Here is a 72,089-nt window from a genome sequence, read left to right as displayed (position 1 = left end):
TTTATTTTGTGATATATTCACATAAACGATGAGTTAGACTACGTACTTTTAGTACTAGTCATTAGAAAGGAAAAACTACCATTTTACTTACAGAACATTCGGGTCTTGGTAGAAGATCACATTTCATACTTATATTAACTGTTCTATTTAAGGATTTATACGACATTCTTAACAGCGTTCCAAAACAGGACAATAACACCTAAATACTTATGAATTCACCAGCTTTAAAGCTGATACTCTCTTTCAAAATAACTTATATTCTCAAGTCATCAGTTAGACAGGTACGATGTCCAGGCCTTGAGAAAACGCAGCACAGTCAAGACTCGCCATATTTTGATTATTCATTTTTATTGTTTTACATTATGAAAGAACACACATGTATTAAAACTTTACCTTTTAATGCAATGGATGATGTTGTTGCTTGTTTACTACTTCACACTGTTATGATACTTCACATGACGTCCTCCACCCTAGAACGTTTCCGCCGTTCTTGGTTTTGGGGTGTGACACCTTACCCCTCTATTCCTTTTCAATTGAAGTCCACAACTTACCAAACAGCCCCTAGCTTCTTGATTTCATTAAAATTTAAGTCCAAAAGTTACAATATAGATCCCAATCTCTGGAAATTATAACATTTTGCTCCTTATGGCTAACACTGCTAAATTATTATGGATTTAGGGCTAATATATATATATATATATATATATATATATATATATATATATATATAATACATCTCGTGGTTGTATGGATTATTATTTATTTATTTATTATTATTATTAATTTATTTTTAACAGAATGTTACAATTCTTCCCCACTTAAAATACATTTTGTCCTCGAAATCAGCTCTCGCTTCTACTTCAAGATGCACTTCCCCACAACAACCAAGATAAATGAAAATCTATAGAATTAGTCGGTTTCCGAGCATCTCGGCCAGACGCCGACACTCTAATCTTGCACCAAAAGGACATCACCACAATTAACTGCTCTCATATTGAATTGGACCACACTCGTAGTCTGCTTCGATAGTCCAGTTGAGCTATGCATTATCAGCATTGGGGCTCACCCCCGGTTAGACGATAGCAAACAAGCAAACCGTCAACTTGAGCTCCTAACACCCTAGGGTCTAAGCATAAGCACGCCTTACAGATGCCATCACCACAAAGACTAATATGAATCGAAGGGTAAGTACAACAACTGACAGTCATCTCATCGCGAAACTCGAAGATTTAACAATTGCTCGGAAATATAGAACTTAGAAAAATCTGACTGAAAACGAATTTGGCACAGTGTCTTCCTGCTACAAGGTTCCACTCTCCCCAACTTGAAATATGTTAGAATCCGAGAGCTTCGTAGTCCTTCCATATTCAGACTAACTTGGACTCTATTACTTGATCTCAACCACTGATATCCACATACATAGGGGAATCTAATGTCACCCAACATTTGCACATACCAACTCGCATGCAATCGAGGCCAAAAATAATTAATCCATACATAACAAGATATCAACTGAAACAAGCTAAATAAGATAATTCCATTTAATCGATCATCCAAAATTACAATTGAACCTTGAAATACAAACAAAAATAACAGATAAATACCAATACTACTACAATTGCTAAATAAGGATCTACCAACTCAAATCTTAGTCCTTAGGACTCCGATGGTCCCCTGACGACCATCATGTAACTGCTAAGCTAAGTGTGTAGGATCCAACACCTCTCTGAGAAGCGGTCAATGAGCCTTAATGTGGCCTTCCTGACCGCAATAAAAACAATCTCGCACACTCCACCTGCAATTTCTTCTAAAACGACCCTCCTCGCCACACCAGCGACATGCAACAGATCTGGACGGTGGGACTGATCTGGAGCCTGACACTGCTCCCTCACCTAGGTCTCTATCTCAATCTCTCACCTCCTCGCGACATCCTGAAGCTCAACGAGAGAACCACAACGCTGGATGGACACGAACTGTCAAATATCTATCTTGATCATGCTCAGATACTGAGTCATCTAGGCCTGCTCTGAAGCAACAAACTCATGACTGAACAAGGCCCTCTTAATGAAAATCTGGGTGATCTTCATCAGTGACTCAATTGTCTGTCTTAGATCCACGCACTCCTGGGCCAGTCTCTCCCTCTCTACCAAGGGAACATACCTTGCACGGAACATCTCCGAGAACTGTTCCCAAGTCATCGCGACCCTCTGCTCAGGAGTATAAGAATTAATCACCAGTTTCCACCAATCCTTGCCCCCGACCTCAAACAGTTCAAATCGCACCTAACCTTCTGGTTATCTAGACAGGAACACGTGAAGAAACAAACCTCCACATCAAACAACCATCTCATCGCCATGATCGGGTTCGAGAGCCCATCAAACTTTGGGGGCTTCATACGATCGAAGTCCCGATATTGGAAATCTCTCTCTCCCCGTGCCCTAATGGCAGCGACAGCTGCGGTGGCTGCAGCAGCAACAACCTCAGAAAGTGTAGCATATCGGTCATCAAAGTACTCTATCATCGCAGCCTTGATAGATTCAACCATCTCCGATATCCGATCCCGTATAATGGCCACAACCTCTTCACGGAGAGTCCTCCTAATCCTTGCATCCAACTCATCTGACCTCATCTAACCAATGGTCCCCGAAAATGTTGGCCCGCCCTGACTGCCAGCTCCTGATCCCGACCCGGATCTGGTCTTGAATCGCCTCGTAACCACCATACTGAACAATACACCAAAAAGATATCAGTTATTCCACATAAACAACAAGTAGCCAACTCCTAACGAAGCCCTATGGGTTGTGACTTCCTTACTACGCATATGGGTCCTGTGCTTTCAGTAGTACGGGCCCATACTACCTTCTAACCTACCCATATTTGTGTCAAGGATCATCACAACGCCCTAACAATACACATAATATGTGCATATTTAGCTATATATTTCAATTATAATTTTATTACTTTTTGGCTAAATTATTGAAATTTATGACAAAAGATACTTAATTATGTTTAAATTGTATTTTCAGTCTAAAAGATGAGCTCGGAAGCAAAAGGAACCGGGAAATGCGATCGGGAACTTAGGAATTGAAGAAAGAATAAAAAAAGAAGAAAAGAGTCAAAATTTTGAAGGACACGGCAAGTTGGGACGTCTACTCGACGAGTCCACACGAATGTTCGCGAAGCAAATACAAAGTCCTTTCCGTATACGGATTTTTAAGGGGGACTTGGCAAGTAGCCCCTGCTTTCTTAAGACTATAAATAGAAGCCAATTGCCGAAACCAAAGCCTCTGTGGAATACCTTGGGGATTAACTTGCGACTAAAGGTGCAGCTGGAGCTCTAGAATTCGTGGAGAAGACCCTAACCTTCAATTTTAAGGAGATTAAAGGCAATCTTAGTATAATCTTTACTTTATCTATTGTTTTAAACATGTTTGAACTACTAGATTTCGTTTTTGAGTTACTTCCTGCTATAATTATGAGCTAAATATTATATCTTCTGTTTAGGCTAGGTAGATAAATTTATGACTATATGTTGATTTTTGGTTGGATTAATTGTTTATTGGTGAGTTTTGTTTTATCAAGCTTGTTAAAGAACCTTATGCATTAACCACAACTATTTTATGTTAATTAACAGGTAATTAAGTCGCATGAACATCTCTTAATTGCTTATCTCATATGATTATGTAACAACATTGTTATGTGCCTAGGAATAGCAAATGTGAAACTAAGGTTAACTAGAAAATGGGTAAATTAATGTGTGAGCTTGTGTGATAAACCATTAACAAGAGGTTAATTGAATTAGTAATTTGATTAGCTAATTACAAGTCCTGTTTAACCCGAATAAATAAACTAGGAAATTCATTAGTCTAATCACTTGATCACTGCTTAAATTAATTTGTTTTCTAAGGATTGGTAATAGCGAATGTGAACCTAATCACTTTAATCGGTAGCCAATAACAAGTAATCCATTGCACTTGCCATAAAATCAACCATAGGAGTAAATGAATCGAACCTAAACAAAAGTATTCTTATCATTGAATTTAGTTTTTTTCTACTTGCTTCAGCTGTTAGTTACTTAATTAGCAGATTAGTTAATTGTTTAAGTTTCTAATCTTGCTAAACTAGAGAAAACCTTTTACTTTTGTTACTTGTTTTAGTTAATTCTAGTCATTAGTTAAATTACCGTTCCCTGTGTTCGATACCCTGCTTATTCAACTATACCACCAATTGTCAGGTCCACTGCCTTTGTGTGTCTAAATTTTATCCTAAAAGTATGACTAAAACTAGTGCACTTATATACACATCAACACATAATCATAGGTGAGCACTCAATCCTCACCCTAGAGGAAAGCTAAACATCTTATACTGGCCGACTGGCCCCTACCCTACTCATCCATGAAACTTCCACCAACCCTGCAACACTCGTGTATGCTAGCCATACATAATGCTGGACCCTATAGACATTCGAATATCTGATCCTACCCTAAGCCCTTCATCAAACAAGAATAGGAAATAAGGTTAAATCAAACATTCTCAGGCTATAAGATTTAGCTATATACAACCACGATGCATACACTAAGCAACTACAATAATGATGTCAATATCATAAAAGAAAAGACCCTAGGCTACCAGACATCATATAATCAAGCAATTCTATCATGCAATTCCTGAAGATCATTAGCCTATGACTAGCATACTGGACTAACATTTCACAATATCAATACTAAGAACATGGTATTTTGGGGTCTACTCAATGGCTCCGGCTGATCGTACACATCACATCCTCCTTTAGTATTTTGAAAACCTTTTGAAAATCTTTTCCTTAGTTTGAGACTAGATTCACACGAGTGTTCCTCCAATTCACTCAAACCAAGGCTCCGATACCTACTTGTAACGACCCGAGAATTTCAACAAATTTAAACTTTTGGAAAACGATCCTTTTTCTATTAAAATGTTTAAAAAAAATAATGTTCTCAAACATTATTTGAAAATCAAAGTTTCTCAAGATCCAATGTGTTGTAAAACCAAGGATGTGTACGGTCACGCCTTCGCCTTGCCAAAATCATCAAAAGCACCTAAAACAATAAACTAAAACCTAAGCAAAAAGATTAGTGAGTTTCCCCCAAAATACCACCACGCAAAACAAAGCATAAAAACAAATACTCATGCCTGGCCCAATCAGCCTCGGTTTGGAATACTAATATGTCGGGTCCAATCAACCATCGGGTTGGAATACCCAGGGTTTGTTGGCCTACCGCCTCAACCCTACCGCTCCTCCCAAGCCTCCGTGCCTACGGCTTACCACCTGCCCGCACAGGGTATCTTGGACTATAACACAAAGCATGATCACCTCAACCCAACCAAACACAATATGTCGACATATAAACAATCATGATCAAGTAGGCACATAATACAGGCAAACAACAATCATACACCTCACTACTGCCTACTAATCCTCTCACAACATATAGCCCCGCTACCAACTAACCCCCATAGAATGTGTAACCAAAGGTGAGATAGCCACCAGAACAGATAGTCTTACTCTAGAGCCACAACCAAACAAGGAATAGGAAAGAGAGCCAAGACCAAGAGTTCTCAGGCTATCCTACATGACCACTGACAGTCCCTAAGGGCACTCCATAGATGATAACCATCAAGCACAAATAACATACAGTTCTACAGGTTATTACCACAAGGAAAAAGGCTCCATACCATCAGACAGACCTAATTGATCACTATAGCATATCAACATACTCAATACCAGAACACAGATCTAGCAGATCACCATAGCATAACAACATACTCAATACCAGAACACAGATCTAATAGATCACTACAACATAACAATATACTAAATATCAACAATCAAAATAATGCATAATCGTATATACTCAGAGGTGAGATAGTCACCGGAACATGTGATCATACTCTAAAACCACAACCAAACAAGGAACAGGTAAGAGAGCTTAGATCAAGAGTCCTCAGTCTATCCTACATAAGTATATACAGTCCCTAGGGCATCCCTATACTAGTAGATAATTAATACTAGTGGGCCGACTTTGGTGACTTTGACCTATGGTACAGTGAGGCGAAACTCACCTCGATGTGCGCACATAAACCACTATAGCAATGAAGGACTCTATCAACTTCAACTCACATCTAATCACCTACAGGAAGATACTTGAGTCAATACCCGATCACATGTCATAGTCACTTGCAACAGTGATCACCTCACATTAAATGACGATTAGGGTTTCACATAAAATGATGATTAGGGTTTCGCTTGAAGTGACGATTAGGGTTAAGTAAGAACACTTAACCCATTAAGGACTTAATCAGTTAAGGGTATGATTGATTAAGGTTTGACTTAGTCGTTTTCGGGTGAAATAATAATCTAGTCAACAGCCTAAATACGCGCCCGATTATTGCCCAAAATAAAGCTCCTTGATTCTAGGGGTTTTACGTAAAATGATAACTAGGGTTAGTGTTCTTCACTTAACCCATTAAGGACTTAATCCATTAAGCCCAATACTCAATCAAGTTAATTGTGGAGAATTATCAAGTATTATTTTAGGTTTAATTAATAGTTTTAACACGGTTCCCGACCTACTCCAAATTTAGGGTTTTCTTCATATTAGGGTTTTTCTAAACCCTAATTAGGGTTTCCAGCCCCTAAAGTTAATTGATTATCTAATTAAAAAATAATTATATAATTAATAAATTGGGCACCACCCACTGCGGCGGCAAGAGGCGGCAGCCACCCGCAGACGACGGCGGTTTGAGTAATATTCCAACAATCCAATATACATACAATTTCTTACAACACACACACACACACAAAATATCACTAGAATAAAAAGGAATAAGCCCAAATACAACCACCAAAACCGGTGGTCGGCGGCGGCAGGAGGTGGCAGTTCACCACCTTACGGTGGTGGTGGTGGGTTCTCTTTTGGTTCCAGGTCAAGCAAACATACAACAATATATGAACAACAACACAACACACACATATACGTGACACACACACACACACTAATAAATGCACCCAACCATCCACATATGGTCGTTGATGGTGCCAGAAAACGGAAATGCCGACATACTGGTGGTGGCCACCATGGTTGGCTGCCATGGTGGTCTTTCTACTTGATTTTCCGGCCAACAACTCACCTACCATAGGCAACAACACTAAAAACACGCACAAATGCATCCACAGCAGCCCTCTTTGGGGGGGTACGCCGACCGGAGCAACTGGAGGAGGTTTGCACAAGCGGCGGCAGCAACGGTATTCGTCGGGTAGATGGAAGCTTAACAAAAAAGAAGTGGAGGAGGGTGAGTCGTGGTCACCTTACCTAGAACGAATGCAACAACTTGCAACTTTCGGTTGTTCACATCCTCCCTGTTTGGTCTAGACAACTTCCCCCGGCAGCCCTCGTCTTGGCCGGCAGCGAACAGCAGTGGCGGTGGTCCGGCGAAAGGGAATGGCGTCGGCTAGAGATGGGAGATATAAGGGTGGCGACTGAAGGTTATTTAGGGTTGGGGTTTTCATGATTTTGCAAGGGAAAAAGGAGGTGACGGGTATTAGATCATGTCCATTTTCAAATTCCATAACATTTGACAATTCTGGCCCCTCCCCCTCTATTCCTTTCAATTGAAGCCTACAACTTACCAAACAGCCCCTAGCTTCTAGATTTCATTACAATTAAATCCAAAAGTTACAATATGGATCCCAATCTCTGGAAATTATAACATTTTGCTCCTTATGGCTAACACTGCTAAATTATTATGTATTTATATATATATATATATATATATATATATATATATATAATACATCTCGGGGTTTTCTGGATTATTGATTTATTTATTTATTTATTATTATTATTAATTTATTTTTAATGGAGTGTTACATATAAACTTTTATAATTATATGAAAATTAAATCTTAAACAATTTAAAATTACATGATTTAAACATATTATCTTTAATTAACTTTTAATTAATTAATTTTGAATCATTATCTTTAATTCGAAATCACAATGGCATATTTATTATCTTAGTTTAATTATTCGGTTTTAACAGATTAAAAAACTCTTTAAAACTAAAGATAAACCCTAAAATTCGAAATTATCGCAAAAATCCTGAAACCTAAAAATTAATTATACTTGCCCCGCATCCAGGACTTGGCGTGTTGGCCCTGTGATTAGCAAGTTTCTTCTGTTTTCTCATGTTTATTCAACTAGTGTCTATAACTAAAATCTTATGGCTTTGATAAGACTAATGAATTTTCTATGCATTTATTCATGAAATTTAGGCAACATAAGCATTCAATAAAAAACCTAAGTGTACATGCAACCTAGATCTAGGTTTTACTATTATAGCAACATACTTTTAAAACTATGAATTTGAACTATCAAAAAGGAGAGGATTACTAACCTTCAAGTATAATCATATATACTTGTGATTCCATTATAGATCTCCGACTCTTGGTTGCTCTTGGAAGGATCAAACATCCAAAGTAGGAATGTCTCTAAAGGCTCACACAGAAACAACTAAAACTCTAGAAAGTTTAGGAGAATGGATAGAGGCTAGTGATAACCAAATTTCTCAACCTTGCCAAGAGTAGGATTGGATTTTATAAAGGTCAGGGGGTCTTTATATAGCTATGATAACTTGCAGATAAAGTTGATTTGAATCAATTAAATAATCAGGTTTAATCTAGATTGAAATTCTTTCCTTATCCATTACCTAGATCGAATCTGGAAGGTCCCAAAGCTCGCTCAAAACCAACTTAACTAATTATTATTAATAATTTATTTTTAACGGAATGTTACATATAAACTTTTATAATTATATGTAAGGTGGAACTTAAACAATTTAAAATTACATGATTTAAACGTATTATCTTTAATTAACCTTTAATTAATTAATTTTAAATCATTATCTTTAATTCGAAATCACCCAGGCATATTTATCATCTTAGTTTAATTATTCGGTTTTAACAGATTAAAACATTATTTAAAACTAAAGATAAACCTTAAAATTCGAAATTATTGCAAAAATCCTGAAACCTGAAAATTAATTATGCTTGCGCCGCATCCAGGACTTGGCGTGTTGCCCTGTGATTAGCAAGTTTCTTCTGTTTTCTCAGCTTTATTCAAGTAGTGTCTATAACTAAAATCTTATGGCTTTGATAAGAATAATGTATTTTCTGTGCATCTATTCATGAAATTTAGGCAACATAAGCATTCAATAAAAACCCTAAGTGTACATGCAACCTAGATCTATGCTTTACTATTATAGCAACATACTTTTAAAACTATGAATCTGAACTATCAAAAGGGAGAGGATTACTAACCTATCAAGTATAATCATATATACTTGTGATTCCTTTATAGATCTCCGACTCTTGGTTGCTCTTGGAAGGATCAAACACCCAGAGTAGGAATGTCTCTAAAGGCTCACACAGAAACAACTAAAACCCTAGAAAGTTTAGGAGAATGGATAGAGGCTAGTGATAACCAAATTTCTCAACCTTGCCAAGAGTAGGATTGGATTTTATGAAGGTCAGGGGGTCTTTATATAGCTATGATAACTTGTAGATAAAACTGATTTGAATCAATTAAATAATCAGATTTAATCTAGACTGAAATTCTTTCCTTATCCATTACCTGGATCGACTCTGGAAGCTCCCAAAGCTCGCTCAAAACCGACTTAACTAATTAAACGTCCCCCTGGAAAGACAAGGTTTTTGCTTTCCACGAGGATAATTTACTTTTCACCCACTCAACACTGGGAAGCCAATTTCTCTTGAGAGACATATTGAACCCAACTGGCATACAAAAATATGGTTTATCTAAAAGACTTTATTATTAAATCTCATTTTTCTTTTTCCAAATTAAATAAAAAAATTGTAGGATGCATTTAATTTGATATATATATATATATATATATATATATATATATATATATATATATATATATATATATATATATATATATATATATATATATATATATAATTCGAACAAAAGGTAAAAACAAAAAAACGTCATATAACTTAGTTTATCGATAACTACAATTTATTAATTATTGTTGAACTTTTGAATAATCATGAATTTTATTGTAACGTCATAAAATATATATATATATATATATATATATATATATATATATATATATATATATATATATATATATATATATATATAAACTTAGATCATTAAATAATTTAAACGAACATAACGTAAATAAGAAGATTGTATTCGAATCGGTTTTTACAGTATAACTCGAAACGTGTTTAAGATTAGCCTCTTTCTCTCTCTCTCTCTCTTTTATATATATATATATATATATATATATATATATATATATATATATATATATATATATATATATATATATATATATATATATATATATATATATATATATTTCAAATTAGCTTATAACCGTTTTGGATTAGTATATGTATAACTTGAAAATTAATATTAATATGTGTATTTCGAACAAAAAGTCAAAAAAAACAATATTTTATAATCTAAATGAAAAAACGTCAAAAAAAATAACATTAAATAATATATTCATACAAAAAGTCAAAGAAAAATTAATGATTTTTAAAATGAGGAATTAGAAGTTAAATAAATAAAAACAATAACAAATAATAATATGATTTTATATAATTTGTATAAATGATTTTAAAAAATAAATATAAATTTATAAATAATCTATATTAATTTTATAAAATAAAAAAGATAAGAAAAATCTAATTATTAAGGGGTTTTATACGAATGATTTAATGGTAAATTGAAATGAAATGACTTTTTCTAAGGTTTTTTTAGAGGAAATTATGAATCTAGCCATATTTTATAATAACTTTTCGATTAATAGCGAAAAACTAGATTTTAGTTAAAAATAGACTACCAAACAGTAGACTTTAAGGAAATCTAGAGTTTCATCTAAAAACCTACTGTTTGGTGAGTTTCGGAGGTAATAACTTACGATTTAGGGAGAATGAGCTACGTTTTTGGAACCCAGTAGCCCAATATAAATAAAGTTAATATTTTCTATTTAGGACATTTTTTTGTTGTTTGAAACTAGAGAAATTTTCTGTAAGGCGGTTACGAACAACAATTAAGTTTTCTCGTAAACTTGGATATTTATTTGCATTCTATTGTTACCTTGAAATCTAATAGCGTTGAGTATAATGTTTTTGCCAAAAAAAGAACAAAAAAATAACAAAATGTGCATTAACAGTTTGTACACCGTAGACGGCATACTGTATCTACGGTTTGCTGAGTTTTTTTTCTTGCATTTATAGTGATATAGATTTATTATGTGATATGTTATTTGGGTTGATTCGGTAGTGTGAACGACATAACAATTGAATAACAATAATAAAACAATATATTATTTTAACGAGACAGTAGATGACACTTGCCACTTATGATGTACAAGCTGTTGATGCACATTTTGTGCATTAGAAGTTTGTACACCATAGATGACATGTTTGTACACCATAGATTATTAGAAGTTTGTACATCATAGAAGTTTTGTGCAACTGAATAACAATAACAAAATCATAGATTATTTTTTTTGTTTTTGGTTTTTCTTTTTTAGTTTATAACATGTATAGTAGTGCAAAAATACCTTGTTTTTATATATACTACTAAAGAATATGTACAATATAGTAATCAAAACAAATATGAAATAGTAGTAAACTTCAACCAAAGAGTAGTCAACACCAAAAAAAAAAAAAAAACAAAATAGTAGGTAACCGAAGGCTTTTAGGCCTCACCTACTGTTTTCTTTAGAACTGACATCATGTTCATCTAAACACCAAACCGTAGGTATTTTGAGAGCATATCGTAGGTGAGTAAAATCACCTAGGGTTTTGTTGATTTTTTTAATACTTGGCTAAACTGTAGACTATTCACGAAACCGCATGTGTGTTTGATTGGGCTTTGGTTTGGTTGACTGTTTCTGGTTAAAGCAAAATTATCGATTCTAAGTTGACCAATGGTGTTCATAATAACTGTGTGGTTGAAATTGGTTCCTATTAAAATCATCGGCTTTGTTTGGAGAGCTTGTTTGGATCAAATTCCATTTGTGGTGGCGCTTGCCTATAGAGGGGTTAGATTGGCTCCAACTCTTGTCGGTCTTTCTCGGGCGGTTCAGACTCGACTAACCACCTCCTCGTTGATTGCACGTTTGCTCGTGATGTGCTGAATTTGATCTTCAACCGGTGCGGTATCTCGATTCACTCCTTCCATTTGGTGATTGAGGCCACTTCGTTTGCTGATAAATGGGGTTGTTACCCAAGAGGAGGAAAATTTTGCTTGCCATTCTATATGGATATTTCTGGTGTATGTGGAAAAACAGGAATGATAGGATTTTCAATTGGATTCAAGCTTCCACTTCGGATACAGCGGATTTCACCATCACTTTGGTGTTTAATTGGATTAAATATAAGAGGAATTACAATTCTTGTACTTGGGCTAATTGGCTTTGTTGCCTTTTTAAGAGTTTTAATTGTTTGTTTTGTACCCTTTTCTTCTGCCATTCTTCTCTTAGACAGGATCTTGTTTTATATAATCCGCTTGCTAACAAAAAGAAAAGTGAAAATTCCTTAATGTTTTTTACTAGATTTTTTCGAACGGCGAAATATATTAAAAGTTAACAAGATGCTAGAAATAAGGAAATCTACAAAAAAAAAAAAAAAAAAAGTCACAAAATTTTAGGAAAAGTTACAGAAAAATCCTAAAATTTTTTTTTGAATGAAAAACCCAAAAAACCAGCTAATATTTACAATTTGATCATTTGTGACCATTTCTGCAGGTCACGTGTTGAGGTGGAGTTCCAAGATGGATTTGATAGCTGATGTGGCAGCTGACACGTCAGCACAATGTTGAAAAGAAAATAAATAGCGAATAAGGAATAATAAAACATAGGAAAAAAAGGCTCGAACTAACAACCTTGGGATAGCCTACACGCGTGTCTTATAAAATTAGAAAAAGCACGGCAACAGGTTTTGAACTCCAGACCTATAGTTCCAAAAATAAACACCTTACCCACCAAACTAGCAACAAGTTTGATCGCTTTAGTTTGATTTGTCTATATAACTCGAATCATTCGTTTTAGTTATAATAATAAAATTTATTATAGCTATTATTATAATTATTATTAAAAACGTAAATAAATATAATATTTTTTAGATTCGTTTTTTTATCAATATTAGTGTATAATAACATTTTAAACGTATTTATACATACTTTGTTTATAGTATTCATTATATTAATATTATTAAAAAATACATGTAAAATTTTATAAATTCATTTAATTTATTTTATAAATGTATTTATTATATTTATACTTTTTTGTTATGTATAAATATGTTTTTATACATATAAATACATACTTAAAATGTATTTATATAACTATTGATAAAAAGGAATTAGAAAAAGTAATTTATTTATTAATAATAATAATAATAATAGAAACAATAAATCTTATTATTATAATTATAACAATATAGAGAGATCACAGAAAGAAAAGACGAAATTGCGTTATAGTCTAGTGGTTAAGTGTTTGATTTAAGTTTGGATTATATTAACGAAATCAGACATAATATATCATAAATGGTTGCAGCCTAGCGGGTAAGCACTGCATATGATGAGTGTTTGTTCCTAAGTTCGATCCCTATTCACCTCATTTTCACCCACGTCAACGACCATTCCACCTTGGCAGGTGACCTGCTGAAAAGGTCACAAATGATCAAATTGTAAACATTAGCCGGTTGTCACAAATGATCAAATTGTAAATATTAGCCGGTTTTTTCATTCAAAAAATAAAATTTAGGATTTTTCTGTAACTTTTTCTAAAATTTTGGGATTTTTTTGCAAATTTCCCCTAGAAATATACACAAAACAATTAAAATACCCTAATAACTCATGCTTTTATAACTCTGCATAACTAAACATTTATTAATGAAACTTTATCTGGTTCTATCGACATAAAGATTCACTTTGTTTATGAAATTAAAGCCACTGTTATTGGTTGGAATATCTATGCATTAATTAATCTTACTTAACGTAACATCACAGAAACTATAGTAACGAGACCATTTGTGCAATTTGATTATATCCAATAAAATAATGGTGGTGATAGCGATAGACTTTACAACCGGTGGCTCGAACATATTTAACTTTTCCAAGGGTTTTTAATAATAATGTACAATGTAATTATTTTTATGATGTGACAAGAAACAAAATATTTCAACATGCTCAAGATTTTCTTCTGGCTATCCTTATAGATGGGTTTGGCCAACACATGTTTCCCGTGGAGTATCGTACTATTCTCAAATATCGACTCATGATTCTCATTTTCCCAGCTGACGAGATATGTCATGTGTGTCGCAAGGCATGTTTGGACTCTTTTGGAGAGCATGCAGTTCACTGTAAAGAACTCCCGGGGTTCAAATACAGGCACGATATGGTTAGGGATGTTTTGTTTGACATATTTAAGCGTGCCGGGGTTTCTGCTAAGAAAGAGGCACCTGTTAATTTCTTGACTGATCCGACAGAAGGAAGGTCAACCCTCAGACCGACTGACATTTTGATTTTTGGATGGGTCGGAGGGAAACACGCATGTGTCGATCTTACAGGGGCATCCCCTCTCGTGGGCCTGAGGGCTGGAGGTTTCACAGCGGGACATGTTGCTTTAAAAGCAGCCACAAGCAAAGTCATCAAACATAAGAGATCGTGCATGGAAAATCAACACGTGTTCATACCATTTGCATTTGATACGTTTGGTTTCCTCGCACCAGATGCGGTAGAGCTTCTTAAAAGAGTACAACAAATCATGCATAGTAATGTTATATCCCCTAGATCTTCGGATGTAGTCCTTAAAAGAATTAGTTTTACCATTCAAAAAAACTTAGCGGCACAGTTTGTTGTCCGTTTGCCATCTCACTCATTGTACGAGATAACGAATTGTCTATGTGATTTGGGGGTAATGAGGAGGATTAGTCGATAACTTTTTTTTAATTGACTAATTTAACCAATTTTATATATTCTTTTAAGAAAATAGTTGTGTTTAATGAAATTTTTGAAAAATGACAATATAGTCCGAGAATGTGTACATTCCGAACCTAGATTTCTAAATGGGTCACTAAGTAAATTGATTTAAGAGTAAATTACACGAATGGTCCCTATGGTTTGGGGTAATTTAAGCGCTTGGCCCCTAACTTATTTTTTTAACTCGGAAGGTCTCTACTGTTTGTTTTTGTTACGTGCTTGGTCCCTATTGTTTGTTTTTGTTACACGCTTGATCACTGTCTTACCTAAAAAGATTATTATTTAAATAGAGAAAATGATGGGATAGGTAAGGTAAGGTGATGGGGGTGGAGTTGGGGGTATGCTTATTTAAAAAAAAATAAAAAAAATCAAGGGAAAAATAGTCTTTTTAGGTAAAACAGGGACCAAACACGTAACAAAAAGAAACAGTAGGGACCTTCCGAGTTAAAAAAATAAGTTAGGGACCAAGCGCGCAAATTATCCTAAACCATAGGGACCATTCGTGTAATTTACTCTTGATTTAACTCGTAGTTGAACACATACACACGCACACAATAAAGAACTATAATTAAAAAGGAACTAATGAACTAATTGTGAGTGTCGGAAATCATAATGATCAACGGTCAATGAAATAGATGTACACTTATACATTGGATGCACACACCGAATTATACCAAAAAATTCATCTCCTTACCAAAAAAATTCACCTCTTTTTTTCATTTAAAATTTTTTTAGAACATATGTTTTATGGAAAAAAAACGAATATACTGTTGTTCACGATTTTCCATTCTCTTTCCATAGAGATCCATGTTGATGAAATTTTTTTTCCAAAAAAACTCACTTCATTTTGTTTTTTTTTAATATTTAAGTTTACTTTTATCCAAAAAAAAAAACTAATTATATCAAATAATATTAATTTTTTATACTCTATTAATAAACATCAACACCGATTAAAAAAAATCGATCAGTTCAGATTCACACTATGAATCTAAACTGTAAATATTTCAATTTGTAACATTGACAATGTGAATTTGACTTACTATTTCAACTATTTGATCATTCTCAAATTAACTTAGTGAAATTTACATATGAATCGAAATATATTACATGTAGTTTTATAATATTTTAACATTTTCATTACTCATAAATTAGTTTTGTAAAATCAACAAATGGATTTATTCACATTGTAAATCTGACTTACTATTATTCACACTTTGAATCTTAGCAGGTTCACAATGTGAATCTGAACAGATTCACAATGTGAATTTGAACTGAAATTTTATTTTCTTTTTGTTTTTAAACATCAATATGAATCTACGTTTAAAGTGTACAAAAAAATATGAATTTTGATATATTTATTAGTTTTTTTTCTACAAAAAAAGAGAAATTAACTTTTCAACAAACAAAGAAAATGAAGTGGGTTTTTTGAAAGAAAAAAAGTTCATTTTTATATATCAATGTGGATCTCTATGGAAAGAGGACGAAAAATCACAAACAATGGTATATTCGGGTTTTTTTTCGATAAAAAACATGACCTAGAAAAATTAAACTAAAAAAAGGAAGTGAGTTATGTTATAATTCGGTGCATGTGCGTCCATTGTAAAATTCTACAACCTTTCTTTTTGCTGTTGATCGTTTTATGTGTGTATATATATATATATATATATATATATATATATATATATATATATATATATATATATATATATATATATATATATATATATATATATATATATATATATATATATATATATATAGGGAAAAGTGAATATACCCTTAAGGGTATATAAACTTAGGTACCCAAACTCACAATACTACATCGTTTTGTATCATATATATATTGTAATTGTCCAATGTTATTATAATTCAACTTCTAACTTGATTTACTTCCAAAAATTTTATAAATTTCATATTTATCTTCATCTTAAATAATTTTCATTTTCATCTATAATATATGTAGCCTATTAGGTGTTCGCAAAAATGATGTGATGTAAGTGGAAGATAATAGTGAAATTTCAAAAAATTTGAAAGTAAACCAAGTCAAGGGCTGAAATTTAAGAACATTATAATGAATATATCAAATAAAACAATGTATTATGGTGGGTTTGGGTACCTAAGCTTATATACCTTAAGGGTATATTCATTTTTCCCATATATATATATATATATATATATATATATATATATATATATATATATATATATATATTGATGGAAAACGTAGATTACAAAATAATGTTGTAAGTGGAAAAACATTTAACAATTAAATGATTATGGCACATGCAACCTAAAGAGGATTTTTGTCTTTCACATAAAGACAACATACTGAACTATCAAACTACAAAACTTAATGAAATCCGAATTCATGAAGGAAGATCACATACCTCTTGATTTGTTATAGTAAATAAACATAAACCGTTCCTCAAAGCTATTAGAAGCGAGCACCAGAAATCTTGTGCCTCTCATGATTCATACCTAACCCTAACAACTAGAAGACTTTAAGAGAGAGGAGAGGGAAGCTCAAAATATTATCCCTTGTTTCTAAGAATGAAGTGGAAACATGGGGCCAAAGCTAGGATTTTTTTGGGATAAGGCCTAGATTAATGCCTAGATTTTTTGGGATAAGACCTAGATTAATTAATATAATATTTAAGTTGTCTTATCTCCTTATCCAAGCCCCTTGGATGAAAATTCTAGGCTTACCCTAGCCAATTTTCGTCCACCCCATCCCATGAGGTTCTAGAGTCTTCATGCTTCAACTTTCAATAAATAATCAAACAGTCCATGCACTTTTAATTAATCTAATTAATCCTAAAATGAATTCTAATTAATTTCTGATTAATTCTTAATTAAATATTACTATTTATAACTAATATATTATTTCCATAATATATTAATAAATTCATTTATTTCTATTTATTAATCGTATAATAAACTAATAAATCAGACTCTCTCTCTCTCTCTCTCTAAAAGTCATCCTATTCAATTACTAGGTTTAAGGGCAACCCAAAAGGACTTTGCTAATAATTCAAGTATATATTAATTCAGTTATCGGATTAGACACCTAATCCAACAGTCTCTCACTTGGATAAGTCTATAACTGCAATTACCAGTATAACTTTTATATTATACAACAAAGAGTGCTTCCATAGTAACTACCGAACTCTGAACTAAACAGACAGTGGTCCTAAGATAAGTGATCAAATATTCCTCCGTTCTTCTAGATATTGTACAAACATGAGATATGGATTAGAATCAATCTCATTGTTTAAGTTTTGTTTCCTGGTTTCCCGATTTGTGATGATGACATAAGACTTCAAATTGACCACATCAATTGAATCTTGGCTGGGCCCATCACTATAAGTCAACACCAAATCACCGAGGGGCCCAAATATATAACTTTTCGTATTGGGGAAAAAGGAACAAATAAACTTTCACTTATATGCTTGTATCCTTTACTTATCAAATCATACATGACACTGTGTTTTATAACATCATGTTACTGACGCGTTTTTGCAACACCAATGCACACCCGACTTGTAAATTACAACTCATATATCTCTGTTTTAAGAATATAGGATATTATCGTCGTACAATTATTAATGATATAATCCATGAAGTAATTCTGTGATCGTAGGTTTATCCAATACTTAAATCTCCATTTCTAAGTACTCATGAATGTTGTAGCAATTCAATTGCTATGTCTAACCTCCATAGACAATCTACAATCCAATTCATGACAATCTTAATTCACTACTTACTTCCAAAAGTATGAGCGGTTGTGGAATTTGAATAATTAAATTATTTGGGAAGTAAAACATGCAAAATGAAACACAACAATATCGTTAGAAACATTTAGGAGAAAATCTCAACGAAATCCGAGTTATAACGAAGAAGTTATAACCAATCGAAGATCCGCGACAAAACCGGCACGACACCAAATGATGTAAAAAGTAAGTTTTTGATAAACTACTTTTTAGCCTTGGTAATCTAAATGAAAGTTGTAGTATTTGTTAAATCGAAAATTTTCAAAAAAAGAATGTCCAAATTCGACTTCGTATGAGGAAGTTATGATTTTTCTAAGTTTCGGAATAGCAGTAGACAGCTAAAAACTTGAAATAAAAATCGAGCGATATTTAGCCAACACAACCAAATGAGAATTGAAGGTCTCATCAATAGTAGTACAACGGTAAAAAGGCAGACGAAACGGATGTTGGATGAAGAAGTTATGAATTTTTAATGGATTTTCTTGTCCCGGTCTATTAAAAATAACAATATTAAAAATAAAGTCAAAGTTAACCAACGAAGTCTAAACGAAAGTGGTAGAGAATAATTTTACCTACGCATGCATACAAAGAACGTAAAAACCGGAGCTCGTACGCGAAAGTTATGAATTTCAGAAGTTTTTGGCTCAAAAATCGAGAAATCCTTGAAAACCGAGAAAAATTGCAAGGACCTTATCCGGCCACGTCACCTCGCACGCGAATATGCCTTGGTGTCCGACGCGCGCCACCCTCTCCTCACTCTGAAGTGGCGGTCCAATAGCCTTCTGACGCTTGCCATCTCCACGTCAAGTCCGAAACGCACCAGCTGCCCTTCGCATCCGAGCCTTGTTGTTGTTGTCGCGTGTCCAAGCCGCGTTGCCACCTGCCCCCTTCCTCTCGCTTCGGATCCGAGGCTCTCGCCTATATAAAAGGTGCGAGACCTCCCAACTAATTTTTAGAAATTGGCACTTTTTCACCTCTAAACTCGATTTCAAGCAACTTTTAATCCCCCGAAGCCTCGGGATCATACCAAACATTTGAAATACATTCTGAAGTGCCCGAAGACCCCGAAAAATTTATCTTTTCGGTTTTGAAGCTCAACCCTTGCAAGGCCCGGTTTTCAATAAAGCTCCTAGTTTTCAACGAAGAAAGCTATTCATTATAACGAAGTGTTGCACAAATTACTATTTTAATCCCCCCCGATTAATTCACGGTGAGTTCAATATATAGGAATAATTGTATGTTATGTGTTATGTACTTTTCTGTTGTTATTATATCTGCTATTTATGATAGCAAAGTTGTACCTTTAGCCATGTGATTAGTGAAAGAACTTAGATTCACAGTGGTATTGGTATGTAGCCTCTGTCCGTGTAGAGCATGTCTCGCAAGCGAATGACTTTTACCCCTATGGAATTAACAGAAGGTTGGATAGGGCTAAAAGCCTGAAATCTACCAAAATGTTTAATCAGAAATTGTATGTCTTCTATGCCACTTGGGCTGAAGTCTTATTGATGTATATCAAGTATGGAAATTGTTGTATCCCATTAATTGTATATCTTTGAATCAAATCATTAATTTATAAGGAAAGCTTGTCACATGATTCACATATGCCTTTATTGTTCCTTGTTCCTTGTTCCTCTTTGCTTCTGCCATATTAAAGTATATATATGGCATAACGTTATATTGTAGCTATTACTGAACTCACTAAGCATCACCGCTTACCCCTCTCAATGTTTTACAAATTGCAGAATATAAGTAACTAGTATAGTCGTATATTGTTTGAAGGTTTAGAATAGTTATAATATTACTTTTGTAATTAGGGATCATGTATGTATAAAAGTATAGTATCCTGGGTAGTTATGTAATGGGAAAATGACGTATAGGCCCTATAATATATTTAGGGTTTATCCATTTAGCCACTTAACTTATTTTGTGGCTTAATAAGGTAACGAATTACTCTTTTTTCGGGTCGATTAAGTCCTTATTTCAATTGTGAAGGGGTTAGCCAGTCATTTTAGTCCACCTCCTTCTACTAACACCACATCGGAAGCTGACTGTGACTTTCGTCTAATGTCATGTCGTTAATTAGTCGTTTCCTTCTTACTGTCGGTATATTCTTTATAAAAGAGCCCTTTTACCTCCACTGTTCAACACTTCATCGATAAACCCTTTTTTGTGAGTTGCTTCTGAATCCTCAAGCATGGAACCTGTATTCTTACAAGTAGATGTCCACTTCCAAGGAATGTTCACCAGATACCCCATACGCTACACCGGTGGAATTACTCAGAGGTTTTCGGACATCGATTTCGCAGGAATGGACAAGGATGTGTGTGTTGCGTTCATCGAAAGGTTCACTGGGGAAAAGTGTGAGAAGCTCTATTACTGCCAACCTGATATTGATTTTCCAAAAGGTTTGACTCTAATTTGCAATGACCCCGATTATTACGACTTTATAGCAATTGCATATGAATGTGGTTTTATACTCCCTATGTATGTAGACCATTTTGTAGTAACATACAGGAATGGTTGGATGAACACATAGACGAGTTTGTTGGTAACATACAGGAAGAAGTACTTGATGGTGCAAGACTGGTTAAGGAAGTTGCAACAGGGCATCGGGATGTGGGTAACATTCACGATGAGGAAGAGAATAGCGACGATGATGACGACGAGGATGAGGATGTCGATGACGATGAGGATGACCATAAGAAGCCTCATTTTCTTATAAAAGATAATGAGATTCAGGTAGACATGGGTGAGAAAGCAGGTGTGGGTGAGTCTTTCGAAGAAGACATGGGTGACAATGAAGATGTTTATCCCGAATTGCCAAATATTTTCAATGATAAGCTCAATTGGAAGGAGCACGAACCTGTTTTAGGTATGAGGTTTGAGAGTCCTAAGCAATTGAAACACATGCTTTGTAACTATGCTGTCACGAATGGTTATCAATTATGTTTTGTTAAGAATGATACTAGACGATTACTTGTCAAATATTGTGATGGAAAATGTACTTTTAGGCTTTGGGGTTCTTGGATGAGTGATGTAAGTCTTTCCAGATAAAGTCTCTTATCGGTGAGCATAATTGTGCAAAAAATTTCAAATTCGGATCAATTGTGACTTACAAATGGATAGGGACCCACTTTAAGCACCAATTTTATAACAATCAAAAGATGAGCGTCCGATTTCTTAGAGAGGAGGTAAAAACCTCTTTTGGGATTAATGTGAGTATGAGTCAGTGTAGGAGAGCCAAGAAGTACGCATTGAGTCTAGTTGAAGGCACCATAGCTGAAAATTATGCAAGAATATGGTCATGTGGTGAGGAGATTAGAAGATCAAATTCTGGATCCACAGTTAAAATTTGTGTTGATTCAATGCCTGATGGTAAGAATTATTTCAGCAAAATATACATATGTTTTGCTTCAGTAAAAGAAGGATGGAGGGGAGGATGTAGGAGGATCATTAACCTAGATGGTCGTTTTCTGAAAAAAATTTGTCAAGGGGAGTTGCTTTGTGCTGTGGGTAGAGATGCTAACAATGGAATATTCCCGATTGTTTGGGCAGTTGTTTATGTGGAAAACAAAGAGAATTGGAAATTGTTCATAGAAAGTCTTTCAGAAGATTTGCAATGTTGGAATGATGGACATGGTTTGGTTCTAATTTCGGATCAACACAATGTATGGTTCAGAACTAGTGCACGTTCTAACATTAGTAATTGCTATTCTAATTTCAAACATTAATGTGACTTATGTACGGTTTGATTGAGGCAGTAAAGGAAGTATTTCTAGCAGCCGAACATAGGCAGTGTGCTAGACATATCTATGCGAATTTAGAAAGAGATTTAGTGGATCCAAGTTTGAAAATCTTTTTTAGAAAGCGAGTAAGGCAACAACTGAAGCACAATTTAATGTAGTTATGAAAGAGATTGGAAAATTAAATCCAGAAGCAGTTGTGCATCTTATGGATAGAGATCCAAAGACTTGGTCTTTGGCTTTTTTTTAGAGTTCATAATTCTTGTGAGTCAGTAGAGAATGTTTTTTCAGAGAGTTTTAATAGTGTGCTTTTGGATGCCCAAAAGAAACCAATCATAAGCATGTTAGAGGACATTCATATATATGTGATGCAAAGGATGGTGACTATGAACTAACCGGACAAGGATGGAATATTTATTCTGTTCGTCCAAATATCAGAATATGGGTGAATATGCTCCAGACTGAGAAAATTTTTATACATTTATCCAATTACATGTGTACCTTACTCTTCACATTTCATGATATTTACGGTTTTCATCTATGTAGGCATTGGCAGGTCATATCTTGTGGGGGGATGAAGTTTGAGGCAAGGAAAATGGACGGGGCGTTTATTGTTGATGTTGTAAAAAAGGAATGCAGCTGTAGGCTATGGCAACTTAATGGATATGGTTGCATACACTCAGTTGCCACCTTAGCCTATTTAAATATCACACCTGATGGTCCATATGTAGATCCAATGTACTTGGCTGCATTCTACCATAATACTTACAAACAGCCAATCCATGGGATGATGGAAAAATATGTGACCTTCTACCGACTTGATACCCCCTTTGCCTCCATTGAAAAGACGTATGTCAGGCCGGCCAACCATAAAGAGAAGAAGGGATGCTTCTGAACGGACACGAAAACACACCGTCTCCAAGACAGGGAAAGAAGTTTCTTGTAGCATATGCAAAGAGAAAGGACACAACAAGGTTACATGTAGTAAAGTTGTAGGGACATCCAAACAAAATGGGACAAAGAAACAAAAACTTATACCTACGCAGGAGTCTGTAAATGTTGCCACAGGGGTTGGGGAAGATGAGGTAATGGTAGATGGTAGTGAAACATTGGAGAGGACTGATCAGGAAGAGCAAATGGTGAGACTAAATGGACGGGAAGAAGGGGTGAATGTCAATGCTTGCATTCATAAAGTCAAGCATATTAAACCACCTAACAAAAGAAAGAAGTCAAAAAGAATCATTAAAATGAAGCTTGCAAAAAATGTGGGAGGTTAGGAGCAGTCTTGCAATGGCCATGGAGTTGGATTTAGTTCATTGTTTGGTATTTGTATTGTGTTTCAATAAACAAATGATCTACGTTATGTTGTTTTCAGGTAAGCTATATTTTATTGTGTGGTATATTGTAATATGGTTATTTACGGTTTTTTTAAGCAATTACATTATGTAATCAAGTAAGGGGGTATTTAAGTCATTGTAAATTGACCATTTTGTATGTGGGGGTGTTTAAGTCATTGTAAGTTGACCATTTTGGATGTGAGGGTATTTAAGTCATTGTCAGCACGTAGAATCTGTCTAAATTTTTTTAACATTTCTTTAATATCTTCAACTATCACAACTCCACCTGGTCTTAATATGCGATCCATTTCCACTGCACTATCCAACATCTCACACCTGTAAAATTAAATAATATACAAACCCACCCACCCACAATTTTACTAACAACCTTTAAAAAAATTGATTATATCGTAACTTCTAGGATATGTATTTAGTGATTCACACCAGTCATGATAAAATCATAAGTCATTGTCTGCACAATCAAACATGAAAAAGACCCACTTTAGAAAACTTTTTTTCCCTAAAAAGGTTTGCAGACAAGCAGACACAATACCTCGTGTGCAAAGGTATTGTTTAGTTTTGTCCCTTTTCCCAAAATGCACCATTTATGGTCCCTGTGTATGTGCATAAAAAGGTATATTCTAGTTGCTTTGGCTTGTGGTCCCGTCCCAGTCGATGGACATCCACATGATTGGGAACAAGTTAATGAAATATAATCCCCAAATGTTTCTTTCTGTCATGCACACACACACACAAATACAGGTGTAAGTTATTTTTAATAATAACATTTCAGCCATGGGTTTGTTTACATCACTTTCTACTATTGAATAACCTATTACAAAGATCATCGACAAAAAAAACTTCATCAAAAAACGATGACCATCATCTACGCATCAACTTCATAGACTATTACCAGCAACAGACACAAAATATACTACTAATATCGGCACTAACCAACAAAAGTAACACACCAAAACACAAACCCAGGAATGAAATGCTTCAACCAACACAAATTTTTTAGTTAAGGAACATATACGTCACCACAGACATAGTAAAAACATCAACAATCCCAATACAATACTTCAACTTCTTACGTTTGTTGTGCTGGAAGACCATCTTCACATGTGCCCCTTGCCGAGAAACGAAATGATTTTTAAGATCGGCAACGATATTTGAGATATCGAACTGACCAGCGCGAACATCATCGACCTCACGGTTCATGGCATCCAAGTCTCGATTAACTGCCTGACGGAACTCACGCTACTGGTCTTAGAAGTCCTCCCGTATAAGAGACAGTTCCAGTTGGGTTTGTAGTAGATTAATGGTCAGTCTTCGTTAGTTACACCATTGGAATGATTCTCCTCCATGTGACGGCTGTAGTTTGGAGACCAGTTGTGTTCTGCATGTCCGATCGAAGGCATTCTGGAGTAAACTTAGAGACGAGATTGGGGTAATGAATTTTGCAGATGTGCCATTTTAGGGCAACAATGTCTTGATTTTATATAGAGACGTCTGAACAGTCGAATCGTCCTCGTTACGCTTCACGTTCAATACGAAGTCGTTGTCGTAGATCGACGATATAAATTCTTTCCATGTCATCGCTTACGTGTTAGGCTAGGATTATGTGGCATTGTAAACCGGCTACAGTAGGTAGAAGGGATTAAATTAATAGGTAACAGATACTTCGCTCCCTTATTAGGCCAAAATATAAATTAAGTGGCTAAATGGGTAAACCCTAGAAACATTATAGGGCCTATATGTCATTTTCCCTTTATAAAATATAATACTTAAAAAAAACATAATATTTAAAAACTAAAATTAAGATTACAATAAAAAAAGACATAATTTTAAAAGATAACATTTTTTTCGTAGTCCTAATTAACCCAAATAACATTTAAATTAAACCTAAAACCATAACATTTTACTACTAATCCTAATTAACCAAAATACTTCTTCATAATTTGATCATTCATCGCTTGTAGCACCGCTAGATCTTCAGGCGTCAAACCCTTCTCGTTAGTCCGAATAATTGACAATTGATGTGTCATTAGTTCTCTCTCCTTTTGCTCATGCTTCTCCTGTGCTTGTCTTTCTAGTAACTCCAAGTGACGACGTTTCAAGTCATTTTTTTCTATTATTAATAGAGTAAATTACATGAATGGTCCCTATGGTTTAGGATAATTTGCGCGTTTGGTCCCTAACTTATTTTTTTAACTCGGAAGGTCCCTATTGTTTGTTTTTGTTACACGTTTGGTCCTTGTCTTACCTAAAAACACTATTTTGTCCTTGATTTTTTAAAATCTTCAAATAAACACACCCCAACCCCAGCCTCCCTCAGCTTACCTTACCTATCCCATAATTCTTTCCTATTTAAATAATAGTCTTTTAGGTAAGACAGTTACCAATCGCGTAACAAAAACAAACAGTAGAGACCAAACAGGTAACAAAAACAAATAGTAGGGACCAAGCGCGTAACAAAAACAAACAGTAGAGACTTTCCGAGTTAAAAAAATAAGTTAGGGATCGAGTGCGCAAATTACCCCAAACCATAGGGACCATTCGTGTAGTTGACTCTTATTAATAAATTGTCCTCATCGAATTTCGCTTTCATTTCCACCGCATCTTTTGCTTTCGCCTCAACCTCATTTGCATGCCTTGCAGCGCGCCTCGCTTTGTTGCGTCCGGGCGGTCGTCGTGGTGGGCATATCTCATCGATATCATCTGGGATGTCATCGGTGTCGACGTTTAGGTCGATGTGAGTCTGTGCGTCTGACACGTCGACCAAGCTCGAATTACGAGACCTTTTGGATTGAACCTCCGACGATGTAGGAGTTTTATTCCACTGTGGATCTGCACGAAACAACTCCCATGATTTCTCAAACTTGAAACATGTACCATTTCGACCTGATGTTGTTCTTTGGCAAATTTGAACAAATCGAAGTCGTTGGTTCCGCTTTGTTGTTGCGCCTCAAGCCAGTTGTAAATATTGTTGAATTTGTTGCACCGCTTAGTTATTTGACTCCATTTGTCGCTTAACATATCATTATTGCGATACGGTTTTTTCTTCAACATAGCGTGGAATTTTTCGTGCACCGCCCCGCAATAAGCACCTTTCTTCATTCCATTTCCGCGGAGTTCGTCTTTTGAAGTAGTAGATCATGTCTCCGTCAAAGCATATTCCTCCTCTGGTGTCCACCATTGTGGAACGTCTGTATTTTCCATTTCAACCGCTATCGATTTCCCTTATGTTTTTCATTTCCCTTTCTCTCTCATACTACCTCTCGCTTCCACTTCAACCGATGGTTGTGTTGGAGGTGGTGGTTGAGTGGTTGTTTGTTGCATCGAAGCGAAAGTATGAAGAAGATTTTGTTGTAAATTTGGGTTTTGACCAAATAGATTTTGTTGAAGGTAAGGTGAGTTAGAAAATTGCATTGATGGTGAAGCAGGATTGAAAGCGGTGTCACGGACCAAGTTTCTGGAAAATTCCACGATCGTCTAGAGAACTCCGGAACGATCAAGTATATTCGAGAAGTCTCCGGAGAGATCAGGAATGCTCTATGAGACCCTGGAAGATGCTAGAATATTGTAGACGTCCGTGGAACAAAAGAGAACGATCCGAAATAATCAAGAGGACGCTAGACGAAGCTAGAACGACCCGGAAGACTTTGGAAGGATCTAGAACCCGCTAGATCATACAAGAATGATTTGGATAATGTCAGGACGACTTAGAGAGTTCTAGAACATCGTATACAAGTCTACCATATTCTAGAGTCTTGTAAAATCTATGTATATAACAGGAAGAGTCTAGATTAGTCATGAATGATCGGGACTTGGAAACTTCCATTTGAGGAGGTGTAAGGTTCCTATAAATAGGGGGAGGACTCATTTGTCCAAACCATCAAGAAGTTGCCTTGTAAAGAAGTTGAGTTATATAATAGAATCTTTATTGAAGTGTCCATGTCGTTTCTCTTGCTTCCTTTAATCGTTAATACATCTAAGCCATCGAGTTAGCCTGACTTAGTCGGAGAAAATACTAAGTGGCGCACGGTGATTGAAGCATCCCGTGACATGTGGTATCAGAGCCGGAGTTCGTACAAGCAAGAGATCATGACTACGGAAGCAGGAAGTAGTGAAGTCGCAAACGTGCCCCCTGTTGTCGAAGAGAAAGGAAGAAAGTCCAGGAAGAGGGACCAATCGATAGATGCCTTGGCAAGCTTAGAGAACAAGATTACAAGGATGGAGATTAACGTCGGTGAGATCCTTGAATGGAAGGATACCGTTGATCAGTTCGTTGCCGAGATAAGTGACACGAGCGATGGATTGAAGGAGACCATCGGTGTCATCAAGGAAGAAGTCCTTGGACTTATTAACACCCTGTGGAATGAGTTCCGTGAGAAGGTAGCTACTCTAGAAGCCGAAGTAAAGTTGTGCAAAGTCGCAATTGCTGGAGGAGCAAGTACAAAGATGACGCCACATGCCGATGCACCTAAACCCCTGAAGTACGGAGGTAAGCGTGACCCTAAACTTCTTGAAGAATTTTTCTGGTCCGTAGAATGTTATTTCAATGCAATTGGGGTAAAGGACGATAAGCCCAAAATAGACACGGCTGTCCTATACCTATGTGAGAACGCTGCCCTATGGTGGAGGCGGAAGCATAACAACATAGAAAAAGGGCTATACACCATAGAGACCTGGGATGAGTTCAAAAGACAACTCAAGAAGCAGTTTTGTCCCCATAACGCCGAAGATGTAGCAATGAAGAAGCTTCGGGGACTGAAACACGTTGGGTCGATTAAAGATTATGTAGCAGAATTTACTGCTTTAATGCTGGAGTTGCCTGAATTACAAGAAAAAGACAAGTTATTTTATTTCCAAGATGGACTACAATCTTGGGCCTATAACGAGCTCAAGCGAAGGAATGTCCAAGACGTTGATGAAGCGATTGTTGTAGCGGAAGACCTTATGGACTTCCGAAGAGATGCACCGATTAGAAGGACTACTGGGGGAGATAAAGCTGCGCCAAGGCCGTCACCAAGGGACGATAGACCCGCTGTCAAACCCTCGACTTTCAAAGGAAAGGCAATCGAAGGAGGGACTCGTAAGGAGGTGAAGTGTTATTTATGTGACGGTCCCCATCTAATAAGAGATTGTCCTAAGAAGAAAAGTTTCAACGCCATGGTATTTGAAGATGAAAATGAAGAAAGGAACGAACAACAACTAAGCTCGATGCGTCTCCTCAACTCGGTGGCTAAGGAAGAGACAAAACCAAAGAAGGGAGGAGGTCTCATGTTCGTGAAGACTAAAATAAATGGAGAGACAACTAAATCCCTAGTCGATACAGGTGCGTCTGATAACTTTCTTGCTGAAAATGAAGCCAAGAAAAGGAACATTCAATACACCAAGGAGATAGGTTGGCTGAAAGCAGTAAATTCCCCATCTGAACCCATCCTTGGTGTCGCCCACAATGTGCCCATCGAGATAGGAGGATGGACAGGAATCATTGACTTAACGGTAGTCCCTATGGATGATTACTGCATGGTACTAGGAATGGATTTCATGGATATGATATGTCCTTGGTCGTTCGAAAGAGACAACACCCTGCGTATAACCAAGGGATCAACTATCCATATAATTCCCTTAGTAAGAAGAAAGACAAAAGCTCGATCCCTTTCAACTATGAAGATGTGTTATGACCAGAGCAATATAATCAAGAAGAATATGAAGCCAAAAGGGGAAGTTCGAATAAGCGAGGCACGTTTGAAGGAACAGGGATCCATATCCCACATGACGAGTTACTCAAGGTTTTACGAGGCTGAGAGAAGAAATAGGATTCAAAGTACATCAAGAAATAAAAGCATGCCTTACTCGAAGAGATACTTTGGAGAAAACGAAAAGACACGAAGTAGCCCCGTAACAACATCGAGACATATGTATAGAAGACTTGACGAGGACGTCAAGGGTTTAAGTGGGGGAGGGTGTCACGGACCAAGTTTCTGGAAAATTCCACGATCGTCTAGAGAACTCCGGAACGATCAAGTATATTCGAGAAGTCTCCGGAGAGATCAGGAATGCTCTATGAGACCCTGGAAGATGCTAGAATATTGTAGACGTCCGTGGAACAAAAGAGAACGATCCGGAATAATCAAGAAGACGCTAGACGAAGCTAGAACGACCCGGAAGACTTCGGAAGGATCTAGAACCCGCTAGATCATACAAGAATGATTTGGATAATGTCGGGACGACTTAGAGAGTTCTAGAACATCGTATACAAGTCTACCTATTCTAGAGTCTTGTAAAATGTATGTATATAACAGGAAGAGTCTAGATTAGTCATGAATGATCGGGACCTAGAAACTTCCATTTGAGGAGGTGTAAGGTTCCTATAAATAGGGGGAGGACTCATTTGTCCAAACCATCAAGAAGTTGTCTTGTAAAGAAGTTGAGTTATATAATAGAAGCTTTATTGAAGTGTCCCTGTCGTTTCTCTTGCTTCCTTTAATCGTTAATACATCTAAGCCATCGAGTTAGCCTGACTTAGTCGGAGAAAATACTAAGTGGCGCACGGTGATTGAAGCATCCCGTGACAGGCTCCTTGGTATGGGACTTGTAGTGATTCTTGAGACGATAAAAGATTGAAATAATTTTCGCAACCCGCAAATCCAAGAGGCGAGGTTGTATTTGGTTGTGTGTTTGAATTTGATGATGGAGGGGGTGTTTGGGTTTTGTTCCGTTTTTTTATTGAGAAGAAAATATGAGAAGTTTTATAAAATATAAAGAGAAAGAGAGAAAGATGTAAGAAAAAAATGTTATTGATGTTGTATTTATATAAAGGTTAAAAGGTATAAAAAATTTATTTTCAAACATTTTGACGGTTTCACAACGGTCGGATTTTTGTGCGTTTCACCCGGTGGTAGCGACAACGAATACCCCCGTAACGAGAAGCAACCGGGGAGGGGGGGGGGGGGGGGGGGGGGTTCCGTTACAACCCCTTTATGGCCTTGCAACGTCGGCCATAACGAGCAAATTTATGTCCATATCGTATGCTCTTATAAACTAATTATTCTTTGCTAATGTATCATGTAATCTTGAAAATTGTTATCGGGAGATTAAATCTTTTGGAAAACGAGATCGTGAGTTCGCTGAATCAATGGTCATTTTGTTGCAACTTTTAAGTATGCGATTATGTCGAATAACAAGAGGTTTATATATGATTTTGATTAAACGTGTATATAGTAAAAAGTAATCGCAACAATAAAAAACCAGTTTTATCTATAAATTGCATGACAATGATAAGTAAATATATGAGTCAAACTCATATTTTAATATTTTATTAAAAATCCTTATGTTTATATTAATCATTTCAAATGATTACTACTTATCTAATTTACCCGATTACTAAAATATGGAAGGGTTCAACTCTTGCAAAATTCAACGAGTTCACGAGTTTGACCCGATCTTGAAATCCTTTCCCTTTCTCTTCAAACTTTAGCAATTAGCATTTCAACCAACCACCGCTAAAAGGATTGTCAACTATAACTCCACAAAACTTTAAAACTTGTAATTATGACCATTAGTTACATACTAATAGCCGACCAATTACACTTTTGATTATAGATCGCCTATCTTTCCTTCAATTAAATACTTATTAAGCATTATGCATCATAATATCATACTTTCATAACTCAAGATGAATACTAATACATTTTTTCTTTTATCATAATCTTCTCAAATGAATATATATATATATATATATATATATATATATATATATATATATATATATATATATATATATATATATATATATATATATATATTTTGAACACTTGACTTTAAGGAGTGAGAACAACACTTGATATCGTTAGGTTAAAACATTTTGGTTGCTTTCAAATCTTTTTTGTATGTAATTCATCTTCTTAGTTTTCATGAAATATTATACTTCAAAAAAATAAATTATAATGTTTAATTTGATTTTTTTATATTATATATATTTTCCAAATAAGCATAAGGAATTATGTAAAAGGAACAAAAGGGAAGAAGAAGGGAGAAGGAGGCGTTGGAGGCAAGTAAACCCCACCTCCCAACCGCTTTCTCTCCTTTTATAAATATACACATCACATACATATTTATGCTTATATAATAAACGCCATCTTCTTCAACAAAATTCCTCCATTTTTAAGTTTCTCGGATTGATTTCGTAACACCCATTAATTGTCTTCAAAATCCCAGCAACAAGCAACGATCTTTTTCATTTCTTACTAAGGTAATGCGCTCCATGATTCCCTATAGATTCTTTTCTATCTCACTATGAAAGTGGGTTTCAGTTTCTGTTTCTGATTGAGGGCTTTGGAATTTAAAAACCGATTGATTGAGATGTTGATTGTGAATCGATTCGATTCGATTCAGATTTTGGGGTTTTCTAGGTCGCTTGCTTTCTATAAAGATTTGAAGTAAAAAGAATTATTCCAGCTGACTGTATTGATTTTTCACTTTTACTTACTAAATTTATTACTGTAAATTGACTTGGTTTGAATCGAATTAGCTCTTTTTGAATCGATTTTCATGAATTTCTTGAAAACTTATAATGATCACTGTCTCTACAGTGAATTTAGCTTACAGCTGTGGCGACAATCCGGAAATTAGAAGAAAATGTTAGGAGAACTCATCACAAACTGTCTTATGTAAGTCACTTTCATACATCAATATCAATATCGGGTTTAATTTGGGGGAAATTGGTGTTTGGATACAGAGGAATTGTGAAATTTTACTGCTTGACTTCCATTTTTGGCTATTTCTACAGGTTAATTCTTGGATATGCGTATCCAGCTTTTGAGTGCTTTAAAACAATCGAGAAACATGGAGTTGAAAATGGAGAATTAAGATTTTGGTGTCAATATTGGTTAGTCTTCTCATTTCTATCCTCTTCAGTCTCAATCATAAGAAGTTGACCTAATTGGGTGTTTGGTCAACTACTCTGTTCATGAAAGGTCAAATTGATTGACAAATTTAGCTTTTCATGATAATGGAACATGTTGAATTTAGATAATTTTGAAGCATTCGAGTTTAAAAAACATTCATGATTAAGCCACCGAAGAACATTGGATGATTTTGAGAAGTAATAATAAGGTTTCCAAGAGACATTTTGTTCTAATTATTGAAAGAGACATGTGTTTTGTTATGATTGGGTTTGAGTTGCTTGTTCATGTCCTAATCAACCAATAGTTTTTATTAAATCCTTGAAGCAAAATCATTTTCTTTTATCGAATGCTTGTCATTTTCATTTTATTTTTATATCATGAAAAATATACCCAACCAATATAATATCATTTTCATTCCGTTAGCTGATAACTGATATTCAATTATCAGCTAACGGGTTGATTGAGTAATCGGATAAAAAAGAATTTAGCACACGAAATTCATATATGTTACGTGTTTTGATATATCCCTTAAAGTACAAGATGTCAATTTACTTTTAGTTTTTGTAAAAAAGGGCCCACTTGAGTCATGCTCTAGGAGTGGTTTTGAGTAATAATGATGATGTAAAATCACATTCACATGGAACATGTTTGCTTCAATTGAAGTCTTTATCTTGTGGCAAGAAATAACAATCTTTTTATACATAGTTATTTATTTTCACAAGAAATCAATCTTTTTGCACCAAAAAGATTTTGCATAAAGTTTGTAGCTTTCACTCAATGGTTTTTAGTGTTTCTTCTCTTGATGTAACAACTTGATCTAGTGGCTTGTTTGTTACATATTGATTAACTTATATTTTGATTTATTTTCAGGGTAATTGTTGCAATACTCACAGTGTTTGAAAGGATCGGGGATATATTCATCTCATGGTATGTTTTTTTTAAGACTATTTGTTTTGAAAAGAATGAAATCGGTCAAAGAAATTAGAAATAATTCAAATGAATTGCAATATGTCATGCGTTTCGTTGGCAAGAACGAAATAAAATTCACTAACAAAAAACTAATTTCTTATTAATTTTTATTTATTTCAATATATTTAACCTTTAATTATATAAAAGACCTTATTTTTTTGTCATTTTAGCTGGTTTATCGGTAATTTTCTATTTCTACAAATATGTAAATGTATTTATAAGAAGAAAAAGAAAAGTTGATGTTTAGTCTAAGAAAATGGAAAAATATAAGGACCAAATCAAAAAGATGAAAAATTTTAAGGTTTTTTAGAAAAATAAAATAAAATAAAGTTGATAGTTTAATCCAAAAAAACTTAATATATAGAGTCGTTTATGTATTTAACTCTATAAAATAATGAAGGTTTCTTGTCTTTTGATGAAAAAGGAAGAATGTAATTTGATTCCTTCCACCCACTATGAATTATTAAATCCATCAAACATGGAATTTAAAAGAATCCGAATTTCGTCCCCTTAACAATAATGGAATGTAATCACACATTCCAATTCCATCAGAATCCACATGATGATATGAATCAAACAAGCCCTTTATATCCATGGTAAAAATAATTGATTTTGTGATGAAATGAAACTTTTGTAGGGTGCCAATGTATGGAGAGATGAAGCTAGCACTCATCATCTATTTATGGTATCCTAAAACTAAGGTATATATATGTGTATGATTGTACTTTATGCATTTGAAATTGTACAATATGGATATATACTAAAAAAGGAAAGTTTTGGGGGGTTTTGACTTTTTCAGGGAACTTGGTATGTATATGAAGCAATGTTAAGACCATTTGTGGAAAGACATGAGACGGATATAGAAAGAAGTTTAAAGGAATTGAGATCCAAAGCATGGGACGTGGCAATTTATTATTGGCACAATTCAACTGAATTAGGTCAAACTAAAATCTTTGAAATATTTCAGTATTTGGTCGATAAACCTTCTTCAAGACCTGAGGTATCATCTTCTATCTATTAGTTGGAATTGTGCATTCCATTGATCAATTCCATTTCATTGCAATGCTGGAATCGTGCAATCCGTTTCATGGAAATGATGGAATTGAATTTGCGATTGTTTGTATTGTGTAGGTGTTGTTTCAAAATCATGGGAATTCCGGGGAGGGTCGTCCTCCGCCGCCTCCGGTTACTCCGGCGTCTTTTTTCCGGTCAGAACCGGCTGAAGAAAGGTGGGTACCGACTGCGCCGCCTGCTCCGGCGACGCCAAATAGCAGCCGTCACCACCCTGTGTACGCGGAGGAACTTCACCTTCCACCATCGCCGAGTAGATCCGGGTCGAATTCGGGTCAAAGAGAACCCGTTTGGCTAAGATTTAGACGATCGAGGGGACTTTGATCGGTAGAATAGAAGTGGTGGACGGATGTACAAATTGTAAAGAAACGCAAGAACAAAGAAAGTTGTAATCTGATTTTGATTTTCATTCATTCAATTGATTTCTTTTTTTGTTTCTACAAATTGAGAAAATCAAAGCGAAATTGTGGTGGGTGTTTTACAATTCTGTTACCTTCTGTAAGTGTTATAATTTGGAGGCGGTGGTTCCGGCTTGGAGGAGGCAATCGAAGGTTGCGGTTATGAGACGGAGGACAGCACCGGAGAATTGAATCCAGAGGCGGTGGAGCACGGTGGTTCCGTCGGCTTCAGGAAAGGTGGACATGGGTTGAAGGTAAGCCCATGCGGCCTGTTTCACAAGGTGATTCTTTATCGAGATTTCATAACCCGAATGGACGGCGGAGCATGCAGCTTTAGGGGATTGGACGAAGGATGTCGGCGATGGAAGTATATCCCGGAGGGAAGTATAACAAGTGGGTTTGATCGCGATCAGCTCAAAATCCACTGAAGAAGAAGAAGATGAGGAGGAGGAGGTGGAGGTGGTGGCGGTTGTAGTGGTGGCGATGGAGGAGGAGGAAGAAGAGTGGTAGGCTTTTGTATCGACAGTTGGTGACCCGGTGGAGTTCCGTCGTCTGAGGATGGGGATTGTTGGTGTGCTAGATTCGGCGGCGGCGGTGGCGGCGTCCATGGCAGTTGATGAATTTGTGAAATTAGAGAGAGGAAAAGGTTTTATAAGATTTGAGAAATGTTAAATGGTTTTGTAGTATGAGTAAAGCCAATAATTGGCGTATATTGTCCATGTCTTTGTATTTTCTTTCAAGATTTATTAAAAAACATAAATAATTTCCAATCAAAATTCATTATTTAAAAGATATTAACAAAATTGAACATTATAAGTGTTTAGTAAAAGTGATTAATTTTTTGTGTTTTGGAAATTTTTTGTTCTAAAAGGGTAATTTCATACATTTTAAACACTGGAGCTGACATTTGGAATTTTAGATTCCAAATTTAAGATTAAAAAAAAATTAAAAGTTATTCTAAAATATTAAAAACAAGTCTAAAATCCAACAAATAAATCCGAAATTTCTAATAAATAGTTCGTTTTTTACTAAAATTTATCTAAATGTTTAGATAAATATAACGTATAATAAGCACATAAATGATGTTTTAAAAAAAATATATATTGATGATGATGTTTAATATGTATAATCGCCACTTTCTTCACTAAATACATTTATCATTTGCTATATTTCTCACATTTTAAAAGATTCTTGTAAAGAAAACGAACAATTTATTCGAAGTTCTGAAAATATTTATTAGATTTAGGACTTAGTTTTGAAATTATAGAATAATCTTTTAGTATGTAATTTAAAATTCGGGGTTTCAGTTCGAAATGTCAATATAAAATGAAGTTTTTTATCAGAAAAAATGATTTTGAAGTTAATATAGGTGTTTGGAATATATATATATACTATTGATCAATTCTATTAAATGTTTCATTTATATAAATCAATTTTGTTAATATCTCTTATTTAAAAATAAGTAATTATCTTCATTAAACTTTATATTTAATCAAAACTGTTTAAATAATATTCTATTGGAAGAATTGTGACACGTAGATAAAGACTGGATATTAAACACATATTAAGTAGTCGCATTAAATTTGTCTACTGCCTTCATATAAAAATTTATATATTTTTGAATTAATTAATAATATCTTGTCAAGATCCTGTTACACAAAATATTCTGATTTTGATGCTCTCTTGTAACATTTATACATAAAAAAAATGATGCCTTTTTGTGATCCAATCCAATTATCTGGTCAAACTTAAAGAGAAACAAAAACTAAAAAGTAGAAGGGTCTTTTCAAATCACTCTTAAGTTAAAGAAGCTTAATGTAAAACAAAATAAAATGAACGACTTGATCACAAAGTAAATTAAAAATGAAGTCCAAAACGTGATATTGGTTTTGTTAGAACCCAAGTTACAAAATACTATAATATCTACTAATTATAGAAATTAACTAAAATTGCAATTTTCATAAGTACATAAACCTTACTTGATATGAAATATAGATACAAGAAACACTTAAAGGCATATGGAATCTATGGGTGCGGAGCTTTATTAGGGCAGGGGATGTAGGCCTCCTGATTTTTTTTTGTTACAAATAGCCCTCTATATTTTAATTTTATATATATTAAACCCAAAAATATACAAATTTTGGCTGTGTCGGCCCTCCCTACTCACCGATCTTTATACGTATTATATTTTCGGCCCCCAAATTATATGTTGAAGCTCCGCCCCTATATGGAATGCAATCATAAGACTGAATTTTGTTCATATTATGTGATCATATCAAATGTCTATCTCAAAGATATAATTATCTAATTCAAGTTCTATGTATACGAGAGAACTGTTTCGATAAATTATTTCATAGCTTCCATAAGAAAAACTAGGGGACATGGATTAGATGGTATGTTTTGTATGAAAAAATATATATCAAAAACTTGATGTTTAATGTCTTTTTTAAATTTTTGGTACATTTGTTTGTGGCAGTTTACCTAAATGTTGATGAGAGTTAATTGGCGCCTAAATTAGCCTTATCCGAAATTACAAGAATATAAAATTATACGGTTGGTCTCTATAGTTTGTCAAAATTTAGTGGTTGATGACAACTACAACTCGTCTACGAGGTTGGTCCTTATGGTTTCATTTTTTGCCTGCTTGATCCTTAGCCTTTGTAAAAAGACCTTTTTACCCTTTTAATTTATTTTAAACTTATTTTCTATTTAATTTTAACATATTTACATATTTATTTAGATATTTATTTATTTTGTTCACCAACACACATTCTAGATTTATGAGTTTGATGATCTTCCCCTCTCTCTCTCTCCCCCAGATTTTTAGGTTTGTTTTTCAAAACACATTCAAGAACAGACACACTCTAGATTTATGGATTTGTTCTTCAACACACATAAACACACTCATGAATACACACTCAATAACACAAACATTCATGAACACTCACACCTCGATTTGGGTCTGAATCTTAAGGGTTTTTCGTTCTAGAAAACCATGAAACCTTCATCGATTTTGTTTAAAGGGTCTAAACAAGTGGTGACAAAGAGAGAAGGAGAAAGAAATAGGAGTGAATCAGAGGTGAGTGAGAGGAGATCTTCTTTTTGTTTGTGAAAATCCTCAAACCCTTCATTGATTTTGTTTCTGATTTGGTGACTCTAGAGAGAGAAAGAGGATGTGAAGGTGGAGGTGGCTGAGATAGAGATAACTAATTTCTTAAGTGGAAGAATCACCTCTCAAACAAGAATATATATTGTGGTATATACTTCACTTACTTCTTCCACTTAAGAAATTAAACATTTGCACATTAGAGACCAAACGTGCAAATTAACCCAAATCCCAGGGGCAATTTGGTATGGTTTACTTATAATATTTTATTGAAAATAAAATATAATCACTAATTTTTCAATTCATGAGATCTAAATTAATATGTTTGTAAATATATAGGAAGTCATTGCTAGATTTGGGATCTTGTTAGACTATCCTCATTCACATATTCACAATTCAATCCAACCCAATCATATATTAAAAATCAATTTCTCTCTCTTCCACATCTACAACTCAATTAAACTCAACCCAATCCAATTCTATATTAGAAAAATATTATATATATATATATCATATCGTAGAGAAAAATTAATCACATATTTTGATATATTTTATTTATTTTTTTACTCAAAATAAAAAGCAATTGCTAACAAAATTAGTTTTAATTACAAAAGTAATTTAACTCCACCACCAAATAATATTATTAAAAAGATGTAAGCTTTTGTGATCTTGGGTTGTATATGGGGTCTAAGTCACCAAATATCTTTTAGTTTTGATTTTCTTTTAATTTATAGACAGTAAGTAGCTCACCAAAATCATTCCAATTGGGTAGTCTTACAACCATAAATATTATGAGAACTTTAGAACTAACTGTAACCATTAGATTAATAAGATCAAGAGACAAGATTAATTCTAAGGAGATTAACTAACTTTCATAATTAATTGAAAATTTTAAAGATTTGAGTTATGATTGAATCTCGTCAGATTCAATCTCATTCGTTGATTATTATTGATGGATGACTACAAATAGTTATAAGGTCCCCATAATACTTATGAGAACGTTAGAACCATTTTAAAGATTTGAGTAAATTACACAAATGTCCCTATGGTTTGGGGTAATTTGCGCGTTTGGTCCCTAACTTATTTTTTTAACTCGGAAGGTCCCTATTGTTTGTTTTTGTTACGCGCTTGGTCCCTATTGTTTGTTTTTGTTACACGTTTGGTCTCTGTCTTACCCAAAACGACTATTATTTAAATAGCAAAAAATGATGGGGCATGTAAGGTAAGGTGAGAGGGGTGGGGTTGGGGGTGTGTTTATTTAAATAGATTAAAAAATCAAGGGTAAATCAGTCTTTTTATGTATGACAGGGACCAAGCACATAACAAAAACAAACAATAGAGATCTTCTGAGTTAAAAATATAAATTAGGGACCAAATACGCAAATTACCCTAAACCATAGGGACCATTCGTGTAATTTACTATAAGGATTTTAAGGAGATGAATTCTAAGAAAATTAGCTATCTTTCATAATCAAAGAAGTAATTTTGGGGATTTGAATCGTGATTGAATCTCGTTCGTTGATTATTTTTAATCAATGGTTACAAATGGTTCATTCATTCACACACTACTTATACTTCTCATTTGAACTTAGCCCCAATCCACCCACCAATCCAGCGTCAAGCCCAAATGAGGCACTTAACCCAATTTGTTAAGTAAGAAAAGAAACCTTAAAAGGCAATGATTTTTTCCACCTTTGTGATACAAGCTTCCTTCCTAGTAGAGTAGTAGTACAATATCACAAGAAAACTCCAAGCGTTTGTTGATACCGAAAAAATTACAATTCTAAGATTCCATTTGATGGCATATTTGTTTGTAACTAACAAAATCCATTCAACAAATTTCTTCAAAATCAATTTTGGTGAATTTCACTGTGAGTGGAAATGAACAAATGACCAGATGATTTATTGGGATTACCAAAAATGACCATGAGTTTTCCCATTTACAAATTTAACCATGTAAATCCTAAATGGATCATTTTGGACCCGAGTTTGATGGAAACCCACCCATTTATTTGGTCCCTCCTATTTAACAAAAATATGGAATATGGTACCTACCATGTTTCAGACTCTCTCAAACATTTGACATGGAAGAACCATGGATTTGGATTAAGGGAGATTACATTATACCATACCAATTACTTCTTTATCATTTTAATATGGAGAAATGAAACATTGGTCAAACGATATATTTCGAATTTGTCTAATCAGTCTTATAATTTATTTTTGTACTTTATGAGGAAATAAACTCTGAAGTGACGTGTGTTTTCAGAACCATAATGCTAAGTTGTCTAAAATGTAGTCACTTCCACTATCAAACATGTTTCAATATATGTTATGTTGTAGTTAGACTATATTTATCTATCAAACATGTTTCAATATATGTTATGTTGTAGTTAGACTATATTTATCGTAGTTATTTGCCTAATTAGGTATTACGAAGTTAAAGAACTTTGTTTGAAATGATAACCATGATTAGTTATCCAAAGAACTTGCTCGACATGTAGTTATACTCGTTTCAAAATATGTTCTCAATATGCGTCTTGAAGTAGTTGGGTTACAAACTTTATTATCTCATTATTTTATCTTAAACTTTATTAGACAATAATTAAAATCATAATTGTTAGATGAGGATTTTTTATCCTTATCCTACATATACATACCTCTATATTGGAATACTAATCTTTAGTGAGATTTCATTCTTTCTAAAAACATTCTACAAACCAATTACGAATTCAATTTCATTTCATTACCTTGTGAAAAAACCAATTGACCATAAATGATTACCAATGTCAAATAAAACACTAAATTACACGTCTACCACGTACTTCAAATTAAACTAGAAACATATTTTTTTGGTATAAATTAATTTAAGGTCACCCCTTAGACCTCAAGAACAAACATAATCAAAGTCTTATTCCCTCCACTCCACCTCAAATGGAATTTCATTCTACTGTACAACTACAACACACCCTTCTCTCCGTATCCCATCATATAAAAACAACACTCTTGCAGTCTCGTTGACTTTTGTTGACCTTAAAAAAGTAACTCACCCAAGACTCGTATTAAACGCCACATCAGCATGTCCATCTGGCGGTGTGCTTGCCCTTGGCGTCCCCACTTCGGTCAACCCAAATTCTTCACTAAGCAAGTCAACACCATCCCATTCGATTCCACCTACTTTGACTAGTCAAAGAAATGCCAATTTTTTATATAATAATAATACATCTGACATACAGTCAGATATTTGACAAGATTCTTTTATTTTGTCTGTATATAGATAGATATATACAGACAAATAGTCAGATATAAATATCTGACAAGATTCTTTTATTTTGTCTGTATATAGATAGATATATACAGACAAATAGTCAGATATAGATATCTGACAAGATTCTATACAGACAAATAGTCAGATATAGATATCTGACAAGATTCTTTTATTTTGTCTGTATATAGATAGATATATACAGACAAATAGTCAGATATAGATATCTGACAAGATTCTTTTATTTTGTCTGTATATAGATAGCTATATACAGACAAATAGTCAGATACACATATCTGACAAGATTCTTTTATTTTGTCAAATATTTGACAAATAGTCAAAACAAGAAAAAGAAAGGATACACTCGGTGTTCCAGATATCTGTAAGGGGAACTTCTCTGTCTGATAAAAGCCAGTAGTCCGCATCATTCTGCAACAAATTACCAAAATACCCTTCATTATATATATCCATTTTCACCAACTGGATTCAAACTTAGCAAATTGCAAGAAATAGCAAATGTGTTTTACTCTTTTTACCAATATAAACAATGTAATTTATTTTTTACTCATAATAGCAACATACTTTTTAACCAATAATAGCAATATGTAAACACTATAATAAATGTAACTTACTATTTTAGACAATACAAACAATGTAATTTATTTTTTTACCCATAATAGCAACATACTTACAATCAATTAATAGAAACATAATTATAATCATAATGATAAAATGACTTACATCAACATCTGAAGGAAGAATTCTCATAATCCTCCCAGGAGAATCTTGAGACATGTTATTATTATTATTATTATTATGATTATTATTATTACTATTATTATTATTATTATTATCAGTGTTGATATTCATGGTATTGCCATGAACATTTTGTGGGTGTGGATCGATTGTCATTTCTGTTGTTGGATTATCATCTGATCCAGAATTTGAAGCAAGTGGGGCCCCTGCTTGTTCAATATCTTCAAATTTCTCTTCAAATTGACTGAAAAAATCGAATTCAATTAGGTTTTTAAGAGAGGAAAAATAGTAAATTATTTATAAGAGAAAAAGGCACCTGACAAGATATACATCAATGGGGCCCATTGTGCTTCTCAGGATTATTCTGTATCTTCTTTGTGGGTAATCCACAGCCTGACACATCAACAAAATTAGATCCCCAATATTAACTAAAAAGAAAAAACAGCTTTCTAGATTCCAATGGAATGAACAATTCCATTCCTTCATACGCACCTCATCTGGATCAGGAACTTCAAGAGTGGTCCCATGTGGAGCCTTAATTGCTATCAAGGTTTCATTCTATAAAATTATAAACATCAAAAGTTTAAAATCATGAAAAGAAATCTAAAAAAAAATCACATGGAAAAACAACAAAAATAAAAAATAAAAAACTCACCTGGAAGCATGGAAGGCCTTTTATGTCATCTTCTGTAACAAAGAGCCATCTAAAACAGAAGAATAACAATAAAGATTTTAACTTTACAATATTTTATCAGCTCTATTAACATAAAGAGGAGATAAATATAATAAAATAGAATAAAAATTACTTTTGGTTAGTGTTATCTTCACTCAAGTCACTCATTCTTTCTTGCATTTCCCTGAAAATGCCTCAAATAAATTAGTTTCATAATAGTAACAATGGCAACTTTCATAAATTAAAAAAAAAAATTACCTAATGCTTTCATCTAATTTATGTTCTTCCATTGAAAGCTTTTGAACTTCTGCCTGCAATTAAAAAAATATGACATATTATTAAAACACTAAAATGATTAAATAAAAAAATAATACTAGATCATAAATCTACCTGTAACAGAGCAACATCATCCTCTAATTCACCAGGTTTTGAAGAGTCAAGGCCTCTAAAAATATAATCAAAAAGATTTTGCTTAAGTTTAAAATGTGAGTAACATAAGATATGATGTTGAAACATGAATAAAAAAAAAAGGCCTTACTTCCACCGGATTCTATTTTTGAGCTTCTTTTCAATTAAACCAATTCCTTCAAGAACATTTGTTATATCATATATACGCCTCTTCTGAACCTGTTTCATGATTTCATCATAACTTCTTAAATGTGTTTATTACATTTACATAAAAACCATATACACAATATACTTATTCTTCAAAAAGATAAGAAATACCTCCAATGTATCAGCAGCATTATTCAAATCAAGAATGCCATCTTCAGCATGCTTGATGAGGTTGATGAACTTTTTTGTCAAAAGGCCTGTAAATTTGGAAATTGAAAACTAACCCTTTAACACATAATCCCATTTTTTATATAAAAAATGGACAATTTAACCAAAATTTACCAAGTGAGCTATCATATCTGCAGCTTCCAACAGGAGTAAGTGGAGCTGGTGAACCTGTGTTACATATTATTAGTTTATAATTGTTGAATGTAATGCAATCCAATTCATTAATTGTTTAGAATAGAGAATCGTATTCATATGAGACATTTGCACATGATGACTCACCAGTATTTGAAACAGGGGTTTGAGGGGCAGATTTGGTGTTCTTTGTGACCTTTGAACGAGCATTTATCCTTGTGCCTTTTGCAGATACAGGAGTGTGAAGGGGACTGTTGGTTGTAGCAGCATAGCCAAGATTTGTCCACTCATTAGATGGAACTCCATTGTAGTCTGTTCCAAGCTTCCGTTTCACTGGCTGAACAACAGTAAGCAAGAATAACAAAATGATAATCATATAAGCTTCAACCATGGAAGAGAAAAGGCTGGAAATGATCCATGAATCGGAAAAAATGTAATATGTATCCAAAAATGGAAGCAAATTGAAGTTATGTCGCTTCAATTGTAAAGGTTAACTCTTGTTTCCCAGTTGAAATGACAACCTCTACGTTGCCTTTCAACAAATTCGGCAAGCTCGGCTTAATTTGGGCATAATCTACCATGAAACTAATCTTGAAATGAAAACAATCGAACGAGAGGGAAAAATGTATGTAACCTTCTACAAAAGTTTAATTTTTTCTTGAGGTGGGAGTTTTTAGTTAACCCCAAAAAGAGTTTTGGAGGAAACTGAAACCCAATGCAACAATTAGAATCGTAAAATTACATAATTGCAACAAGTAAGTGTTTAGGTTACCGGAGATTTAACTATAAGGACTTCAGTTTCCTGATCGGCGGTGGTGGCGACTCTATTACCATTATTTGGGGACGAGAAACGGTGGTAGTCATCGGAAGGAATAAACGGCGGTCTAGTCGAGGAGAAAGGTAAGTGACGTCTCATTGGATGAAGGATCTGTCCTCCTCCTCCTCCTCCACCGGCAATCGATGCTTGCGATGGTGGTTGCGCCGCCTGGCGGTTTGCAGCTCGAGCTTCAGACATGTTGTACCAAAAATATATATACCAAATTAAAAAGATAAACTTTTGCAATTGAAATAACTGAATTGAGTTTAGGGTTTAGAAGATTATAGAAGAACGAAATGAGGTTTGGGGGTTTTAGAGAGAGAAAGTGAGGGATCTGTGGAAATGGAGGGTTTGTTTTAGAGAGAGAAAGCAAGGGTTTGGAAGAGAAAGTGGGGGTTTGATTAGGGAGAGCAGAAAACGAGGGAAGGAGGGAATTTTTGGTTCGGATAGATGTGGAGGGAAGAAAAATAAAAAAGATTTAGAGGGACTACAAGTCCTTGTACTTTAAGTTTATGACTTAATAGTCCTTGTACTTTTCTTTTTAAACATAAATATTTTATGAGTGAACACGGTTCGGTTTTTTATTAGATCCAATTATCGGTTTGGATCAAAGTTTGTTTGGGTATAGTGTTTTATGATGTATTTATTAAAAATTACACGAATATAAATGATAAATGGGTTGTTGGTGATTTACTAAAAATAGAAAATATAAAAGATAAAGAATATAAAAAATAAATACACGTTAAAATGTATAAACTTGAACTTGTTATGACTTAACTTTTCAATGTCATTTTGATGTTGTGTCGAAAAATAATTAATCAAATTAATTAACAAGTTAAAAATTGATTTTATTACTCTTTTTAATATAACGACCCGGTTGGTATGAAAATAACTAAATGATTTAAATGACATCCATAAAAAAAAATATATCATTATTTAATAACTTTAAATAGACAACAAACGTTCAAACTAAAACCAACCGAATTTTACTTGCTCGATTTTGTGTGTATCTCTACCACTCATGAAGTGATGATTCAACACTATTGTGCATGCCTTTTTTTGTATAATATAAGTTTCAAAGTCATTTATGTTTACTTTGGTGTGTAAAATTTAATGATATATAATACATGCAAATCATATTAAGCCGTCTATGTCATTTTAACGTCATATCATTTTATTTAATTATAAATAGAAACAAATTAATTTACTTTCTAAAATATTTAACAAATATATTTAAAATCAAAAAAATATTAAACAAAATATTTAAAAGTTATATAAAAACATTTTATTAGTTAAAAAATGAATTTAAATGGATTCATACTCATATTCACTACAATTGTACTCACTTGAGGTGAACCATAGCTCCATCTTGTTGATTCGCCTCATAAACAAAGTCGACCTAATGGGTGTTCAAGGTGTGCCCTTGAACAGGACCCACTTAAAGTTTATGGTCCAATTTTTTTTCTAGTTACCAGACTATGTTCATTGTTTGGACTAAGTTAGGGATTGTCGATAGTCAATGTAATGAATGTATCAGGCGAGGCCACGAGAAAGGAAAAACGACGCAAGTGTTAGAAAGATGAGCGGGAATCAAAAAGAATTTGGATAAAGGAAAACTATGCTTTGGTTCCTTCAATCTCGAAAATCAGAAGGATACTAAATCATAATTTATGATTCGTATTTGCTTAAAATCAGAATTTCTGAAGAAGGAAATCAAAAAACAATCCTTGAAAATCAGAAGGATATCAAAGCTTGAGTTCATACTTCTTCATTCTAGGCATACTGATTGTGAATTAATGATGCCTAATACATACTTCTTATTTCTTTCTTCTTGAAAATCATAAGCAACAATCCTACAATCTTCTCGAAAATCAGCTTTCAGTTTTTAAAATCTTTCAATGGTTCTTCTTTCAATCTTACAAGGAGTTTTTGTTTTTTTTATTTTTCTTCTTGTTCATTTTCTGTTTTTAATTTATGTTTTTTTTTTTTTTTGCTTTTTGAAAGGACATATAAGTTAGTTTTAAATTTCATAAGAAACAAGATTACAAGGAAATCAGATTCTGTTTTATGGAAAGCACAACCAAATCAATTTCTGTTTTTTCCTTTCTAGTTCGTTTATTTTTGTATTTATGCTAAGTTTCTTCTAATTTATAAGAAGTAAACTACTCTTGCTGATTTCTATGTACTTGAGTTTAGTAGCATTGAAGCAACAAGGGCAAAAACGTCAAATATAATTGTATTTTTAAAGTTTGGATTCAAAAATAGATGAATAACAATGAGAATCATGAGATTTGTGGGGTTTTTGATTCTTGTTTGTATAAGTAAAAAAGATTACTTTTATTGATACTTTTATGAACAATCATTTAACGGTGTTCTTGATTTTTGAACAACTAATTAAAATTATGATAAGTTCTTGTTGTTTCTATGAATAATCAAGATTCCCAGATTTCTTGATATTTTTTCCCAGGCTTAGCAATGAACACCAACGTACTTTGTTGAATTGTGTATTATATTTACTTCCATTTCTTCCTATAACATCATTGTGATTGATAATTAGAGAGTATAATGCTATAATTGAGTGTATTTTTCAAAGTACATTGCTTAATATAAAAAATAAAAATGCAATGTCATAAAAGTAAATGTAATGCTGCAAAAAAAATTGAGTATATTTAAGCAACAATTGTTTTGTTTGAATCTTTAGATTTTCAAGTTTTAAAGTCTATTTTTTGTTAAATCGCACAGTGCCTCTGAAATATCATGGCCGGCCCTGCTCATCAAATATATTTGAGATAACTCATATATCCAACATATAGATTCACCTCATTTCATGTTACGTTTGTCTTATGAAAGTGAATTAGAAAGGAACACTCCAAAGGGAGTGATGTCCCCACTTCTTGACACATTTCATGTCACCCATTTAACTTCTTTTCTTAAACCTCATAACCTAATATCTTTATCAAAAAGATGAACGACCACACAAGATTTGAAGTCGTATAAAATCAAACTTAAAGGAGCATTTTGAAACATTTTTTGTGAATGACTTTATCTAAATTATGTTCTATTTATATCATGCTCATATAGGTAAAAATTATGAAGAAAAAAAACTAAAAAACAACATTTGTCAAATAAGTTAAAAACAATCCAAGATAGACTTTTTATTCATATAATCTCTTAGATTTTGAAAAAATAAATAAATAAACATGCAATTTTAGTTAAATATGCATCAAGTGAAACCCTGTAGCCGTTAAAAAAAAAAAAAAAAAAAAACTCTATAAATTTCACATGTCCAAATGAATATTGTAGTTGGAACTTTAAAACAAACATGAAATTCTAGTTAAATATTCATCAAGTGAAACCCTGTAGCCGTTTAAAAAAAATAAGTGAAACCCTATAAATTTCACATGTCCAATGAATATTGTAGTTGGAACCTGGATGGACGTAATGCTTTCCAAAAGTACAAAAAGATAGGGGTATCGATGTAAACTTACAAGAACATCAAGGGTTTTTTGTTATGTATGGACATTTTACGAGGGTACTCTCTAAAATCACTATATAGATATCTTGCCGTTAAATCAATGGTATTTTTACTTGTCATGTATTAGTTTTTTTAATAACATGACTTTGTGTAAGGATTTTATATCGATGTCTAAAGTGTAATGAATATATTAAAACTTGTGTTTTCTCGTGTTAAGACTTTGTTAAAAAAATGATAACTTGATTGATGAATATTATTTCTCTGATGAAAATTATATCCCTCATAAATCATGTATATATAATACAATTAGATTATATATTTATACAAATGGACATAGGCCAATGGGCTAGAATATAATAAACACATACAAATACGTTAACATCCCCTACTAGTCGAAACTTAGAGTTAGTGGGACACTAACACCCCGTTCCCGAGTTCTACTTAACAAGAGAAAGAAAATGAAATGAGTGCAAATGAGAAGAAAATAAAAGAAATTGGTGTTCCCGAGATTCATTAAATGAGGAAGTGGATGGAAATAGGAGAATCACCTTCCTTCCGATTTGAGATGATCTGGAAAGAAAGAACAAAATAATTCATTTTCCTTCCACTTTTCTCCAATTCGGGAACACAAAAGAAAATTTTGTTTTCCTTTCATTTCTCTTCTTTTCTCTCATGACTTTTTTTTCTCTTCTCTTTTTTTCCTTTGTTAAACTTGGGAACGAGGCATAAAACTATATCTAAATTCATAAAATAAACATGTCGGTAGTCTTTTTATAAATATGTTTATCTAAACAGACAAAACATGAAGAACACGATGTTGCCATAGCAACTTTGTCCCAAACAAAATGGATATCAATCTTAATTTGTTTCGTATGTTGGTGTTGAACCATATTAGTAGAGGGATGGAAAACACTTACGTAGTCGCATCAAACGACTTTGGCTTTAACGATAGAAAAAGTGCAACTCGCCTATAAGGTTTCGTAGCCAAGGCGTTTCACCTACCGTTTTCCATTTTATGGTACTAAACTTTTTCATTAGATCTTGAGATGGTAGTCTGGCGTTTGGATGAACGAGATAAAAGAGTTTTCCTCGAAAAGATGTAGTAGTTGTCTGGCATTTGGATGAACAAGATAAAAGAGTTTTCCTCAAAAAGACGTAATAGCTAGGCTGACATAGAAAGGCATGGTTTGGAGTTTGTCATATGAACTCGGTCAAGAATATATATATATATATATATATATACACACACACACACACACATATATATATATATATAGGGCATATTTACATTAGCTAAAAACATACCATATTGATCCCGAGTAATCATTATGTTAAGGAAGCAATTTAGATCACCAAGGTTAGACATATAGAACACCTTGTTAAGAGAGGAGATGATTTGTTGGAGCAGTATGGGTGATGAGGCAGTGAACAAGATATAATCTACGTAGAGTAGAACGTGTGTTGTTTATTATTGGTCATAGTAAATAAATACTGACGAGTCGCGTCAACAATGAAGGACACCAAGAGTAGTGGCAAATGCGAACCTATGGTACCAAGGACGGGGAGCTTGTTTCAGCTCATAGAAAATCGTTTAAGCAGACACGCATGATTGGGGTGTTATGGATCATGGAAACTATGAGGCTAGAACATTTACATAGTTTCTTGTAAATAATCGTGAATGAATGTGTTCTTTACATAAAGTTGATGAAATGCTCGGTAATGTGACATCTCTAAGTTGAGAACCTGTATGTATCGTACTCGGTTTGACTACCAATGCCATTTTGGAGATTAATCTGCATTGGTTGTATAACTAGATATGACGATATTAATCTGCACTGGTGTGGCATCGCAATCTATTCCTGAATGTTGATTTTTACCATTTTCTACCAATCATATTTTGTAATGCGTTAATGTATTGTCGGTATTTTGTTTATTTTTAAATAACCGCATGGATATGATGATATTAATCCGCATTGGTTGTATAACTAAATCTCAAGCGACAAGTGTCATTGGAGATTAATGCATTGTATTCATCACGCATACTTATGAACCAATAAGGGTCTTAAATAACATCTAAATAAGATTGGGGCAGAGAGGAGACGTTTTGAGTGAGCACATTTAGGCAAGTAACGGGTTTTGACATCTTATGTTTGGCATGAGTGGTCATCAGGTGATGGGATGTAGCTGAGGATGGTGGAACATAACAGGGGCTATTAGTTGGAGGCACTTCGATATGGTTGTGGTGCTGTTAGAATGGGCTGGTGGAGTTGGTACTTCCAACAATGATGTGGCATCGATGTTAGTGTTGTTGGTGAGATTTACGGAAAGTGATGACGATTAGTGATGGTTCAGCGAAGTCATCTAGGAAATCATATAGTGGTGGTTGGTTTAGTGTGAAGGATGTGTATATGTAAACGATTATATCGAACACAACATGGTGTAATATTATTATTCCATTTGATGAAATGTCATAACACTAGAATCCATGATAATTGGATGAGGTGCCCCAAAAAACACACGATTTAATGCATAGGGAAATTTTATATGTGGTAGTGATATACGTGTTAGAAATAGTGCCTACAGTCACAATATTGTTATTATTATTATTATTATTATTATTATTATTATTATTATTATTATTATTATTATTAATACGTTCATTTTGGATTATATACGGGGACATTTTAGCATCAAATGATATGAGAATTGTATTAGAGTCTAGTTTGTTAATTAGCTAAGAGTTTAATTAATTAATAATAAGCTTGTAGACTTAAGGGGATTAAGTGTAAATATTTGAAAATCGAATATTTAGGATGCTTACCAAACTTATGGATAATTACTTAATGACCAAGTAATTATCTCATAAGGGTTCTAAACCATCCCCTATAAATAAAGGAGCTTATGAACGAAATTTAAAGTGATTTTCAACCCTAGAATATAGCTACCCCTCATCCATCTAAAAATCCTGAAACCTTTCTAAGATCGCGATGTGAAGACACGACAGAACTCTAAACGTTTAAGGTTTGGTGCTCTGCAGTTTTTGGGGCTTATCAAGGTTGTTATGATATTTTGCTTGGGTGCGACTACAAAATAAAAGTTTTGTTTTGGACTCTTTACACCCTTTCTCCACCACGAACTATGAAGGTTTCAAAGAACTTTAGGGTTATGATTTATATCCTTATATGTTGTTATTTAAGTTGCATTACATTTGGTTGAACATGGATCCTCTATTGGATCATGGGATTAACTTTTTTATTGCTTTTTATTGTACCTTTGTGCCTTGTTTTGTATCCTCACAACCTAACACTGGTATCAAAGCCACTTGTTCACGCTTATTGCACTTATATATCCAATTTATTTTGTGTTAACCTATTTGCATGATGTGGATTCATTAGATCAAGCCATTGCAAAAGTCTTAAAAGTTTTTCATAAACCCTTTTAATCTGAAATCGTTTTGAGTTTTAAGTAGAAATTGTTTATGCCCAACAAACATATCACGATACATTAGTGTTTGCGGTGCATCTGCAGCTAGAAAACATGAACCCTAATTTATGGAATGTAGCATGTGGCTTCTGTTTTTCTATTTGTGCTCACATGTAGAGCACAACGCGACTCCTTCTAATTCGCGACGCACGGTGACTGTGTAACACCCGTGTTCCAGTATGGTTTAGTTTTTATTCTCTAGGGATAAAGATGGAGTTTTGGGGAAAAACTCTATGCCACGGTGTGGAGCAAGGATGCCCACGGTGTGGTATTGAATAAATGGTGTTAACAGAAGCCGATTATCAAGTAATTTTTGGATAGATTTAGTCTAATGTCTCTCTTGTATATGATAAGATATAATAGTTCAAATGTATTGTTATCCTTATCACTGTGTAATCTATCTATCTATCTATTTATCTCTCTCTCTCTCTCTCTCTCTCTCTATATATATATATATATATATATATATATATATATATATATATATAAGGGTATTTTCACGACATATTACCTTTTTAACTTGGTATCAGAGCACCGATTCCCAAGGGCTTTGTTTTCTTTTAACCTAATTTTATTTCTTTCTTCTCTTCACCTATCAGCTTCTGGTACCTTTCTAGGTCATCTCTATCATGGCACCTACTTTTTTCAATTCCTCTAAAATTGCCACCACCATAACTTGCAAATTAAGCCGCACAAACTTCCTGCTTTGGAAGGCACAGGTTGTACCTATTCTTAGAGGTTTCCAGCTCTATGTTAATCTTGATGGGACTACACCACCTCCTGTAAAGACGAAAAATATGGGATCAAGAAAATACGAAAAAGAGACATAACCCCCCAAGGAAGTCATTAGCCCAAAGCATGAAGAATGGATAGTCTAGGATCAGGCCATCCTCGGTGGTTTGATGTCCTCAATAACTGAAGATGTTTTGTCATAATTAACTCGGTGTGTTGAAACATCCAATCAACTATGGACCTCTCTCCAAACTATGTTCTCTACACAACACATCCAAATAACTCGGTGTGTTGTGATGATGTATCGAGGTACCCAAGTATGATGTCCTAATTTTTGGTCATGCTGAGACTCGAGTGTGAGATGGCAGGTGGAGTACCGAGAGATTTTGTTCCAGTGGGAACCATCAGTTAAGGCCGGAGTGGGTCTGTTTAAGGGTGTATCTGTGCTGGGAAAAGTGCCTTGCCTCCGAGATTTTACATCATGGAGTGGTGGTGCATAAGTTGGGTGAGTGTAAGCACCTATCTAGGTTGAGCTGCAGAGCATGAGTTGGTGAACTCAGTGTAGTGATGTCTTGATGATGATATTATGGGGTGATAAGAGAGCAAGTGGATCCAGGTGGGAGTAATCGCTTAGGATTATCAGGAGAAACCATGGAGTGAGCCCATGGTGAGTCAGTGAACGAGAGAGTTTTGTAAGACTATGGGGAGCCATAGCATTCATGAGTCAGTTGGAAAGGGTATCGTGGTACTACGGGGAGCCGTAGTATTCGCTAGTCATCGAGAGGGTGTCGTGATACTACAGGGAGTCGTAGTACTCACTAGTCAGCGAGAGAGTGTCGTGATACTGCGGGGAACTATAGTATTCACTGGTTAACAGGAGAGTGTTGTGATACTGCGGGGAGCCGTAGTACATACTGGTTAGTGAGGGGCATCGTAAACCTACAGGGGGAACCGTAGCACTCAGTAGTCGATAAGAGTGAATAATGTTATGCGGGAAGTTGTAGTATTCACTAGTCAGCGTATGACGCAAATGAGTTCTTAGGCTTGGGTAGCCTTACCACTTGAGTCTTTTAGAACCTGGTTGTTGGACCAGGGGCGAGACTGGGGTCTCCGTGTCGGACGAGGATTGTTGTATCCCGGGTTGAGGAAGGATTATCGTAATCGGAAGGGATTGGAGAGACGGTGTGTGCGTAAATTCGCGAATCGCGGGTACGGGTTGAGTATCAGATTGGAAATGAGTGGTTCCAATTTTGCTGTGAAATCAGGCTCTCGAGTTAAATTTGGGACAATTCGTGTATTGAGTAGGCGAGATGAGGTTCCGGATTCGCAGATGGGTTCCATTTTAAGGGGTATTGTGTGTCATCTGATGTCTTAGACCTAAGTGGGTCAGTTCGTCTATATGGGAAGGACCGCAAGACGTATGGAACTAATGAGTAGTAAATGAAAGAGGTCGAGGGTGAGATGATTCCAGTTGGGGTTGTAGTATTCGCTTGGGGTAAAGCGAACTTCATGACTTGTGTGTCACATTGGGCCGAGATAGCTAGTGTGAGAAGGAAATCCGTGAGACGTTTTGGGGTATGCAACGGGTAACTGTTGGAGGTTCAACTGTGTGGGTCGGGAGTTGACCTGGTGCTCAGTGTTGAAAGAGATGTTTGAGAAGGGAGCTGGAGCTTATGATTGTTAGATGTTAGAGGATACTTCTGATCAAGCATGATCATTTTTATGTGTCTGAGGACAGGGTGTTGAGAGTTCATTATTCATATGGGTTTTTATTGCAATACATTGGATGGGTCCCTGGTGTGATGTGACCCTTTCGTTCCTTGGAGTATGATATGGATCGTTTAGTATGTCTGGTATGAGTGATTGGTAGCCAATTTTTGGGCATTGACTTGTTTCTATCAGACACAACAAGAGAATCAGAGGGGCAATAAGTTATCAGGGTATGTTATTCGAGGGAACGAATAACATGGTGATATCTTAAGAGGGCGGTCTGACAGTGAGACAGGCCACCGGAGTCTCCAGGTTATGGAGAGTTAGACTGGGTATCGTAGTGACAGAGGGGTCTGTCCTTTTCTGGGTTTGGGAGTTCCTGTTTGGATTCATGTGTCCATGGAGGAAGATAGTTGTGTGGTATGAGATCCTTTCGGTGGTGCTTTTCGGGTTATTAGGTTCGACGAGTGTGTTGTTGAGGAGTGATTTCGAGGGCGAAATCTAATTCAAGTGGGGGAGAATTGTAACATCCGGAATCCCAGGTATATTATTGTGTGTTTAGTTTTTGAGATTTATTGAGTGACTCAACGAGTTGTGGGTCCAACTCGTCGAGTAGAGTCGAGTTGACCGTGTGGGATTAATGAATGGACTCGACAAGTCAGAGAATCGACTCGCCAAGTTGGTGTTGTGTTGTGAAACCCTAATTTCCCGGGGTTGGGGCCTATATAAGGGAACTTATGCCCCCATTTCTGCCTCACCAACTGCCTAACCTTACTGTGTAAAACCCTAACCTTGTGTAGTGAGCTAAGAGAGTCTTAGAAGCTAAACTTGGAGTAACCTAATGCATATTTTGAGGAGAAGAGGAGATTATCCAACAAAGAAGCAAGAGAATCAGTTGGATCTAGAGTATCTTCATGCTAAGGCTTTAGTGGGAGGTAAAAGCTTGCACCTTTCAGTAGAGGACTACAATATTTAACTCTCTGAGGCCATATATTTCATTTACAATCAATAAGGTGTGTCAATATTTATCAAAACCTACAAATGTTCATTGGGAAGCAGTCAAACGTATTCTTTGATATATAAAGGGTACTACGAATACATGGTTGAGTATTTGAAAGTCCAAGTCTACATTATTAAGTGTATTTATTAATGCTGACTGGGTTGGATGTTTGGATTATCGCATATCAACTGGAGGGTTTGTGATATTTCTAGGTCCAAATCTGATATCATGGAGCCCACGTAAACAACCTACAATCTCTCGTTCGAGTACTGAATCATAATACAAAGCTTTAGCTAATAGCACATCTGAAGCTACGTAGATTCAGTCATTACTCAAGGAATTAAGAGTGCATTAGCCTAGGCCGCCTGTCTTGTGGTGTGATAATCTTGGAGCCACATATTTGACAGCAAATCCAGTGTTTCATGCTCGAACCAAGTATATAGAAGTGGACCTTCACTTTGTCAGAGAAAAGGTGGCAATAGGAGCATTGGATGTTCGGTTTATAACCAAAAAGGATAAACTTGCAGATGGGTTAACCAAACTTGTTACACGTAAAATGTTGGAAAGACTTAAATACAATCTAAACCTTACTACGGTTAAGATTGAGGGGAATGTAAACAAAGCTGATTATCAAGTAATTTTTGGATAGATTTAGTCTAATGTCTATGTTGTATATGATAAGATTGAATAGTTCAAATTTATGGTTATCCTTATCACTGTGTAATATATATATATATATATATATATATATATATATATATATATATATATATATATATATATATATATATATATATATATATATATATGAATACAAACCTAAGGGTATTTTCATGGAAAATTACCTTTTCAACTAATGACATGCGAATCTATTAAGCCGCCACGACGTGGCAGCTGTTCTAGCCCAAGCTCATTATTCTTTTAGGGTTACCTATGTATTTAAACCTCTCTGAACCCATTTTAGGGTTCATTATCAGCCTCCAAGCCCTCTTTCACCTCAGAAAACCCTAACCTTCATCCCTTGTTTGACTCTTGAGCTTTTTGGAGCTTTCTTAGCTTGGAGAAAAAGAGAATAAGGTGCTTTATTATTGGACCTTGCAAGTAAGAAAATGTTGGATTAAGTGTCTAAGCCCATAATTATAATTGGTATAAAGTTGAATTGATAGTAGCACAATCTTTTTGGGTTACCCTCAAACCTAGCAATTAGATAGAAAGATTTTTTGGATAAAGAGGTTGATTTATTATTTGATTAATAAATTGAAATAAATAATGTATTGATATATTATGATAATAAAGTATTAATTAGAAATAGTAATATTTAATTAATAGTAATATAAATTAATTGGAATTAATTGAAAGTACAGGGTCTAAAGTGTAATTGTTCAATGGTTGAACAAAGGCTCCAGAACCTTCCACCCGGAGGGTGGACGGTTTCACGGGGATAATCTAGGGTTTCTAGTTTATCCCATGTGGATAATAAAAAAAGTGGATAATTACCACATTTGTTTAATATTATTTAATTCATGTTAGGGTTATCTATGGCTTCCTTGTACCTATATATAAAGGACCCTAAACCTTCATATTCAGCCACTCATGCTCTTAGAGAGATAGTCGAAATATTGCTCCCTCCCCTATCCTCTCTCCATAATATTCCTCTTGATAGTTAGGTGTGATTCCAATAGAGACACGACACTTGTTGAAACGCCCCGATTCTTGAGTATTAAGTTATGGTTATAAATTCTCATGATTTCAAGGTCTACTCGACGAGTTGGTTGCCTGACTCGTCGAGTAGCAACGGGTTGGTCCACGTGTTTAAGTGACCTACTTGCCGAGTCCAAGAAAGGACTCAACGAGTAGGAGCTGGAGGATGAAACCCTAATTTCCAGGGTTTTGCACCCTATTTAAAGGATCATTGGCCTCCTCAACGTCCCTTTACAACCTCTTGATAGTCCATAAACCCTAATTCGTGTGAGAGTGCTCCATTTGTGTATTTTAAGCTTTGGAAGAGGATTCTTAGTGAGAAGAGCTTGGAGAGTAAGTGTCTAGACGCAAGGAACGTGGGGGATCTGGAATATACCTCAGTTGGCATCCTCTGGAAGGTATCAAGTCATTATCTTGACCTCATTTCATTCTAGATCTCCTTTGGGGTGAATTTTAGGGCTTTTCTAGCATATTAGGAAGCTTTTCTAGCGTATGAGCTAAGATCTGAAGTTGCAACTTCAGATATGAACTCTCTGTGGTCTCTAAGTCCATAAAGCTTTCAACTTTAGAAGGTATGAGCCTCTCCTTACGTGTTAAACTCCATTACAAGCTTGGTTTTGTCATTATAAGACTTTAGAGCCTTGCATGCACGTAAAGTTTGCAACTTTACATGATAAACATGCCTTGAGGAACTAGATCTTCAATATGGAACCTTATCATGGCTTAAAAAGCATCTGAATTGATGAAGGACTGAAGGGACTCAACGAGTTGCATGGTCAACTTGGCAAGTCCGATGAAGATTGTCATGGACTCGGCGAGTCAGTAGGGTGACTCGGCGAGTCAGTTAAGGTTTTCCCGGTTTTTGGCACGCATGAACTTGGCGAGTTGCAAGGGAAACTCGACGAGTTGGCCAAGGAGTTTACGACCGCAAACATTAGGAACTCGACGAGTCACTCAAGTGACTCGGCGAGTTATGCAAGGAACTCAACGAGTAGCTGGTTGTACTCGACGAGTCGGGTCAACATGGACTGTTGACCTTGACCGTTGACTTTGACTTTGACCAAGGATGACTATCGGGCTTCTGGGGAATGTTGGGAATTTATGAACATAATTGCGTGACGATTATAGGTGGTGGAATTTGTGGCGTTGATCCGAGAGTTTGAGCTTATCTTTTGAGTCGACAGTTGCGAGGTGAGTTATCCTCACTATATCAACAGGGTCTAAGGCACCAAGGTCGATCCTTTATCAATTTTATATCCGGGTATTTGCTTGATATGTTTATTGATCTGCTAGCACTACATCCTGGTAGTTAGGATGGTATTGTGTTAGTGATCTGGTTTAGGTCGGCATCGTGGTATATAAGATTATGTTATGTTAGTGACCTGTTAGGTTGGTATCGTGGTTATAGGATGGTTGTTGTGTTAGTGATCTGTTAGATCAATATGATTATCTGTTATATACATGCTAACGTATGCTATTTATGTGCACATGATTGTTTGATTGGTATGGGGGTTGGGTTGAGGCGGGTCCTGCTTCGTGTTGTAGGCCAACGTACCCAGGGCAGACCGGACAGACTGTAGGCCTAGGAGGGCACCTAGTCAGGCCGAAGGCCCGACGAGCGGTCCGGATAGGCTGAAGACCCCGAGAGGGCGGTCCAGACGTGCCAAGGCTCGGAGAGTAGGCCAGATAGACTGAAAGCCCGGTGCGGGCGGTCCAGTCATACTGTAGACTCAGGGAGTAAACTAATGGGTTTTTGAGCATTCTAACACTTCCTAAGTGTACATGCAACCCTAATAAACCTTAGATCTATGTTTGACTAAGATACATGCAAATAATTATTTTTCCAAGGTTCTTATCCTATCTAGCATGGCATGGGGAACTTGAATCAAATAAAGCTAGAAAAATTACTTACCTTGTAGTTGTAGTTGATTGCTTGGAGTTTTAGAGCCTAGCACCAATAATGTGAATGCCTCAAATGGAATCACAAATCACCACAAACTTTGGAACCTTGAGAGAATAGTCACAACTATCTTGAAATCGGCCCTCTTGCTTTACTCACATCAACTAGTGTGATTTCAAGAACCAAATCCTCCTTTATATAGTGTGGTGGATTAGGGTTACATCCATGTAAACCCTAATACCCATGTCTCTTCATTTCCATGAGATCCATGGGTTAAAGCTCCATGGAGTATCCATGGACTTTCCATGCAAGCCTAGCCCATTCCAAATAAGCATTAGCCCACACTATATAAATATAGAAGCCCATATTTAATTAGTAATACTTTTGATCTCTAAATTAATCCTAGATTAATTATAGATCAATACTAATTAAATAATATGATCTTATATTAATATATTAGAACTTATGATATATTAATAAATCATAACTTATACTATTCTCCAAAGATTATCCATAAATTGTTCGGGTGAAGTGCAACCCAAATGGACCATGTCGGGTCGGGTCAAGTACATACCAAATATAGTTATGGACTTAGACACTATATCCAACAGTCTCCCACTTGGATAAGTCTAATAACTATAGTTGCAAGTATGACTTCAGGAACCGATCGAAAATCGTAGCTCTTTAAACTCTATTGAACTTGAACGTGCCATTTTAGATAAGTGATCATATAATCCTCTGTTCTAGATATCAGTCGGACAAATACATGGAACATGGTCTTACTTATTGTCCAACATTTGTTTCCCGATTTCCGATTTGTTTGAAATAGAACTTAACTGAACACATCAATTTAGTTCTGACCGGGCCCGGTACATAGGTCAAAACAAAATCATCGAGGGGCCCATATATCAGCTTCTAATCCAAGAAGGAACAGATAAACTTCGACTCATATGTTTGTTCTACCACTCATTGAATTATACACAAAAGCACGTTTTATAACATCGAGTTACCAATGTGTTTTCGTACAATCAATGCATAACCAAGTCGTAAGTAAAAAATCATATCTTTAGGTTTGAAGACTTATATGATATTACCGTCTCACGATCACTCGAGATAAATTCCACGAAGTGTTTCCAACGAGCGTGGGTTGAGTCTAATGCTCATAACTTATGAGCACTCATGATTGTTGTAGCCATGTCCAACATCTTAGACCTCTGCAACCAATCATGACAGTCTTGATTCATACCTACTTCCGACATATGACCGACTATGGAGGTTTGAATAGTATGATATACCAAACATAATTATTCTGGAAGTTAAAACATGCAAAAGAAATATAGTAAACGATCGACAAGAGATAACAACACTTTGCTCATAAATAAAACACCTTTTATTCATCATCTAATGCCAATTACACTTTATAAATTTCGAGATTATCTAACTACTAAAACTAATATCATCCTTCAGCCCTATGCTCCGAGCATGCTGGAGATGCTTAGCCCGAGTCAATCCCTTCGTGAGGGGATCTGCTGGGTTCTCTTCCGATGATACCCTATTTGCCACGAGGATTCCTTCTTCTATTCGATGTTTGATGAAGTGATATTTTCTGTCAATGTGTCTGGATCTTCCATGATCTCTTGGTTCCTTGGCTAAGGCAACCACACTATTGCTGTCACAAAAAATCTCCATTGGCTCCTTTATAGTTGGTACAACTCCAAGGTCTCCGATGAAGTTCTTTAGCCATATAGCCTCCTTTGCAGCCTCGCTTGCTGCTATATACTTTGATTCACAAGTGGAATCATCCACTGTCTCCTGCTTGGAACTTTTCCAAGTAATCGCCCCTCCGTTTAGGGTAAAGACCCAGCCCGACTGAGAGCGGAAATTATCCCTGTCAGTCTGGAAGCTAGCATCACTGTACCCTACAACTTTCAAGTCATCACTCCCACCAAGGGTAAGGACCCAGTCCTTAGTCCTTCGCAGGTACTTGAGGATATTCTTTACCGCAGTCCAGTGTGCCTTTCCAGGGTTCTCCTGATACCTGCTAACCATGCTCAAAGCAAAAGCCTACATCAGGTCGAGTACACGTCATAGCATACATGATCGATCCTACAGCGGAAACATAAGGTAGTCGACTCATTTCTGCTATCTTAACCTCTGTATTAGGGCTTTGTGTCTTACTCAATCTGGCATTACTTTGAATGGGTAACTCACCTTTCTTGGAGTTATGCATGTTGAATCTTTTCAGCACTTTGTCCACATAGGTGCTTTGACTAAGTCCAATTAGTCTTTTACTCCTGTTTCTCAAAATCCTTATCCCTAGGATATAGGCAGCTTCACCAAGGTCCTTCATAGCGAAACACTTCCCAAGCCAGGACTTTACTTCCTGCAGGGTTGGGATGTCATTTCCTATGAGTAGTATGTCATCCACATACAGTACCAAAAACCTGACTATGCTCCCACTAGCCTTGATATAGACACACGATTCATCTTCACTCCTTGAAAAGCAAATTCTTTGACTTTCTCATCAAAGCAAAGATTCCATCTGCGAGGTGCCTGTTTCAATCCATAAATGGATTTCTCGAGTTTACACACTCTAATGGGGTACTCTGTACTGACAAAACCCTTTGGCTGAACCATGTAAACATCTTCAGCCAACTTTCCATTAAGGAAAGCAGTTTTGACATCCATTTGCCATATTTCATAGTCATGAAATGCAGCAATGGCTAACAGAACCCTAATAGACTTAATCTTGGCCACTGGTGAAAAGGTCTCATCATATCAACTCCCGGAGTTTAAGAATAACCCTTTGCAACCAGTCGTGCCTTATAAGTGTGTACATTACCATCCATGTCGGTCTTCTTCTTGAAGATCCATTTGCACCCAACTACCTTACAATCAGGTACATTGTCAACCAAGTTCCAAACTTGATTGTCATACATGGACTGTATCTCGCTATCCATGGCCTCTTTCCATTTAGCAGCCTCATGGCCTGCCATGGCTTCCGTGTAGCTGTTAGGCTCATCTAGAATTACCAGTGTGTTATCACTGATAAGTGTCTCACCTTCTGCAGTGATATGGAAACCATAATAATACTCAGGTGCATTCCTAACTCTGGTGGAATGCCTCAGAGGTATAGATTCTTCATTCGGCTCAACAGGAGTTTCCTCCTCGGGTTGAGGGCTAGGGTTTGAGGTTCCTTCATCACTTGACTCTTGAAGTTCCTCAAGGGAAATTTGCCTCCCACTGTCTCCTTGAATCATGAATTCTCTCTCTCGAAAGAATCCTCTTCTTGCTACAAAGACCACATCATCACTGGGTCTGTAGAAGATGTAGCCAAAGGATTTATATGGATAGCCGATGAAAATACACCTTTCGCTTCAGGGTTCGAGCTTATCGTGAGTCTCGCGTCTCACGATAGCCTCACAACCCCAAATCTTGATGTGGTCTAGATTGGGAACTTTTCCAGTCCATATCTCGTGAGGTGTTTTGGCAACCTTCTTTGTAGGGACTAGATTAAGGATATGGGCGACAGTCTCTAAGGCATACCCCCAAAATGAGATTGATAGCGAAGCTCGACTCATCATTGAACGAACCATGTCCAACAAGGTCCGATTGTGCCTTTCAGCTACACCATTTAACTGTGGTGTCCTAGGAGGTGTCAATTGTGAGATAATCCCACATTCCTTAAGATAGTCAAGGAACTTAGTACTAGAGATGCACAAAACCCGAATCCGATCCGATCCGAATCCGATCCGGTGTCGCTTATGTCATCAAAAATCCGATCCGGTCAAAATCCGATCCGGTTCGAACCAAAATCCGAATCCGATTCTAATCCGATTTGAAACCAGGTTAAACCGATTTTAGTGGGTTTTAATCGGATTTTGGGGCGGATTTGGATCCGGTTTTTAGCGAATCCAGTTTATGATCCGGTTTCAAATACTTTAAATCTGGTCCGATCCGGTTTGGTCAAAACGGGTTTTGACCCAATCCGGTTTCAGATTGGATCCGGTTTTGAATAGTGAAACCGGTTTTTGTGTGCATCTCTACTTAGTACTAAGATACTCACCACCACGATCGGATCGAAGCATCTTAATGTTCCTGCCCAACTGATTCTCCACTTCTTGCTTAAACTCTTTGAATTTCTCAAAGGTTTCTGACTTATGCTTGATTAAGTAGACATATCCATATCTACTAAAATCATCAGTGAAAGTCACATAAAACCGATTAGCATCTCTTGTGGCGGTTCTGAAGGGTCCACACACATCCGTGTGTATGAGGTCCAATAAACCTTCACCCCTAGCACAAGTTCTAGTAAAAGGTGATTTTGTCATTTTACCAAGCAAACAAGATTCACAACTATCATCTGACTTTAAGTCAAATGACTCCAAGACTCCATCCTTTTGGAGTTGGCCTATGCGTTTCTTGCTTACATGTCCAAGACGACAATGCCATAAAGATGCTTTATCTAAGCAAGTGGAAGAGTCAATATACAATACATTATTTCCTAGATTATCTACAACAGATAAAGTTTCATACACGCCATCACAAGGTAATGCTTTAAAATAATGAACATTATTAAAGAAAGCATCAATACTACCATTATTATTATCAAAATAAAAGGTAAAACCTTGTTTATACAATGCATGAAAGGAAATAACATTTCTTGCCATTTCTGGTGAATAATAACACTTATTCAAATCTAATGTAAACCCATTATTTAACACTAAGGAACAAACTCCTATCTTGGTGACAGGTGAAGCTTTCCTGTTTCCCATGATCAAGTTTATCTTTCCCTGCTCCACATTCTCACTTCTTCTTAAACCCTGCAAATCACAACATATGTGAATACCACAACCTGTGTTAAGGACCCAAGACTTAGAATGAGGTGAGTTATTAGACAATATAGTGTATATACCTGCATGGTTGGGTTTTACTTTCCCATCCTTCACATCTTGCTGGTACTTTGGACAGTTTCGCTTCCAGTGCGACTTTTCATGACAATAGAAGCATTCAGCCTCATTAGGGTTAGCATAAGGAGTGACAAAACCTTTATTGGTTTTGCTTGAAGAGGAGCCTTCAAGGGTCTTACCCTTGGTACCCTTAGAAGGGTTATTTCTCTTCTTCCCTTTGCCATGCCCGATTGCCAAGACATTGGCCACAGTTGGAGTAGGAGTAGGAGTAGTAACAACCGACTTACCCTTTAGACCACTTTCTGCGGTCTTCAAGAGTCCCTGAAGTTTACTGAGGGTGACTTCTTCCTTGTTCATGTGATTTGTCATGCGGAATTGATCATAACACGATGGTAAGGAGTGCAAAATGATGTCTATTGCTAACTCCTTGGGGAAGTTCACATTCAGCTTCAGTAAACGGTCCACATACCTTTGCATTTTATGCATGTGGCCCGTGATGGGTTCACCATCCTTCATTCGGGTTGTTATCATGGAGGAGATTATTTCATATCGCTCTTGACGAGCACTTTGATGGTAACGGTCCATTAAGTGCTGGTGCATCTCAAAAGGATAATAGTCCTCATAGGACTTTTGGAGCTCGGCTGTCATGGTGGCCATCATGATGCATGCTACTTTTGTAGCATCCCTTTCATATACCTCATATTCAACAAGCTCTTCGGGAGTAGCAGTTGGCTCGGGTACCTTTAGCTCTTTGTCGAGAACATATTATTTGTTCTCATACCGAATGACCATCCTGATGTTCCTGATCCAATCAGTAAAGTTGGATCCATCGAAGATGACTCTCCCACAAAGATTCATGAGAGAGAAAGAGCTAGTAGGGTTAGAGCCAGAAGAATTGTTATTGGAAGACATCTGAAAGGAAGAGGGAATAGGCTAGATTAGATTTAGAGATAGTCCTTAATAAACACCCAAATGTAGTATTAAGGCTAGGACCCAACACAATATTTTATAACTTAGAAGAGGGATGCCGTAATCTAAGCTATAAGATATTTGAAGGTAGGTGAATGACGATTCACCAATTTCCACCATGAAAAATGAAATTTTAATTAGATTTTAATTGGTTTAGAAACTCCAAGATTCTTTGAGATTCATTGAACTTTCTTCAATGGCATGTTTCAATCTCGAGTGTGCCCTTCAAGTTTTGTGACTGGGATGCCGAGGATCACAAAACAAGGTGTGAAGTAACCATGCAAATTACTTGGTACCCTTAATGTATTACCCCTCAATCGATATTTCGGTTAACCACACACGCTCCATCGATACTATGATAAACATTAAGCCACCCTTTACCTACCTTGTCAAGTTCAAGTTAGTGTGCCGGTTAACCACACACGCTCCACTAACGACTTAAACAAAGTGTAAAGTGTAGTTTCATGGATTTGCACCTTATTCACATTTTCCTAAAATAACTAAGATTGAGAATTCAAGAAAGTTTAGTTACTTTAGTATTATCATTATACTTTTAATGAGAATTTATAAGTCCTTGTCCTACCCGTTCGGCTAACGACCCTCCACCAGTAAAGCAAGCGGTGGGTGAGAGTGGACACCCATTAAGTTGTCATTTTATAGGCAACAACCTTATACCCACCTTATAGACTAGCTTCGTGAATGAGGCGTACTAGCGGTAAGACGACTTTTATCTTATACATACATACATACATACATATATATATATATATATATATATATATATATATATATATTATTAACTTATAATATTATAAGTATAAGGGTTGAATTTTAACTTTTAAAATTCTAAGGGTTTGAACTAAAGTTTTTAATATGACTTTACTTGTTCCAAAACTTGAGGGAAAGTTTTGTAAACTTTCAAAAATTTTCATTTCTTATAACTTATGAAGTTAATTGAGTATTAAAATGAAGACTTTTCATTTTTCTAACTCTTGTGTTCTTTTAATGGTTTTAATTCAAGTGTGACTCTTGGTTTTCCATAACTTGAGGACAAGTTATGGGCTCCATTAAAACACATTATGATCAAGAATTAAACTACCAAGTAGGTTACAAACAATTCCTATGATCATCTAATCTTCATAAGTTCAAGAACATGAATATGAACATTTCAAGAATCATAAATTACTCATAAATCTTGTAATTTTTTATTATAGCCATTGTAAATGGATTAGCATAAACATTACACCATCTAAAACAAGTTTTATGACACCAAAACAATTTAGGGTAATGTTTCTAGTCCATTTCCAGCAGCAAAAGTTGAAAATCTGCATTTTGAGGCTCCTACTCGTCGAGTGCACGAACTTACTCGGCGAGTAGGATGAAGATACACATGAACTCGGCGAGTCCCCCCATGGACTCGGCGAGTTCATCAGGAAGACAACAAGATTTCGACTTTTTTCCAATATTTTGCATCAAGTATCAAACAAACAAACCTGGGCTCTGATACCACTGATGGATTTTTGAGCATTCTAACACTTCCTAAGTGTACATGCAACCCTAATAAACCTTGGATCTATGTTTGACTAAGATACATGAAAATAATTATTTTTCCAAGGTTCTTATCCTATCTAGCATGGCATGGGGAACTTGAATCAAATAAAGCTAGAAGAATTACTTACCTTGTAGTTGTAGTTGATTGCTTGGAGTTTTAGAGCCTAACACCAATAGTGTGAATGCCTCAAATGGAACCACAAATCACCACAAACTTTGGAACCTTGAGAGAATAGTCACAACTATCTTGAAATTGGCCCTCTTGCTTTACTCACATCAACTAGTGTGATTTCAAGAACCAAAGCCTCCTTTATATAGTGTGGTGGATTAGGGTTACATCCATGTAAACCCTAATACCCATGTCTCTTCATTTCCATGAGATCCATGGGTTAAATCTCCATGGAGTATCCATGGACTTTCCATGCAAGCCTATCCCATTCCAAATAAGCGTTAGCCCACACTATATAAATATAGAAGCCCATATTTAATTAGTAATACTTTTGATCTCTAAATTAATCCTATATTAATTATAGATCAATACTAATTAAATAATATGATCTTATATTAATATATTAGAACTTATAATATATTAATAAATCATAACTTATACTATTCTCCAAAGATTATCCATAAATTGTTCGGGTGAAGTGCAACCCAAATGGACCATGCCGGGTCGGGTCAAGTACATACCAAATATAGTTATGGACTTAGACACTATATCCAACATAAACCAGGTGGACTGAAGGCCCGGTGCAGGCAGACCAGTCACACTGTAGACTCGTGATGCATGACTGTTCTATTGCTTATATGTTTATATGATATGTGTAACGCCCTATTTATTTAAATAAATTAATAAAGGTAAGTACCGGGCAAATTGGTGAAGAGTTTTAAAAGCCAAGGGTTTATTGGTAAGTTAGGGATTTATTATGAAAGGAAATCATAGAATCAGGGCTTAAAATGTAAGTTTTGGATTTAGTTTGTAAAGATTTCTGAAGGCAGGGTTAAAAGTGTAAAGTATGGATTTATTTTGAATGAAATGGGGAAGGAGGGATCGAATCTGTCAATATGGGAACTTATTTATGGGATCGGGGTATATAAGACCCTTCACCCGGTGACTCAAACCCTAGCTCTTGAAGGCAGCCGCCATCATCGAAGATCCTCCAGCAGTTACCCTCGCCTCCCCTCAGCAATCCCCCAGCCGCCGCGAAGACTGAACCGATGAAGCCAAAGCGTTGGGCATAGCGTGTAGAGGGGGAAGAACCACCGTGACCGGTCGAATAAGCACCTTAGCGGCATTGCTGTCCAACTCGCTATCCTTCTTCGTCGCTGCTTCGCTGGGGATTTCCATCGTTGTAGCTCTGCTATCGGAACCGATTTGTACAATCGAGTTGGCTGCCAAGACCGACGACCAAGCTGTAATGTTGTTGCGAGATTCGTGAGTGATCGGAATCGCTAGTTAGCCTACCTGCCACCTCTCCCTCTCCCCTATTTCGCTGTTCTTGATGAATCGACGTTGTGTACGTCGGATGTTGTCGCCAGCAACCATATGGTTGCCGTTTTGGGTTGTCGTCGACTGTCATCGCGAAACCACCACCACTGCCGCCTTTCCGTGATTCTGTTGCCGCCAATCGCCACCAGGCGGTGGTTGTGTGACTTTTTCCAAGCATAAGGGTGTGTGTGTGTTATTTTAGTGATGTATGATTGGGATTGTTTGATCGGAAAGCCGGGAATAACCACCGCCACCACGAGCCACCGCCGGCCGCCATGGTGTGGTTGTGTGTGTGATTAGTTTAGTGTATGTGTGTGTGTGGGTATTGAGATTTAGCATTGTAAAATGTAATTTGAATTTGGAATAATGAAAATGAAGTAAACCACCACCGTAAGGTGGTGGCCGCCGCCTCGAACCGCCATTGACCACCACTACCCGAGGTGGTAGTGGGTGGTGCCCCGCTAGCAAACCCTAATGGGCTTAGAGATTGGTTTTGGGCCTATTGGGCCATGTTTGGGTGGAAAACCCTAATTATGAGTATTGGGCCTTAGACTTATTGGACCCACTTTTGGGCCATTGAGATGGGATTATGTATTAAGCCCAATCACTCCATCTCATTTATCTAGTAGAGTAAAGAACTTAATGGACTAAGTCCTTAATGAGCTAATTGAGAAAATACTAATATTTGAGAGATTATCAGCACACACACGAGAATTATTTAATAAGTGAATATTAAATAATAATCATTGACAGAAATTAATCTAAGCAATAATGGACTTAATGGATTAAGTCCCTAGTGTGTTAAGTCCTTAATGGGTTAAGTAAGAAACACTTAACCCTAGTTATCAGTTGAGGTGAAACCCTAATTTCACTTGGGCTTTGTGTTGGGCCATCCGAGAATAATCAAATTGACTAGAGTAATTAGTTGGGCTTTAGGGTAAGGCCCATATGAAGGATTGGGCCCAATTTGGAAAATTGGGCCATAGATGGGCCATAGTTGGGGCCTAGATGGTTGTATGATATTGGTCCCTAGAATGATAAATGTTGGACTGGACTGATCAATTGGGCCTTAAGGGAAGTCCATGTAGAGGTTTGGGCCCAATTTGGAAAATTGGGCCATATGTTGGGCTTTGATCCCTAGTTGAATTTGGGCCTATGGATTGGGCCTTGGGCTTGGGTAAGCCAAGCTAGGGGTAATATAGTAATTATCCAAAGCATGTATTTTTAGTTATGTGTTAGAACCCAATTATTAATTGGGTGTTATTTGGTATTGACAGTTCGGGAATCTGTCAGCCAGCAGCTGGGGTGGAGTCTACGGGACTTCAACAGTGTGGGATTGTGTCTACGGGACTTCAGCAGTGTGAGGTGAGTTTCCTTCCACTAGGAACGGGTCTACGGCCACAATGCCGACCCGTTTAGTTAGCAATAGTTCAGGACTTCAGTCCGATGCAGTGGTTCAGTATGCTTGGTGTCTTTGTGATACAAACATGGTATGAGTTATGTGTTCCGGACTATGGTCCGATGTAGTATCCAGTATATGTGTTTATATTATATGCTATGATTACGTTACGCTATGTTCAGTTAGTTCTGGACCTTGGTCCGATGCAGTAGTTAGAGTGCTTGATGTCTTTGTGATTCAAGCATGTTTTGTGTTATGTGTTCCAGACTCTGTTCCGATGCAGTATGCAGTATATGTATTCATGCTAGTTGATATGTTTATGCTATGTTACGTTCAGTCAGTTCCGGACTTCGGTCTGATGCAGGGGACAAGGTCCTAATCAGTTCTGGACTTCGGTCCGATGCAGTTAGTTCCGGACTTCGGTCCGATGCAGAGGGCAAGGCCCTGGTTAGTTCCAGACTCCGGTCCGATGCAGTTAGTTCCGGACTTCGATCCGATGCAGAGGGCAAGGCCCTGGTTAGTTCCGGACTCCGGTTCGATGCAGTTTCCGGACTTCGGTCCGATGCAGAGGGCAAGGCCCTGGTTAGTTTCCGGACTTCGGTCCAATGCAGTGGGCAAGGCCAAGTAAATGCTTTATATGTTATTGTATGGTATGTGGTAGTTCGGGGGAGCTCACTAAGCTTCGTGCTTACGGTTTTCAATTTTGGTTTCAGGTACTCAGTTTTCAAAAGAAGAGCTCGGGAAGATTGCAGTGCACACACCATTTGTTCAGCCTGGGATGTTTATACTATGATATACTTAACAGTTGTATGATATTTTGAGATACATAATTTTATATGAGGTTTATCGACTATGGTTTTTTATTATTAAATTAAACGAAATTTTCAGACTGTGTTTTTGGGATGTTACAATATGGTTATCGGTGTGGCGTGGGTATTTTGGGGGTAACTCACTAATCTTTTGGGCTTCCAGTTTCAGTTTGTTGTTTCAGGCTCAGCGGATGGCCGCAGGAAGGCGAAGGCGTGACCATACACTTCCTCGATTGATGATTATGATTTCTGGGAACTATGATGTTTAAACTATTTTGAAAACTAATTGTAATAATTGAATTGTTTTAAATGATTTAAAAAGTTTTAAATTGGCTCACACTTGTGGTGCTTGCTTCCAAGAGATCAACAAAGAGGATTTCTAGTTGTTTGCTATAACAACTAAAATGTATGTAACCCTAAACCTTCTCTTTAGTAATTTTAAAATTACCTATGGTTTCTAGTGTTTTTATTTTGATGTTCTTACTTATAGGTTCAATAGAGAAAACATAGATCTTGTTTTAGGTTGTACGCACACTTCATAGTTTTAATTTTGTTTTGTTATGCCTAAAACCCATAAGTGGTATCAGAGCTTTTGGTTTGTTTTTAGTTGAATTTGCTATAATTGTTGAATTTGATCAAATTAGGGATTATGTAAATTAAATCCTAAAAGGCTTAAAATTTTGAAATTATGGTTAGGGTTTTGAAACCCTAATCTTCCTCCCCAAGTTTCGAAATTAGGGTTAGGGTTTTCAAACCATAACCTTCCTCCCCAAGCAATTTCGAAAATTATAGGTTATTAGGGTTTTTCAAATTTTGGTAATTATCATTTTAATTGCCTAAAAAGAGATAATTAAAATTGGAATAAATCCTCTACCCTATATTTTCGAAAATTTAGAAGGTAAAGATTATGATTAAATTATTTGATTAATTTAATTAGATAATCCTTATTTGATAGTAGTATAATACATTTAATTAGATGTTAATTAATAGATAAATATTAAATCAATTGGTTTATATTTGAATATTAATTAATTGTTTATTAATTTCGAAAATTTAAATGGAATAAACCTAGTATTTTGAAAAGATTAAAGTACACCTTATATATTTCATGATAATGTGTATCTCATAAATTATCATTGTTGATGAAGCGTGTGTGGTTTAGTATCACATCAATTGAGATGATAAATGACAACGAGGTTACCAAACATATTTTCATGGTTATTCACATCTTGTTTGTGATCCTCGATATCTCAGTCACAAATATAATAATATAATCTGAGATTAAATATATCATTTAATAGTTTCAATGAATCTCAAAAGATCTAGGAATTTCCTATCGGTTGAAACCGCTTTTTAAAACACTGCATTGGATTTCAGATCTATTCTTAAAAGTTCAAAAAGTTGATCCGATATTCTGAAATGTCAGCCCAAAATATACTTTTTTGTAAGATTTGTTTTTTCTCTGTCTGTCTGAAATACCATTCTAAACTATATATATATATATATATATATATATATATATATATATATATATATATATATATATATATATATATATATATATATATAGGGATGAGCTTTGGAACCAGACCGGTTCGGAACCGGAACCGGTTTTCGTTTATTATAAGAACCGGGAACCGGACCGCTGGTTCTAGCGCCGGTTCCGGTTCCGGTCCCGACTTCATATGAGTGAGTTATTCACATTTTAAAAGCGGGGACAGATTCCAAAAAAATAAAAAATGCTGAAACAGAAAAAACGCAGCATTGATATGTTGTCTTCCGGGGTCTATAACTGATTCAATATCTAACCAAAATATGTGTTTTTATAGTCTAAAATGAACTACAAACATCAAATTACATGCTGGAAAAAAAAATTAAGTAATTCCGACGTCATATGAATGAGTTATACACATTTAAAAAATGGGACATATTCAAAAAAATAAAAAAATAATGCTGAAATAAAAAAACGCAACATCGATATGCTTTCTTTCGGGGCATGTGTCTGATTCAATATCTAACCAAAACATATGTTTGTACCGTAAAAAATAAATTACAAACTCCAAATTACATGTTGGAAAAAAAATCAAATAATTTCGACTTCATATGAGCGAGTTACGTGCATTTTAAAAAATGAAAAAAATGTTAAACCG

General features: G+C 35.5%; 3 protein-coding genes across 4 annotated transcripts; 1 reads left to right on the top strand and 2 right to left on the bottom strand.

The window, feature by feature from the left end:
* Positions 1-31,977: 31,977 nt before the first annotated feature.
* On the top strand, positions 31,978-36,055 carry LOC111883261 (putative HVA22-like protein g). The gene is made up of 7 exons (XM_023879602.3): positions 31,978-32,186; positions 32,527-32,604; positions 32,724-32,822; positions 33,712-33,768; positions 34,448-34,511; positions 34,610-34,810; positions 34,942-36,055. The coding sequence occupies exons 2-7, from the start codon at positions 32,573-32,575 to the stop codon at positions 35,203-35,205; spliced, it is 717 nt and encodes a 238-aa protein (XP_023735370.1). The 5' UTR covers positions 31,978-32,186; positions 32,527-32,572; the 3' UTR covers positions 35,206-36,055.
* LOC111883262 (cell wall integrity and stress response component 2) lies at positions 35,268-35,887 on the bottom strand. Its single transcript, XM_023879603.3, has one exon. The coding sequence runs from the start codon at positions 35,885-35,887 to the stop codon at positions 35,387-35,389; it is 501 nt and encodes a 166-aa protein (XP_023735371.1). The 3' UTR covers positions 35,268-35,386.
* Positions 36,056-41,136: 5,081 nt separating the features above from the next.
* Positions 41,137-45,270, bottom strand: LOC111883257 (transcription factor E2FA). Of its 2 annotated transcripts, none has more exons than XM_023879592.3 (14): positions 44,779-45,270; positions 44,142-44,331; positions 43,977-44,030; positions 43,806-43,891; positions 43,618-43,706; positions 43,470-43,524; positions 43,338-43,390; positions 43,213-43,263; positions 43,062-43,110; positions 42,899-42,964; positions 42,723-42,799; positions 42,392-42,650; positions 42,013-42,079; positions 41,137-41,562 (listed from the first exon to the last, which is right to left on the bottom strand). In XM_023879592.3, the coding sequence occupies exons 1-14, from the start codon at positions 45,007-45,009 to the stop codon at positions 41,432-41,434; spliced, it is 1,458 nt and encodes a 485-aa protein (XP_023735360.1). In that variant the 5' UTR covers positions 45,010-45,270; the 3' UTR covers positions 41,137-41,431. The 2 variants fall into 2 exon arrangements, with proteins under 2 accessions (XP_023735360.1, XP_023735359.1); XM_023879591.3 differs by having other exon boundaries at positions 44,767-45,269.
* Positions 45,271-72,089: the final 26,819 nt, after the last annotated feature.

This window comes from Lactuca sativa, chromosome 6, assembly GCF_002870075.4.
Source record: "Lactuca sativa cultivar Salinas chromosome 6, Lsat_Salinas_v11, whole genome shotgun sequence".
Lineage (NCBI taxonomy): Eukaryota > Viridiplantae > Streptophyta > Magnoliopsida > Asterales > Asteraceae > Lactuca > Lactuca sativa.
This window is presented reverse-complemented; position numbering and strand designations above follow the sequence as displayed.

Coding starts and splice junctions, on each gene's coding strand:
- LOC111883261 (XM_023879602.3), top strand. CDS start 32,573: ATGTTAGGAGAACTCATCACAAACTGTCTTAT. Junction 34,512..34,609: donor TATGGTATCCTAAAACTAAG/GTATATATATGT, acceptor TGACTTTTTCAG/GGAACTTGGTATGTATATGA. Junction 34,811..34,941: donor AACCTTCTTCAAGACCTGAG/GTATCATCTTCT, acceptor TGTATTGTGTAG/GTGTTGTTTCAAAATCATGG.
- LOC111883262 (XM_023879603.3), bottom strand. CDS start 35,887: ATGGACGCCGCCACCGCCGCCGCCGAATCTAGCACACCAACAATCCCC.
- LOC111883257 (XM_023879591.3), bottom strand. CDS start 45,009: ATGTCTGAAGCTCGAGCTGCAAACCGCCAGGCGGCGCAACCACCATCG. Junction 44,332..44,766: donor TCCTTATAGTTAAATCTCCG/GTAACCTAAACA, acceptor ACTGTTGTTCAG/CCAGTGAAACGGAAGCTTGG. Junction 41,563..42,012: donor AGATATCTGGAACACCGAGT/GTATCCTTTCTT, acceptor GACTAGTCAAAG/TAGGTGGAATCGAATGGGAT.